The sequence below is a fragment of the Strigops habroptila genome, chromosome 13 (genome assembly GCF_004027225.2).
Source record: "Strigops habroptila isolate Jane chromosome 13, bStrHab1.2.pri, whole genome shotgun sequence".
Lineage (NCBI taxonomy): Eukaryota > Metazoa > Chordata > Aves > Psittaciformes > Psittacidae > Strigops > Strigops habroptila.
In genome coordinates, this window is record NC_044289.2 from 8,569,641 (window position 1) to 8,630,588 (window position 60,948).

General features: G+C 40.3%; 1 long non-coding RNA gene across 1 annotated transcript; it reads left to right on the forward strand.

The window, feature by feature from the left end:
- Window positions 1-53,282: 53,282 nt before the first annotated feature.
- Window positions 53,283-60,041, forward strand: LOC115615302. The gene is made up of 4 exons (XR_003994015.1): window positions 53,283-53,471; window positions 55,750-55,883; window positions 57,639-57,800; window positions 58,803-60,041. It is a non-coding gene; the product is annotated as an uncharacterized LOC115615302 (long non-coding RNA).
- Window positions 60,042-60,948: the final 907 nt, after the last annotated feature.

Here is a 60,948-nt window from a genome sequence, read left to right on the forward strand (position 1 = left end):
CCAGGTCCTCTATAGAGAAACTCAGCTCCTGTCTGAGGTTTACAAATTCATGTAAGGAACAGAGGTCTTGCAGCATTTGTGTAGCTGCGTTTTTACCTTCGTATACTGTGTAGGTAATATCACATCTCCTCAAAGCCATGCGATGCCTTTTTTGCCTCACAGAATGGCAGTATGTGTTCTCTTCAAATTGGCTTGCCTTTCTTTTTATTTTGTTCCAGTCTGTTCTGAGCTATAAATACTCTCATGATCCATTAGGCTCATATCAGATAGATTCATATTTCACCTTCTTTTGGCATTCCAGTTCCCAGCTGAATCTGATAAGCAGATCAGTCACTGCTATGTCAGCAAAGAGGAGCAACATTGTACCTTAATATTTGTCATCATTACCCAATACACCCATGCAGAGCAAGCTGTGAGGAATGCAGGTTTTCACGCTTTATCAGCTGTAACTAAACATCTGGTTACAAAAAAAAAGATGAATCACTCAAAGTTAATGAAGGTTATGATTTCATATAATCCTTTTCAAGCAAAACAAATTCCACTGGAAGAATATGGTAGATTAACTGTGGAACTAAATCAATTGAGGTTTTAACATCGCTGTTATTTACAACCCATTCATTTTCCATTCTAAGCTCAAACTTTGTTTTGTCATTGCCAGCAGGGCTTTTGCATTTCTTTCTAAATGCACTCTAAAATCCTTCACTTTGTAGTTTCCTAGAAACATAACCACTACTCTAGCTGTGAGTTCAAACAAATTAATTCACTTTGTATTAATGAAATGCTGATTTAACAAAGGGAAAAAAAAATACATGCATTCTTTAAATTCAGGTTATTGTATACATTCTTGACGTAGAGTCCGCCTACAGCAGTGGAGTAACATAGTCTTTTATAGACTTTCTCATTAGCAGATCTGAATGTTTCACATACAGTTGGAAGATCTTAGCAGTGCCCTGCCAGGATGAGGAAGGAAGTTTGAATTTCCCTTCCACGGATGAGAGGAACTGAGGCACATGCTGCAAGTGGTGTACAGTGCTGCTGCCAGGGCTGGGAAGAGCTGAAGCGGGCAGTGCTGTGCTGGGCAGGAGGACATTATCCCCAGGGACACCCCATCCTTGAGCAAAATAGCCCCCTGGTCCCCAGCAGGGCACTCGGGCATCCCCACAGCCATGTGTGGTTTATTCCACACAGTTCCCTTGCCTCATCAGCTTAGCCCGATTTCCTAAGGAAATTAGGTTTATGTGATTGTAAGCCCTGCACCTCTGTCTGTTTATGTGTGCCCATCTCTCTTGTCCCCCTCCCTACTGCAAGAAATTGTCCAATTTCAATTAAATTTGAGACAAATAAAGGTCCCAAAAGAAGATCAGTTTCCCAACATTTCTGTGTGTGGAGTGGAAGGAAGGAGATAACTTGCTAGTGTGCTGATGGAGGCAGGAGCAGCTGCCTGGGTTTTCCTTGGTAGAGATAGGAGAATCCACACAGGCAAAAAGCAGTGTAAAACCATCCGTATTCCCTGTTTATTTGTTTTTGTGTTGTCTTTGGTTTGTGGCATTTTGGCATTTTGGGTGCTGAAGAAGGGAACAAAAGAAAAAAGCCCAAGTGACTATTGACCAAACCCATCCTTCCATTCCCCCTTGTAATTCCACTCCCAGTCATCAATTCCCTCTCCAGGAGGAGCTGGAAATAGGCAAATTTGTCCAGACATCTATCCTTGCTTATCAAGCAAAAGGAGATTGGTGTGAGATGGAAGTGGGTGATTGTGGAGAAATGTATTAGAGCACCAAGGAAAAAGCTCCCATGAATGCACACACTCTGCTGGGAAGTCAAGGATATCCCAGCATTACAAGTTTAGCTCATCAAGCTGTCAGCAGAAAGAGTACTGCACGGACTAGTAGATGATGGAGCTTCTCTTTGTTGCTCATCATTACAAATGGGCAAAGGAGGAAGATACTTCATGCTGGTGCTCTTGAAGAGGTGGCTGGCATTGGCAAAAGAGCAGAAGAGAGGACAGGCAGTCTGGCAGCACTCCCCTGGGCTGGGCAAAACCAGCAAACCATAACAGAGCAAAATAACACAACAGTAGTTTCTTGAATTGAAAAGGGATATACAAGTGCTTTAAAGTAACTAAAAAATTTTTCCTGGCACATAAGTGGCAGTATTTTTGGAGGCATGGCAGGGGAAAAGTGCTTTAATGAAATCTTTGACTTTTACTCAGTATCAAATTATAATTTACCTAAATGTAACTTAGACTATTTAATTTTTTTACAGCAAAACTAAATAAAACTGCGTGTTTTTTAAGACTGCTATTCTCTGCACCCCTGAGTCTGGGATTTAGCAGGCTAATGAGATCAGTCATCCCCTACTTAAATACATCCTGGACAGCATTCACAGGCATGTCATCGTTTGTGTCCAAATGCGCTGTCCTCTTTTTAGCATCTCTGAAAATAAGTGAAGATCATGGCAACTGCAGATGGTGCCAGGTCTCAGCAGGCTGTGCCTGCAGGAACATTTCTCCCAACACACTGGCCCATGTCCCAGGAGGATCTGCCTTCCCTGACTTACCCTTCTAGCTCCTTCTAGGCTTGTGATTTGGCGACCCCTGTTCAATGTGCCCAAACTCTTCCCTGCCAGCGACTGGTGAGTCTGAGGTATCAGCCCTGCAATGTGCTGGTCGCAGTGCTCTTGTCACAAGCTGGGTCATGCCAGATCCATTTCCACACTCATGTTGGAGTGGGCAAGTGACAGTCATGACCGCCTGGGTTAGGAGGTGAGCAAGAGGTAAAGCCTCTCTGGGTAGCGGTGTGAGCAACGCATTGGCATCTAGCCTATTAGAGAAAACACTTCTTGAGTCTCTACAAACTCAACTCAGCTAAAACGACAGACAGCTTGTTAGAAAAAACATTACTCTTAGATACACAACAATTCAGCTTCAGACCCATAGCAGTAAACTGAAACTTCTAAGTGGAGAAATCCCACTGGGCTCAGCCATGTCCTCTTGTGCTGCAATATAATTCCAGAATAGTTAGCCTTAATGAATCTGAGGACAGAATGAAGCCATTGAGCATTAACTGAGATTAATCATTTAGGGGGGAAGTACAAAAGCAAATGGATTCAGGATCTTTCTGGAAGGAGAATATGAGCCACAAAAATAGAGATGCTTTAACTTGACAGCCACTGTTTTGCTGGGTAATGTTTCACATCCTTCCAAATGACACCCGGTTGTCTACTCTGTGTAGCAAAGATCTCCCACTTCTTTTACAAAGCTTCCATGACTTATTTATTTTTGTTTTTCCCAGCTGTTGTTGTAAAATCTGTTATCTTTAATGTATTACCCTGAAAAACAACACACCTTTGAGAAGGCCAGTGGACTGTGACATAATTAGATGCAAAATGCACATCTAAAAGCTGTTTACTTCCTGTAACACTAGGATAACTACTAATGAATCACCGACTCTGGGGATTCTCAGTTTGTAACTGGATACGCCACAAACTTCTTATCAGATCAACAATGATTTCTGTCAAAAAAGAAGGAAAAAAAAGAAGAAGTGGGGGTGGGCAGGTTTTTTTCCCCTGAAACCAGAGTTTAGCCTATATGCACCAATTCTAAAGCATTTTTAGCATGTCAGGCAGAGTAGTCATGGTGAGTTTGAAGGGATAAGGGAAGATAAAGTGTATCAAAGCAGGATCTGACACTCGTGATGCTATGCAGACCTTTCTTTCTGAGAGCATCTCGCAGACCGGACTGCCAGCAGGGATTAATCCATGCAATGGCAATAAACAATAGTTGAAGTGGGGTTGAGGCCTAACACCTGGATGTTATGTTACCATCAGTAGAGAAGCCTGTTTCATGCTGGGGATGAATATATATGATTCTGACACTGTTGCTTTCTCAGCAACAGGTAAGACTCCTCAGACCTCTTTTGTGAAAGGATTTTTATTTTTCTTTTTTTCTTTTTGTATGTGAGGAAGCTGCAGGATTCAAATGGAATGCTTTAGCTTGCTTTGCATATGACCCTGATTGCTAGGTATGAGAGGCTTAAATGCGTGGACTGACATTTTATGTTTCTCTATAGAGGCATATTTATTCTTTCTAAATCGGTTCCACTAAATCAGAGGATCAATGCCCTTGTTGGGCATTGACATGTCTAGGTTGTTAAGGTCGTCCCAAGGGGTGTAGCTCAGTTTCCCATGCAGGACAATGGGGATGTCCTCTCAGCGGTGGTGCCAGTAGAGGGGTCAGTCCTGCGCCAGCAGCCACCAAGGCCATTGCGTTGCATTGTCCTCAGCAGAACTGAGTTTGTCATGTCTGCTCGAGCATGCCAGCACCACAGAGGGGTGAAAGAAGGAGAAAATCTTCCCTTCTCAGTCTCTTTCTAGAGTTACCCTTTTTGGCACTAAACCTTGCAAAAAATTTAATAAAGAACCTGAAATTCCATTAAAGGACACAGAGAGGTTCAAACTTAACCATGCACCGAGTGGTTCTCAGGAAGTCGTAGTGCAGCTAAACCTTGTTAGGAAGTTCACCATGTGGGGGCTTTTCTCCATTTTTGACCTCATTTACTCTTGTGTATTATCTCTGACTCCTCAGGGTCAGCCTATGTAGGTCAGGGATTCATTGACATAGATGTTCATCTCTCTTCTCTACAAGAAAAAGGGCAGGGGGGAGGAAAGAGAAAGTGGGTTGGGTAGACTGACAGAGGGCCCCAACAACCATGTCCAGAAAGTAATCTGGTGGGAGGATGTGAGAGCAGGTGGGAAATGGGGCAAGAAGGAAAAGAAAAATGCCCAAAAGGGCCAAGCAATGGAAAAACGTACATGTGGGACCTCTTGCACTGGTCTGGAAGTCCTTTGCCTTGGTCTTTACAGTACAGACCTGGTCTTACCAGGCTGAGAGCAGAGAACTCGAGACATGGGGAGAGAGCTGGAGCTCTCTGCGTGCCTTCTTCACTTGGCAGACTCAATTGTTTTATAAGACTTACCAGCCAGAAATCTTGCAGAGAAGTTTCTGTGGAGAAGCAGAAATGTGACTGAAGATTTCTCAGTGAACTACTGCCTCCTCTTGGATCCAGATCTGTGTGCTGAGCTGGGAAAAATAAAAACATTCCTATTTTGAGTGTTTTGACTTAGATGAAGAGACATGTACGTGAAGATGCCATAGGGTTGGAAATCTTAACAGTAGGCACAGAAATGGCCTTAAAAGGGCTTGTTATTTTACCAGTGTGTTTTCCAGGCAACAGGAAGGAAACTCATCTTCTACAACATGGTTTATGAAGTTACTCAGATGATAGACTGTGATCCACATCCAGACTGCAACAAATTCCCAACTGTAATTTCTCATGTGGTTCATTGCCTAGTCTCTTGGCAATGAGCTGCCACTAATCCTGGCCATAGAGGTGGCACTCACTGCTTGGGTGGCCAAGCAGACCTGGGGCTAGTTCTTGCAGCTAGCTGGCTTCAGTAAAATTACTTGGAGAATTCAGTTGTCCTAGTGCTAGGATAACCCCTAAGAAAAGAAAACGAAATGCGATGTATTTGCCAATTTGTGCTCTCTTGCAAACATGTTTTACATTCAGCAGCACTAGACTATACATATTGAAGGTCCAATTGCTAAGTCACTTGGCCAAGATCAAGAGAGATTTTGCTTAGGAAAGCAAGGAATTAAATCCAGATTTCCCAAAGCCATATGCTAATTCCATCCTGCCAGTGTGGACTCATCCACACTGCATATAAATTAATATTTAACAATATTATAAATCAATTGACCATAGTTGTCGAGAGGTACAAATGGCTATTCCGCCTTCACCTATCTCATCTAGCTCTTCATAACTATATAGTCCTCCATAAAAAAATATTAAATGTAACTCCTTTGTGAACTGTTCTGTGTCAGCTCCTGCAAAGGCATTAGTTTAAATAAGTAGCTATGATTTTTGTTTTTCTTTCCTTTTGTCACTTTATCTGCTAGGACAGATGCTTAATCCAATTTTGCCTCTTTCCTCTGCTAGTTGGCTGGTGTATTTAGATGTTACAGAAGAGATTTTGTACACACTGAATGCTTGCAAGGGCCAAAGTCTGAGGTTGGTAACCAGTGAGGTATCTGGAATACAGAAGTCAGTCTGTCTAATTCAGTCCCACTCATGTGTTACTGGAAGCCTTCCTGCTAAATTCAGGCTTAGGATCAGCCTGTTAATGTTTACAATGTGGCTCTTTTGGAATAGATGGGAAGGATTTGCAAAGTGAATGTGCCTATAAAATCTCTTATTTACATGCATCATTTGAGTGATTGTGTGTGCAGAAGGACAATGACGTGAGTTGTTTCCTATGCAGTGTATTCAGCAGTCTTTTTCATGCAGCAGCGTGGGCACAATGGGTTTTTAGGAGCATTCATCAGTGCCCTCCTCTGTAACCTGCCTCACAGAGTTTACAGCAACTTGATTTCAGAGAGCAAAAAAAAATGCATCAAGCAACACTTGGAAATCTGGCCAGGTCAGGGTTTTCTGTAGGACCTGGGCAGGAGTCTCATCCACTGCCCTCTGCCTGATGTTTGCACTTCTTCTGGGTCTTGGGGTACTTTTTTTGGCCAGGTCCTTTAGGCATTTAAAAACCTGTTTCTAGAAACAAAGGCCACGCTTGGGAAGGAAATGACATTTCTATGGTTATGCCCAGGGAAATACCTGCTGGATGAGAGCCAGATTCAGCTACAATTGAGTAGGAACCACATGATGAAAAGTCTAATGGGGAAGCAGAAGGAGGACCCCATCAATGTGGGGTTTATCCTTCATAGCTTAGGTACTGACTTGTGCCTTCCTCCTCTCCCAACCCTTGCCTGTCTTGTCCTTCCATGAGGACATGAGGTCGGTGGCTTTTTCTCATTTATACAGGCTAAACAGGGCCCAGCACACAGAGGCTGATCTGAAAACTCTGGAAGCTACTGCAACACAGATAATGTATTCACAATATCGGCTGAATGCATCATATAATAAAGCCTTCAGGCTAAAGAAATACCTAGCACCAGAAACATGCAAATCCTGCTCACAATTTTATGTATGTGTGGGGTTTTTTTGATCCGATAATAATACTGCTTCACAGGTCTACAACTTTTGTTTTTATCGAACTGTTCCAAACTGCCTTTCTAAATATAATTGCCTAAGCGCTCACAGCAGTACTGAATTGGTACTAGAAGTACCACTTATTCACTCTACATTCATGTGACTACTATATTAAAACAAACCAAGTTAACATCGAAATCTGCATTTGGTTTTACTCTCGGTGATGAAGACCTGCCTTGTCACTGCAACAGAAATTAAACCTTTTGTCCAGCAGTCTTGCTAACAGGTAGGGCTGCAAAGGACCCTGACCTCTGCTAAACTGCGGAAATAGCTAAGAAGCAGCAGTACTCTGACATCTGAATTTTAATACACTAACCTCTTAGGAAGCCTATCAGAAGGGTAGGGGGAAGTATTTGTGCAAAATGCTTTTATTTGACTGTTTTCTCTCCATTCAGAAAGAGTAGTTGCCCTAACAATAGCATGAATCTAGTGTATCGGTGAGTTGTATCCCTTGAACTCCAACTTACAGAACAAAAGACTTCTAAGAAGCATCCATGCAGCAGATGTTTAGTTATCTGAAGTGTCAGAATGCCAATTAGATATTGAACATGGCAGGAGGAGGGTGGAGTTTCCAAAACAAATGAATGATGAATAGGAACAGTTCCCGAGTTTGGTCTAAAGTCCTGCTGTTCTTTTGTAAAATGATTTGTGGCAAATTTGTTTTGTCACTGAGGCATAGTTCCCCTTCAGGATTTAAGTGATTTTTATAATCACTCCAAGGAAACTTTGGGGGGAAAAAAAAAAAAAAGGGGGGGGGGAAGATAAAAATATGAGGATAAATACGCCTATTTGTTATGAAGAACAGGCCTTCTAAAAATGAACATATTTTAAAGTGTAACCAAATAATCTGCTTCTCCATGTGGTTCATACGTAGCAGCTACTCTCCCACAGTGAAATCCTAGCGTGCATTGAAATAGAAAGGGGATTCTTTTCAGGATGGAGTGAGGGTCAAACATGAATGAATTTAGTGAAATTGCCGTTTCAGAGATTAAATTCTAATTTGATGCTATGATTCAGGGTAATCTTGTACATGGTGGCATGAGGGGGGTTAAAGGAAAAACCACTAGGTTACAAAATGCTTCCATAGCTGACTGCATTTTTATTGTCATTGACCTCAGTAAATTCTTGTTAGAAATTAATATAACATGGAGATTTTTAGTTCAGTGGCGTTATGTTTAAAATAGTCATCGTTAACTTGCAAAATGCTGTAGATTATTCTTGCTTAAAAGTCATATACAACTTGTAAATGTACTTAGGATGACTTATCCTGTGCATGTCTCTGTCAAATAAGAATAATACTGGACAGTATAAAATACCAGGCAAAACAGCAGAGAGGAAATTGGACTTGCATTGACTTTAATAAGCAAGTGCTGTGACAAAATTGTTTAGTTCTCTTTTGACCTCTTGAGGTCACGTTTGACTATTTATGCTATCTCTTAATGCTCTACTTCTCCCTGCCTGGTAACAATTATGTGTTTATGCTGTTCTTTGCCTTCCCAGTTGGTATATTAAACAATCACTAATTACTGCATAAAAATATACATTCCTATTTTGGAGCTTCCTGTAAACACCCATCTACTTCCAAATATTTTATTTAAACAGCTGAATGAAAACCTACATGTTTTAGCCATGTTGGTTGATTTGTTTAAAACAAAGCCGTACAAATAAAAAAATACAATTGGCATCAATTGTTTTCCCATTCAGATATGGGATACAGGGAGTGAATAACAAACTGTTTGTGGGATGGGGGAGTTGAATGATGTAAGTAGATTGAGATTTTGTTTACAGCAGTATTAACAGAGGAAAAGCTCAGCTGAAAACAGTATTAATAGATGTTTTGTGATCATCTTTAAGGGTAGTATTTGGCTCTTTTTTCTTAGATGGATTATGACTAAGAAAAAAATTGAGTATAAGACCTCTCTTACTGTCTTACAGATGGCAATTAACATCAAATTCAGCAGGAAAGGCAATAAAAATTAAAAGTCTCAGAGCTGTCTTTAAGAACTTGATATTATAAAGCACTGAGTGAGTTCTGCTGCTCTGAGAGCTTTCCCCATTCCCACTGAGGTTTACAGATGTTACTTAGTTCAGAAGGCCACCGAGCCAAAGTGTAGCTATTTTAAAGTTGGATCCTGATGCTCATACTTAAGTACTTGAGTGAAAAAGATTCGGTATTTAAGATAGTTGGAGATTCCATCTTCTACTAACCAGCAGTTACCAAATACTATCAGAAAATATTGATGATGATAAGTTTTTATGGAAAGTATCCAGCCATTGTAAATTATTTCTTCTTTTTCTTAGTGTTTTTTCTTAATTATGTCTCTAGTTCAATGCTGCAACTTGAAAATAATCAGGCAACTTTATTGTTTGCTCCATGAGAAGCAGATTGAGCGATTCCACCCAACCTAGTATTTCAGTGCATTTCAATAAGGCTGTTAGCACAAATAGGTCATGTGCTTTTCCCATTTGGTTCTTTGTTGTAGTGCTTAAAAGCATTGAAGTCTTATGGAAAATTGTTTACAAAATACAAATTCTTTTCTTGCACTCTTTGTTTATTAACTCTCCTTCCACACTGAATATTCCTTTAGAGAAATTAGTGGTGTGACAATGAAATGCTAGATGAATTATCTGCTTCCTGGGTAGACTTCATCTTTCTGCTTTTACTTCTAAAACTGTATGCAAGAGCAGATGGTTTAAAGTGAGTGTTAATTGTGTATAACTGGCTCAAACACCTCTGGCTTCCCAGTTAACCACATAAACGAATCACCACTGAAATCTGTACCTGCCTCTTGCTGTCTTGTACTGATGTTAAATCAACACCGCATCCTTTAATAGATCATCTTGATACTCCAGAAGCAGAGAACAAAGCGATATGACATGCACACCCCATATTAAGGACACCAACATAAACTGACAGAATCTCTGCACTCGATGACGTTACAGTACGTAAAGCAGTGAAATGGGACAGGAAAGCCATTTCCCATGCTATTTCCTGATTTCCTGCTCTCTGCATTCCTGCACATAAACCTTTAATTCATTTCAGAATGCAGAGGTCATGACAAAAAGTCAGAGGATAAATATACCCTTTTGACAAACAGAAGGTTGACAGCAATTTTTACCGAAATGCTCCTGAGGCCAGGTGTTTCCCATACACTGTATGGAAATGGGTACCTCTGAATGTTTTGTTAATGTTTGAACTGTAAACACTCTTAAGCATTATGCTCAAAAACAATTTATTGATGGCAAGGCAGAAACATTCGCATCTGTATTTATGCAAGACCAATGGTCTAACCAAAGAGATTTGGGGCACCAGTGACCTAGGGACCGCATGGTGTAACACGATTGTTTCATTTGAACACAGTGAATGGCACCTAATGTAGAAATCACGTACTTCGTATTCTCTTATGATTCAGCTATGCAAATATTTGCTTTGTAGTAACAGAGCAGCCAGTGATTTAACTAAGAAATCACAAAGGAGAAACTAGGGTTGAAAAAGAAAACACCCTGCACTTCGCTCCTGAGCATCCCGCTGCTCTTAGGATCCACAGGAGACAATGCAAGCTCTAGAGCAGAGTCCCACAAAAGTGGAGTCTCTACCCTCTGCAGCCTGACAAGCCTTGTATAAATATGGAGGCTGTAGTGGCTACAAGGCTTCCCTGGATGTGCTTGGGAGGCCAAGACTGAAAGTCCCTGGGAGAGTGTGCTGAAGCCTGGAGGGTCTGCAGGGTGTCCTCTCTGGAGCTGGAGTGTTCAGCCTGGACTTCCGCATGTTAAATCTTTCCTCTGTGTACAAAAGCTTTGAAACCTTTGCCCTTGTGTCCTCCACCGCATCAGTGCTGCAGATCACTGGCCATTATAAAACCACATTTGTCTCCCCAGGAAAATTTTGTCAAGATGGGAGGTGTGTACAGGACATATGTGTTTGCAGGTGTCCCTAGAGACTTGGTAAAATGTTTTCTCTGTCCTTTGCTGGAAGCAAACCAAACCCTGCCTGTTCCTCAGATGAAGAGGAATTATATACCTTGTGAATTTCAATGCCTGTATTCTCATATTTCTAAAGGTCCTTTCAGAATGAAATCTTCAAAACATAGGAACACTCAGTCTGTGTGTGCAGGAGTGGCCAGAAAGCAGGTGTGATTTCATCTGTGTATAGACAACTGTTCTCTGGAAAAATTCTCAACTCGTCAACCTTTGTTCTGTTGGCAGAATGTCTGTGGATTTAATTACACTTTCTTAAATTAGTTTTTTGTAGGCAATTCCTAGAACTGAAGCCAGTGGGTTTACTGGAAATATTTTCTTTCCCTGATATCCATATTTAATTCCACTAAGAGCAACTACAAGACATTCTTTCCTCAGTCTTTTTCTCCCTGTTTACAAGCTCTGTTACTGTCCACACCTGCAAGTATGAGTGAAAAATGGGATAAAGTAATACCTAATTCAAATGAAGGAGTGGGAGCAGGTAAAACTCTGCTGAGATTGTCTCACATGGTAAAGAGCTTCCATACTTTAACATATTCATATTCTACTGAGTTTCAGCATAGTGAAATAGATTTAAAGAATATAATGTGTGATCCCCAAATCATTATTTTTAGGGGCTTCTTATTAAGAAAACTTGTTCTCTTTCAGAAGCATTGCCTCTTTTGCAGAACAGCTGATTAACTGCATTTGCAATGTATTCCCCTTTCCTATCATCCCTTATCTGCCTGCATGCCTACTTCTATATAAATACAATTAGTGATTAAATTTTACAGACGATACATGGCTTGACTGAGTGCTGCAAAATAAAGAGAATAGATAACCGCTTCAGAGCATTGTGAATTGTAAGATGGCCAAACATCTATTACTGTAGATATTACTGTAATATTACTGTATTACAGCATATACAATGTTACTAATATATCAGCCATGCTGTAGGATAGGTACCTATAACCAGTACCTCTGGTTTGGAAGGGAAAGGAGGAACATGAGCTGAGTTCTTGCCTCTTTGCATGGCCAAAATGGGTGATTTGGCTCTTGGTTGCATAGAGTGGAATATATCAAGAGAGGGGAGAGGAGTTTTATCACCTGCTATACAAAAAGGAAATAGAGGGCTCTTAAATGGACATAGAAGACCTAATGGCTGGAAGCTGGCCAGTTGAGCCAGGAATAAGGTGCAAACTTCTGACTGACAATAGGTTATTGCCCAGATAATCTACCAGGGCTAAATCCTGCATTGCTCCTTACACGTATTTTAAAAATACGTATTTGAACTGTTTAAATGACCAACCAGAAGTGTGGCATGTACTGTGGTGTGCTGGTAGTCGCACAGTGAATCTACCAGGATGCAACAGAGAGTGGCAGCTAAAATTCTGGAGTGAAAATGCAGAATACATACCCTTTGGTAACCATCCTGGTGGATTGCACCCCAGGATAGTAAATGCTGCAATTGCCAAGGGCATGGTGGCTGTTCACTAGTCCTAGCTCAGACTAGTGGTTACATGTCACAGCCCAAGTCAATAAAGTGCATGAGTTTTGTTTAGCTAAAAAATCTTCAGGATTAGACAGCTCAGCTTCAAATGGTGCCCTGATAAGCAGAGAGAAAATACCATTAGCTTGCTATTATTTTGAAAAAAAGGTCTAAAAAGAAAAAGGATAACTGTAAGTGACTGGGAGCAGTTGAGGTTCAGTGATGCTACAGATAGTCTTTATAATCACTACAGCCTATAGGGCTTCCCTGCTGAGGTGCTCTGGCTTAAAATGACTTAAAAGATATTTCAGTACCTTTACCTTTTGCAGTTTTTTTCCCCAGAGCGAGAGGAAGATTTGGTCACTCAAATAAAAAATAGAATAGGACCTGCCTTTAAATAGATCATGATAATACGAGGGCAGGTCAGCCTACCTTCTGCAAGTGTAAGATTTTTTGTTGTGTTTTCACTTGCATGAAGTGTGCGACTTGGCAGTGATCTGTTGGACCAAAAAAAAGTCTGGACAGCTAAATAGTGATAGGGAATAGCAGAAAAATTGAGAGAAAATTAATTGAGGAAAAATCAGTTTATCTTTTTCTGCTCTATTTAGCTTCCTTTTCAACCTTCTCAAGAGTGTATGTTTGTGATGCTATCCCCATGCCAAGGATTTATAGTCGTACACAGGACACAACTGGAAAACACAAAAAGGGAGGGGTGGATGGCATTGAGAAGCTGTTGTTGCCCAGATCAATGTTTCCTGCAATCCAAACCACTGTACTTTTCTTGAAATGAATTGATTGCAGTTGTCCAGATGTCATTGGCTCCCTGGCATTAACCCTCCTAGCACCTTCCAAAGTGACTTCTCCCCTTGAAAAAATAAAGCCTATTATGTGCTTAGCCTCATACATTAGGTCTCCCAAGGGACATCTGTGCGTTACTATGCCTTATTCTGACAAGGGTACTTGTAATGGCTGACCTATGCAAACACACTCTGCAGATGGTAAATCCTATGTATAACTGCAGCCTGTTTCAAAAATTGTTTGATAAAACCTGGAAAATACTACTGAAAAATGAAACTATCCCTTTTGCACATAACAATTACTATTTGCTTTACAAGTCAACTTGGTTTCATTAAGTATCAAAGTTTGAAAACAACCTTCAAAGACAACCCTCCTTGCCCCCATCCCCCAAATAAAATGGGAAGGAGATAAATAGATTAGGGTCCTGTTTGCTTATTGATAAGAAAAAGTACATTACATCAATGTAACCAAATATCTTATCACAGCCATTACAGACTTCAAGGTCTCTATTAATACAAGAGCAGAGAAAAACTTTAGTGGTGAAATAAGTCAATTAACAGAGTGGGTTTGGTCTCCTTCAGTTTTTATGATGTGAATTACTATGCACTGTGGATTTAATGAAGTCGTGGTATCTGCTCAGATTATTCAACTGACCTAAACCTCCTTAAATTCCTCCTGTGTTTTAAAATGACTCATGTACAGAAACGTTTCCCCTAAATCGTAAAAAGAGCACTCTGGTCCCTGTGAGATTGGACCTGGTGTTTTGTCTGTGCTGTAGGGAAGACCTTGCAGTGTGTTACCACAGTGGTGGGCTTTGAGATTTTAGTTATTTGGCTAATATGTGACCAGAATACAGAGGAAACATACATGATAAACTCCACAGGATAATGAGGAATTATATGAAGTTCTTGCATGTTTCTGGCAATTTTTATTGGACTCTAGTGACTAAAGCAGGATGTTAGTGTTATTTTGGTTTTGTTTCCTTTCATGTTTTATGGTTTAAATCCAGAACATCGAATCATGATGTGAAGGCTTGAAATGCATTTTTCAAGTGTTGCATCAACTTCCATGAAACTCAGAAAATTAGAGAGGGAGGAAACATACTAGATTAAGAATTTCCCTTTCTTTTCAACACCACCTCAGAGGCAACCTGGCTAAAGAGGTTTGAGAGCATACAAGGAAGGGGTCAGCACACTGAGCAGAGATATCTAAGTTAGTCACTAAGAAAAGCCACCTTCCTCTAACAACCAGGTGCCTCCCTAAGCACTGCCTTGTCTTGTAAAATGAAGAAATCACTGTAACCTCTTTCCTAAAAGATGACATTTATAGAGGAATAACTCCAGAAGGGAACTTCCTGGTATTACTCAGTTTCTAATGTGAGATTGCTCTGGGCATGCAGCAGTCCCGGACAGCCATTCTCATTTGCTATTCTAAGACATTAATAGTCTCACTCTAACTACCATGTACTGTATTTTTATTTTTTTTGTTGTTACTGGTTATGTTATTACGGAGTTTCTGGAGTATTAAACAGCTTTCTTCTCAGTGCAGACCTCCCTGGGACAGGACAAGTCAGAATGACTGTTGGGACCCTTCGTATTTCTATATATATAGCATACATTCCACCTTTAAGCTGCCAGTTTAGCATCTTTTGTCACCATCAGTTACCAGCCTTGTTTATTTGTTTGTTTGTTACATCTGTAAACAAAATGCGGTTACTATCTGACCCCAAGCACCTCTGGAGTAATATGTAATTCAAAGATAGCTACAGGCTGTGAAACAGGTCTGCTGATGTACACTGGAATAATAACAACCACCACTGGGAATGCAAGTCTGAGATTTTTTTTAGGTACTTACCTGTAAAACTGGCATGACAAGGTGGCAATTCTTCATGACTGGAATTTGATGGCTTGAGTATACCAGTGCAATAACACAGTTCATGAAAATAGGTGGCAAGGGCCCCGCTTTACCGCAAAGTATTTGTTCAGCTCCCAAGCTGGCTGTAACTATTGACTAAACCCTGGTGTCTGCCCCTGGCAAACAGTGATTTATACCCTTGACATAAACCATAAAGCCCTACCTGCTACAGAGAAAGTTTTTCTTCCTTCCTTCTGTAGACTGAATTTGGGATCTGCTCTCCTTCTCTTTTGCATGGTCACTTCTTAGAGTAGAAACCCTGTAAAAGCAAATTCTTCTGTTAATTTGTGTGGTACTGTAAAATAATATCTGGTATGGGATTAAACGTAAGGAAATTATCTTCTGAAGGAGTAAATTTAGATTTGCTTTACATAATAGTGTATTTCAGAAGACTATCACATCAGTGAAAATTCATTCTGTTGCACCACTGGTGTTGCTTCTATTGGCTTCAAAAATAGTCATTTGGGGTACTCTCTCCTTCACAAACTCTTTAAAGGAAATACTTGTGTAATTCAAAAACAAAAAATGCATCGGGAACTGGCAATACATGAGTATTCACAAGCTCAGGGTTTGTATTCACTGTAGATAAGTGTGTTTTTCCCAAATCTCTCAACCTCCTGAGTTTTGCAGAACTGGAACAGAAAATCTCATTTTGAAAACAAACATTTTTGATGTTTGGTTTTGTTGTTTTTATTTAAAGTTTAATAACACATTTTAGATCCAGACCAAGTAGTGTTCTCTCATCGAGTTTAAGAGCAATGCATGAATGTGAAAAGCAGTTTATACATGGGCCTAAACCAGAGCTCACTGAAAATTGTGAAAGCATGACAGCAAAGACTGATTGTCTTCAGAGGGTTTTGAGATGGTGCTCTGAATTTTCAGACCTCCAGGGTAGGTTGGCAGTTTCACTCTCAAACCATGTAGACATTTACCAGACTAGTAAATGGGGAGGGAGAAGGGGAGTGCAAAATGTTGTTCTAGTTTAAACTACAGAAAGCTAAAAGGGGAGACAGGGAGAGAAATCTCCAGTTCACTTCCATTTCCCTTTTCCTGCTGAGTCGGTATTATTTTTGGACAACTAGTCTGTGAGTCTTGGCATAGAAGTCTTTAGCTCCAGGGCATACCTTCAAGGCAGGCTGTACCAGGGCCAGGGCAACCAGTTCCTTCCCAACTGTCTGGGAGTCGGGATGAGGGAAGATCCCCAGGTCAGAGCAGTTGTTTCCCAGCCTCTTTCCCCCTTTCTAGAAACCAGGAGTTTTGCTTCCACCTGAAAGGTGGCTAGCAGAGCAGCATCTCCTTCCATTCAGTAGCTACTGGAAACTAAGGGAGCACATATACACTTTCAGGATTTTAATGGGGTTTTTTTTGGAAGCTGAAAGGAATTAAATTGCTTTGTGAAAGGAATTTCTAAATCCAGGATGTCAGTGTTGCAGTGAGGAAGTTGCGAGTTTTGTTCAGCTCTGCATCTGACATCGTTTTCCTGCCCAGCCACCTCAACAGCTTCTGATTTTGTTCTTTTCTCTGGACAGTAGCAGATTTTGGTGTCCTTTTTGTGGCATTATCTTAGCTCCAGTGGTGCAAACTGAGTGCAGCACTTCTATTTTGTAATGTCAGAGATGATTTCTTTTGGCATTGATTGTCATCAGCCTGGACCAGCCACTGGGATCTGAACAATGGCAGGTTTTGTCGTGTGATATTCAACGCACAGGCTGTAAAGAAAACTGCTATCTAAGAAATGATCCAACACAAAAGTACACTTTGTGACCTGCCTTCTTCCTCTCCTCTTCACAAATTGGGCAACACAATGAAATTCAACTTGGGGCTTGCACTTTACCCATTTGTGATGGGTTTTCCATTTCTACATTTCCTCTGAAGAATAATGAAGAGACTGTAGGAATGTTATGGGATCTGACACAAAGAAAACCTGCAAAATCACACTCAGATAAGGGGACAGAAAAAACAGGTAAAAGTAAAACTTGTCTATATTTAACGAGGTTCCAGCTGAAACTAGAGAACTGAAAAAAAACCAACCCCCCCTGTATCAACTGTGAGGCACTGTCAGCATGTCCTTCCCAAAATACATATGAGTGAGGAGCTGTCCTGCGGAACAGCAAGGCAATGTTTTCAAAGTTTCTTTTCTCCTTTCCCCCCACAGAAAATCCGGGACTTCAACCTGAATGATTGTTTCAAGCTAAATAATATTAGCATTTAAATAGCCCAGCATTGTAGTTAACAAATGGGTGAGAGTAATGGGAGGATGGCAGTGCTGGGTTCACACCTCTCGCCCTGGCCCTTATTCGGCTAGGGAACACTGCCGCCTCCTACCCTCAACTGTGTTAAGAGGCAGCCCTTCTCCCCCCTTTGTGTAAGATCTTTGCAGGGATAATGAAGATCTAGCAGCAGCTATAAAAAAACAAAAGTTCTAGGCCTGTCTTTTAGGTTTTGCCTAGAACTGCATATAAACCCATATCTTCAGCTTGAAATATTACCCTCATCAAGTAACTCTCAGCAAACTGCTTGAAACACCTTTAAAAATTCTCTTTTTGTTTCATTTAATAAGCTTGATATGCTTTCGCCTATAAGGAGATTGCACAGAATATGTGTATACTCAGGTGTCCTTATTGTCACAGTTGATATGTTGCCATGGAGGAAAGCTATTAATGAGAGGAAATTAAATTAGATCACCTCTTTGCGCATTTATCTGCACACAGCACAGCTTCAGTCTTAAGGAGAGGGAGTTCTTGTGGGAAAGCAATTAACAGATGCAGGTGCACAGAAAAAAAAAAGCATTTCTTATAGACCTTTGAAAGTTGCAGATGGTATTCAGGCCTATGTTGCTCTTTGGCATGCTAATCACCAAATTTCACAGATATGAGGTGATTTATTTTGCATAAATTTCATAATTAGCAAAATTTATTGTTTTCTCCAGAGTTCCTTTCAAAAGATAAGAGATGCAGTTGTGTAAGGCAGGGGATGTAAATGATTTGCAGCTCCTGGAGAAACCTGTTAAAGATATCACAGTCTTGCAGTTGTCCTATGGCAGTTTGTCGGATAAAAAGGAGGTATCCTAATGCCAGAAAATCCTGGGATCTTGCTGCAGCTAAGAGTGATGAGAGGCAACCTAGGTAAGATGAATGTGTGTGATTAGCTGGAGAAGGCTGTATTTAAAAGAAAATGGATCTTCTGAAAGAAGGACAGGAGGCCATGGGAATAAGGGCCTTTGTGTCAACAGGAACTTTCTGCCCCAAATCCATGGAAATGAAGAAGATGAGACATGGGTAAAATCTAAACCAGATTCTCAGAATGATAGATTTGTTGGTGGGTTGTTTTTTTCTCTTTTTCCTTCTGTCAGATCTTTAGCAGCATCTCAGCCCATAGTACATAAGCATAAAGCACTGGAAGAAGGATTAATCCTGTAAATGTGCCAGTTAATGGGAAAAGGCGAAAGACGGCTATCCTGGTGCCTGACCTGGGAGTGGAGGCCTGGAGCAGATGTCATGGCCACTGCTGGGCAAGGAATATGGGACCGTAACCATTACATATCTGTGCATTCAGGTTTTTCAGACACCCTGGATAGCAATAATCCCTGACACAGAGATTAAAATACCAAATATTATGGCAGTCATTTATTTATTCATGTATTTTTTCAGTTCCTGGGCCCTGATTAGAGCTCAATTTCAGAAAACAGCTAGGCTGGTTGGACATGGGTGGCCATGGGAAGGAACCGAAGAGTAACTGCAAGGACGTCCTTGTGGGATCACTCCGGTGGGCACTGGAATAATCAGCAGCACATCACACTCCCCTGCTTTGGGAGGAGGGGGGTGTGGAGTATCCAAACTAAGACCAGATTGGGAATTGGCCCAAGTAAAACTAACCCGACATTAATAAGAATTTTAATTATTTTTCTTGCTGCCAAACTGTAATTGCGTGTGCCAGGGTCCGGGCTTTAGCTGCACAGACTTGCTGCTGAGGTCTCCGCATTGCCCCCCATGGTTTTACTGGAGTTGTTTTTTATGTCAAGTTAAAGGAGTTAAATTTGCCCCTGGAGAGGCGCAGAGCCAGGGCAGGGTAGATGGGCAGGAGCCAGTGTGGGGAGCAGGACCTCCCCCTCCCACAGCCCCTCCTGAGTACAGCATCACAGCCTATGGATTTCCCTCCTTAATGAGGAAGGGAGACTAATTATTAGCCTTTTGAATCTCTGACCAATCAATTCAGACTCCGTGACAATACTTAGCACTTATTTTGCTTCACAGGGCAACAAATGAAATATTTTATAACTGTAGTAATTGTCCTCAGTTTAAAAACAAGAAAATGGAGCCCCAAGTTCACCAGAATTACAATCAGGTACAGCATGATGTCGTACCTGTATGTAGTAAAAATCCATGTTACGAACCATGAGCTCGATAGGAAGTGGCGCAAACTGTTTGAATGCAACATATTATGACAAAACCATAATTCATATCAAATATATAAATCACCTTAACAATGTTGTATTTGTTTATCATTAAAATAGATCTAGTTGATTTAAGTATTACGTCACCCTAAAAACTGATAGGGGTTTTTTAATAGACATTGGTCTTCTAATTTCTTGAGTACTTAAATTAACTTGGTTTAACAATATGTACAGTACATTTTCTGAGGTTTTGTCACAAAGCAGAGGAATTAATTAATGGCAACTTTTCTTTTTCTTCTCTGCTCAGCCATAATCCAGACAAAATCTGTACAATAAATTTTGCTTCTAGGCTGAAATCCTGTATGACAGGTTGCAGCCTGGAGCGAAATTTCAGAGATGAGCCACGTAAGCCCTGAAAATAGGAGCTGATAATGATAACAATCACTGACAAACCTTTAACTATGCCTGTGCTAGTGTGTGTCACTATAATACAATTTTGTATGTTAAACAACAGATGTCAAACAGAAGAAAGGAAAGAGGCCTTTGCTTTTCTTCTGTTGTGGACCTTGTTCTTCCAAAGCAGCCATTTTTTCAGTTGCCATGACAGTGTTAATAGGAGTTTATCATTTTCCCATGCCTGCTGCATACTAATGAGGGATCAATTCATGAATGTTATCTGTAAGGCTAAGAAGGGTCCAGCACTACAGGCTCTGGTGCATTCAGTACTCAGAGCAGCATCTCTGTCCACAGCCCCGCGCCTGCAGCGCAGAGTTTTATAAGGAGCAGAATTTCTGCTGTTCACCTTTTATCCATCACTACATGTGGATATGCAGCAGACAGCTAATAATTGAATGTAGCAACCAAAAAGTTTGATTTGCTGTTTCCTGATTTGTCCCAGGGAGAAGCAGCTGTGAAATATTCACAGAGATAAGGGAATTGCTTCAGCTGTGTGTCACAGGGAAAGGAGACACTTCTGTGAATTTGTCTTCATTTTGGGCCCTGGAAACTTTTTATTTAGAGCACTTTGTTTGAGGTGGTTAGTGAAAAGGCAAATCACACCTTTTGCAGGAAAGCACTGCGATCTCAGATGCATTTTGGCAGTGTGTTGTGTGCAGTGGGATTGATCCTGCCTCCAACAACCATTTTCCTCAACTCCCACTGGTGAAAATAGATGAAGTAACTGAGATTAGGAACTGTTTGGAGAACTGGTGAAGGCATGATTAAAGTGATGCTAAACAGTTTTGCTTTAAAAGTTAAGGAAAATATTGCTGATTCCATGATACAAAATATGGTACAGCATCATGCACTGGAAGAACTGTGTCCCAGACAGAGATGTTTTTCCTCCTCATCAGTTCATCAGCTGCACTGGGAAATATGTTTTTTAATTGGTGATTATTCATTTTATGTTATAATTTATTATAGGTTTGAGATCCAAACAAGGTCTCATTTGAGTTACAGAAGACTTTTCAAAGACATTATACATCATCACAGCTATAGTGCCATTGATTCCTATATGTAAATCTTTCAGTTGTTTTCTTCGTTCTGCTCTTTGGGGTGGTTTGTTTTGCTACGATAAAAAGCTAAAGAAATGAAGCAAGAGAGTTTTCCCCTTTTCTCCACCCCGATGATTTTTTTTAAAGAAATCTGAAGGCATCTGGAGCTTTTTACCTTTTTTTTTCTTTTCTTTTTTGTTATTTGCAGTTGTTCTTTTATCATTATCTTCAGGAAGCAGCATTACCATGTTGCAGATAAGAGGCACATCCAGATGTGCATATCAAAGGATGAACAACTACTTATTAAGAAAAACTTCTTTTACACGAGCAAGGTTCAAAGGAATAGTAAAGTCTATGGCATAAGCGACAAAACTGTCTGGCAATTCTGGGCATTGTCAACCTAATGCGCAAAACTGGGGGAGAAAACAATTTCATCAAAAAGAAGTGGTGGCGAAATGCATGTAGAGAGAAGAAAAGGCACTCAGCTTAAAGGGCAAACACCCTTCTAAGCAGTGACAATGACAATATCACCCATTCCTTTAATCCTTGTGCAATAAAAAATAGCCTTTTTTTCAAAATTGTTAAAATTATTGCTTTGCTATTTTTTTTTTTTTTTTTTTAAACCAGAAAATTCCCAAAGTATGTGAAGTGTTTCATGGCTGTATAAAAAAAGATTTCTGTTGCATCCACTTTGCTATTCAGATATGTATTTGTTTGGGTGCAAGGCAGATTAAAACAGACTTATGTATTCCCTTTGTATAATCTTAGGAAATGTATGAGCTAGCAATGAATGTGTATCAATGTATTCAGGTATTACTTGTCATCTTCATAACAAATTCTGCCCTCTCTTCATAACTAAAACAAAAGTATTTTTAGTTGGCTTTGTAAGTGTGCAGCTCTGTGATCATGGCATAATTCAGAGTTTGAATCTGAGCTCGAAGTGATCTCAGTTAAGCAGGGTGATTCCTTCTCTACCTATGATGAGTACAAGCAATGCCTCAGATGTCCCAAGCCTGTCTTGCTGAACAAGTACAGCAGAGAGACAAGCTGATGTTAAATGATTTTCTGGTAAAATGTATACAAACACAATTTTTCCCTTTTTTGCCTTCTCGTATAAAACCACTGGCAGTGCAACCTCCTTTCTTTGTGGATGCCTATCACAGAACAGTAGAGGGCCAGAAGAAGATTTAATGCAGTAAATGTTATTCCTTCTGATTCAGATCCAGGATTTGACCACTAACATGGTGCTTTATTTAGAGCACTCCAAGCTAACCTGGAGCAAAAGTACCAACTTCATCTCTATTGCATGTTTGGTGTTAGAGCCATGGCTTTAAATCTGCTGAAGTGGGTGAAAATCAGGGGGTTTTGCTCTCTGTTTCACTGTACTCTCTCACCAGAGGCTGGGAAGATGTCTGCAAGGAGATACTGTATTCTCCTAGGTGGAATTGCTGCCTTGTCATAGCTCTTCTATGTTGGTGCAATAGCTTTGCATTGCTTTATTTTAAAGTGTATTTGCAATAGACTTTGAAATTATACACCGCCTTTAAGACTTGATGCATGTAAAAATGCTGACGAGGTTCAGAAGTCTAAGATTTGCTTTTGGGGTGGGAATATGTGGCTAGGGTGAGCAAGAAGTACTGAGGACTCATCTTGCAAAGTGTTGGGTGAAGTTCAGTTGCAAGCAGCAACATTTTTCATAGTTATTTGAAAGGCCTTTTGATAGATTGATTGTTCATAATCAATCTTTCACTGTGACTACATTGAAATTAAATCATATTCAGGTTCACATCCTGGCAACAACACAAAATATGATAGTTTAGCAGCTGGCATAATCTTTCCAAGTTTCTGATGTTTTTCATTTTTAGCTTTGTTCTAAATATGAGATTGTATAATACACTATGGTCTCTATAACAGCCTCACATGGCTTTATGTTATAATTTCACAGCAGTTTTACCTCAGAGTTTCTAACAGGTCAAGTAACCTTCTGATTTCATTTAAAGTTTCTATTATTCTCTCCTGAAAGGGAAAATCTAGCTCTTGTTTGGACAGCTTTGGTAACTCCAAAGGAAAAATTGGGCATTATAGTGAATACAAAAGATTCACTTTCCATGCATTAGGCTTTTCAATTGCTTTCTTAATGCAAAGTTGGACAGGAGAGTATAGGCAAGAAAAAAAAGATCATTTTGTGTCCATGGTCAGATGTCAATATTGACAAAAATAAATGGAATGTAACAATAGATCCTTGCAAAGATGAAGGTCATATGACTAAAATGTCTAACTAGACCTTGCACTATAGTTGTATCTTATTGCTGTTTGTGGTAAATTGTTGAGGTTTTTTTTTTCCCTAGTTTAAAACATGCAAAAGGATGAAAGTCTGGAATTTTAAAACTAGATTATTTTAAGCAGTAATATTGAAGGTGAATAAGAACTGAAGCACTTAGGGAATAAAAAAAAAAAATTTTTAACAAAAAATAAAAAAAAAGAAAAAGAAAAAAAAATAAAATAAAAGCAAGAGAAAAGCCTGAGGAGGTTGAGAGTATTGGTCTCAGTGAGGTCTGTGCACATCAGTCCCTGCTGCATTTTTCAAACTTTCTTTCTTCAGAACTGAGATGATGCAAACTGCTCGCTCTGCCCAGAGCACTGGGCTGAATTCCAGTTTGGAAATTGGGTTAATTAGTGATAGTCTGTAAACTCATTGTGTCTCAATCTGAGAGTTTTCTTCGCTTCTTGCCTAAGCCAATTCTTTTATGAAGTTAGCCTTTGAGATTCTTCCAGTTTTCTTTTTCCCAGTTAACATCATTGTTTTAAATGTAAAGAGCAAAGATATAATCTTGATGCTGTTCAGCATTTAAGCCTTTTCCCCTAGTGATACTTCCCCATATGCAGCAGCAAAACACAGTCCTGCACAGCACCATCAAGTTGACTCACACATGTATGTCTGAGCAGAGAACTGACCACATCGGTAGTGTCACTGAAAGGAGTGACCAAAGACTAAACATCAAGTAAAACTTGCTTTGGTTCACAGGGGTAATAAAAAACTTCATTTGTGTTTGAGACCTTTCTCTTGGAGCCTCTTGAGACTTTTGAAGTGCCATTATTTATACAGTCTCTAAGCACAGTTTCTCTCCTTACTGTAGCATCTCATGCCATTGGTGTTCCTACCTCTTTTTCTCTTATTGTATGAAGGTCTATCACACAGGCATTATCTGAATGCATGGATATATCTTGTGAGACTAAAAGGTAAGTTCTTAGATGCCTATTTTTCCCTGTTCGGAAATATTGTCAGATATCTACTGTAGGCCAATTTAAAAACAAAACAACTAATTAAAAAAATACTTCAAGTGCTTTAATTCATAGCTGATATATAGATATGATGAAAGCTATTTTCTGGACTTGAAATATTTTTTTCTAAACAAATTACTCTTTTTTTATTATCACTACAGTCTGAAAAGTTCCCTGTATCTCTCTTGTACGTAGAGAAATTGACCATTAACTTAACTCTAGAAGACAAAGCAGTAGACAAAGGTTTCCTAACCACGGCATTGCCCTTCCAGAGTGCTGAACAGCCCCGCCAAGTTTGTTTCAATTACACTGCCATTTCCTAACTAAATCCAAAATATTTCTTCAAAAGGCTCATACGATTGAGGGTCGTGATCATAGGTGGAAGGTCAGTTAGTCATTTGCTGAGACATTCACTTCTCACTCAAATAATCTTTCATAAATCTTAAAGGAATGCAGTAGTTTATGCCAGAAGAAGCAGGGGAGGTGGGTGGCAAGAGAGGCTAAAAGATATTTACACAAAAAGCACTTCTTCAAATTCAGTGTATCAGGTTTTTTTCTCTTCGTAACTGTGAAAAATTAGGCTATTTCCCTTCCTCTGAAGTGGAAGGAGCTGTACTGCTCCTAAGCTCAGAGGCCTTTGTCCAGCGCTGGTGCAGGATCCGCCAGGACACTTAGGTCGATGCACCTACATCCACTAGTTATATATACAATATGCATGTGTGCATAGAATAACGCTGGGTTTAGCCACTTTTGTCTCTGTGTGCCAGCACAGCTCTTGTGGGGACATGCAGAGAAAAGACTAAGAAAAACTCACCTGAAATTTTGACAAAAAAACATCAGGTCCAGATTGTTTTGTTTTCTGATCAGCTTGGTTCAGTATGTGGCAGTGAAGAGACCTCTGGACAAAAACGGAGACCTCCAGATGGCCCTGGCAGATGTGGCACTGCGTGCCTGCTTAGCTGGTGTCCTGAGTGGGTCATCTGGCTACAAGGGGATGCTCTGAACTTCCCGTATACCAGCAGTTGGACCCCAAATGCTCTTCAGCAGTGCTGCTGATAACTGCTGGGGAGAACTGGCTGCCTGGTCTCATCCTGGATAGGAAACTTTAAAGTACCGCCAATTCTAGTGCAATGCCAAGAGACATCGTAGAGATTAGACAGATTCATTTCTCTGATTCTGAATATGAATAGTAACACTGGGAAATTCTTATTCTAAATGTGATCAGTCTGGTTCCTAGACTGCTGTAAGTGAGCTTGGGGCTTATCTGATCCTGGTGTAAATACAATGTGCCTGTCCCAGAAAGCCAACAGTGCTGCCGCTGAATGGCAGAAGTACATTAAATAGATAGTAAAATAAACTATTACTATTTATTACATGCAATGAGTAGAGGAAAAATTTCCAGGGTACTGTTAGTTGTGCTGGAAACTGTACAGAAATTGTCTCGGTGCTTCAGTTTTCCCATGTAGATAGGTTTAACTACACTCGTTCCACAAACGTGTTTTCCCTCACTTACAATAGTTTGTGAAGTTTGTTAGATGAAAGTTGTTTGAAAACATGTCGAGTATTAGTAGCAATATATCAGTATTGGGTTTGTTGCTTTAGAAAAAATACTGACTTCATAAATTTATGCTATGGATTTCTCCAGTGAAAGCAGAACTTTTAGTGCCTCTAATAAAAAATATATGGGCTGATTGTCCCCTCATGATTGTTGGTAGAGCACAACAAAAGAGTTCTCCCCAGCTTTTCTGAACATGGGTTTGATGATGAGGTGTGAAATGTTTCAGTGATTTGTTTTGTGTTTGTTCCTTTCATTTCTAGATCATTCATGACAAACAGCAATGTATCAGCAGGACGAGACAATTTACCGCTGCATGAGCTAAAAGGTGAAAAAAGTTCCATACATTTTATATCCCTTTTGTAGTCACTATAGTACACTAAAGATGACCACAGGTCACAGTGCTTGTACTCACCATAGTTTACGTGACAGTAAGTTTTTCAGATGATCTCATCCTATTTATTTTAGTGTCTGTCCTTAGATAAGGATGACGGTTGCCTGGGCTTTCTTTCATAACAACCCCTTTCCTCACAATTCAAATAATTACTTTCTTATTAAAATTAGATAAAGAAAGAAAAAGAAAAACCAACCCTCAGCTGAAGCTTTTCCCCCTTCTCAACTAAATGGATTTTTCCTTTGTTTGTGCATGACAATTCGGGGGGGGAGATTTTTGTGCTTAAACTACTCATGTGACTGAGTCACATGCATATCAGCTACAAAAGGAGCTTTGGCATGTTATGTATAAATCTCCATTAAGAGAGAAAATAGGAAAGTTTTACGTGACTGGTATCTCATTCACAATAATTAACTCATTAGCCATTTAAAACTGCTGTACAATCAAGGTCAAAACAGGCAAAACAAACATTTTTGTCACATTGTGGTACCTGCAGCAATAGTTGATATTAGCGTTTTCAGTCTCCAGTTCTGAGAGTATAAAGTAAGTCCTTATAAATCTAAAGCCTACTGTCCTGATTTATGCAGGAAAGGAGACCGGGGTGATAACGTGGTGTCTGTCTCTTTCTGTAGACATTTCCCCACAAGCAGCTCTAGAATTTGTTGCTTGGTCTGACCTAAACTTGATGGGGAGACAGAAGTCTCAAAGATCATGATGCACTTCATGAAAAGAGCTGTATATCAGAGAAGGCCATCTGTATTTCCAGACTGCAGAAAGGGCTGTAATGTGTTCAGTCTTTACTGGACTCTTTATTGGAGTATCCTATTGTACAATATGCAGGAAACCTTTATTAATTTCATTGCTTCTTCAACAGAAGAGACTAGAAAGATAAAATGTTGAGTGAAATGCTGTGGATACACATCTCTTCCCAATTTTGGGCTTACTAATGAGGCTGCAGCTCACGGCAGCTTGTCTTGGAGATCCTGTGATGGAGCTCACTGCTAACCCATTCTTCCCCCATGAGATGGCTTGGCGTGAGCTCTGATAGGTCCCCAGTAATCTGCTTCATCCTGCACCCACCTGGCTGTGAGTGCTGATACATCACCATTCTTCTTCCTAAGAGGAGGAAGAATTCTTCATACAGAAGCTCCTAGAGAGCGAATCCCCTTGTGATAAGCGTGTGACTGAGACCTGCGTGAGCACTTGGTGCCTGCAGAGCAGACACAAACACACACACACAGACCCCTGGCCTTTTTTACTTCTGGAATATGCAGGGCTGGTTGGATGTTAACCTGCTAGCTGGCGGGATCCAGCCCTGACGGAACCTCTAGGTAGGTGTTAGCTCACCTCCTGTAATCCCAGCGCAGACTGGCCCTGATGCTGTGTCTTCCTTGACCACATTTTATGGGGGGGTAGCAGGCAGCAGGAGCTGTGCTGCTGTGAAACCCCAGAGGAGACAGTGCTGCTTGAGCGTGTGGTGAGTAGGCGAGGTCAGCATCAGTGGTGATGAGCTCACCTCCTCGCCGTAAACACCAAAGTGCCTTGTCTCCACTTAGTTATCTCACTGTAAAATCCCACTGCAGGCTTGCTGGCTGGTTGTAAAAAGACACCTTTGTGTCGGTGAAGACAAAGCTTTAAAGGTCCCGGTTCAGAAAAGCTTTGAAACATGCAAAGGTCCAGAGACGTGTAAATCCAGCAATGTCAGAGATTAAGTGTTCATCCCACAGTCATGTTTCCAATGTAAATTATTAATTTAAAAGTTGATTTCCCTAAACATTTTCTTCTGTATCAACAGTTGCTCTTTCTGTAAGAAATCCTCCAGCAAGAAAATCTCTTATGTGGAGCAAAACCACAAGGGTGCGGGGACAACCAAGTAAAATAACTATGAGTTTTTACACAATTTGAAAAAAACACTGAAGTTTGCTCCCAGCCCTCTGCCTGCCAAAGATAAACAAACCCTTTCATTCATCTCCCACCATATAAAACCGAAAAGAAACAAGTTGCTAAAACAGCCTGGCAATCTTTCTTTTATCCATTACCATTTTATGGTAATTTTGAGTTAAATCTGTGCTGAAGGCAAGTACCATTCTCTGAGAGAGCTGGCAGTGTACAGGTAACCTCTTTTTTGGAAACCCAATGTAAGTCTCTTGTAGGACATCAACTACTAGGGCAAGATTCTTTCTTTAATACTAGGGGAGCCCTCTGAAATGTTCTGTGCTCATACAGGGCTGAAGAAGTGCTCTAGTGTTTTAGACTTATCAGGTTTGTTCCCTCTGTTTCAGCCAAGCATTTACATTGGTGTATGCTCACACCTCAGCGGGGTGAGAGAGGCCCAAGAGATGGTACTCGTCCAGATGAAGGGAGTAGAAGAAAGATGGTCTCAGCCAGCTACCCCAATTTGCTTTCCCTTCTCTTTGCAGCAGAGACATTGGAGTTAAGTGGTTGTTGTTATTAAACTGTAAAACAGGAGTCTGCATGAGAAGAAAATGGGCACATAAAACCCCCTACAAAAGGTGACGTCCCTGAGATTATTCTGGTTTTAAGAGGGGTTTTAATTTGTCCATAGGTGAAAGGCAATGTGGTTTTTGTGCAAAGGTTCACCCGGGTCTCCTTTCTAGCATAAATCTTTTTATGACAAGTGGCACTGAACATGCGGCAGAGGCAGGTTCTCTGCAGGTGTGAAAAGGGACTAAGGCCAATTGAGCTGTGCCAGCTGAGGGTACGATCTTTGCTGGAGAGAGAAGCAAAGCGTAGCTTAGCCTCCAAATAGCTCTGATAAAACAGGGGTTTTTTTCAATATCATGGCCTGTCTGAGAGATAGACTTCTGTTTTCATTACACGTTGATAATGTTGGAGCAAGGTGGAATCAGGAGGTGAAGGTGAAAAATAACAAGTAGGTGTTAGCCCAAGCAGCCTGTGTCAGCGTCTGCACAATTTCCACTTGCGATGAGCTTGCTCCAACACTTGTGGCTGTAATTCATTGCCAGTGGTACGACACGGGCTGGTTGTGCACCATCCCCAGTGGGAACTGTAGGAGACAGCACATCCTTTGGGAACTCTAATGTTCCCTAAACACTTGGGGCACCATGTCCACCCTACTTGTCTTTTCGAAAGTGGAGTTAAAGCATGCTCCTCTGTTGGAGCAGGGAATCTAACAGGCCACTACAGGCTGTGCACAACCACCCTGGCATTCCCATGAATTGCCAAGCACCAGCAAGCCTTGAATTTACAAGGCCAGTCTGCAAACTGGTCTCGACCTGCTTATGCATCTTTTGAATCTCCTGGCTTCACAGTTCTGGTTCTTAGGCTCCATTGCATGGAAGCCTTTCTTTTGGGGGCAGTATGAAACTCCTGCTTGCATTTAGTGCATCAGCAAGAAGCAGCTTGACTTTGTGTTCTGGGCAGTTTATAAAGGAAGTCCCACTGAAATTGTTTATAGTCATAATAGAAAAGCACTTTCTTTCATGCTTTGTTTTAAATGCATCTCTGATGCTTGCTAATAGTAAAATACTAACTAGTCCCTGTGCTTGAAAAAGCTAGCAAAGCACATAAGCAATTCTGGGATTTTCTTGTTTCCATTAAAAACGGCCAATGTCCTGTATTTGCATGGTTGCTAACACGATTTAGGTCTGGCCTGCTAAGCTCTTTTCAGTATACTGTAGGTCTAATTGTATGATTTTTCCAAAGAGGAACACCAGCTTTCCCCCTTTCTATGGCACAGAAACACTCCTGCTGTGAACCTGCAGCCAGGCTCAGCATCCCAGCGGGGTACGGGGGGGCACTTCCAGCCCCACTTCCTTCACCAGGCAGGGAGCGGGGGTCCCCAGGGCTTCCCTGCTCACCTCCGGGCACTGCTCTTTGGCGTTTGCCAGCTTGCAGCCACACCTGCTTAAGGCCACTAAACTCTTTTATGAGAAAAACACCTTAATACCTTCCAGTAAAAATCATTGTCGAGGTTCCCACTCCCTGTGCCTCCCTTCCCATTCCCCTCTGCATCTCTGCTTCGAACCCAATTCCCTGCTAGCCTGAACGATCCCATCTCTGGTTTTTGTACATTTGGTATAAACATTTCCTGAAGCTCATAAACACCTTCGTCATTTATCAGTGCAGTGAAAGATGTTTATTGCCTAAATACGAAAACTATGATGGGATTAGAGTTTAGGGAAGCTCGCTGCTTGATCCTGCGTAGTGACGTTCCCCAAAGGAGGGCCAAATCTGGGGCCAGGTTTTCATTCTGAATGCAGAGGCCCCCCGCTTTTTAATTACTCATAGTGATGATTGCAACTTCCAGCATTAAATGGTGAGCACTGTCTGACCAAAGCTCATTTTACAGCAGTTCTGGTATGTACCAAATTGAAGGATGTAAAAGAAAAGGGTTGGGGCGGTGGGGGAGGAAGAGGAGATCTATAACTGGCATGTTAATAAAACTCCAGTTTGTCACTTCAGCAGCACACCCTGAGTGTAATAACTAAGCTTCCTTTCTATACCCCCTATGAGTTCCTTTGTATTGACAGATGCCATTTGTTCATTTACGACGTGATAATAAAAACCTTCGGTTTTACTGAATGTTGTTCTTTTCCTCCCCTGACACTGGGGCACCAAATGGTTTGTACTGCACTCAGCAGGCACTTTTCATTAAAGATCATGGCATGAAAATGAACTGTATTTGAAAACCACTTAGTGGTAGAAGTTCTGGTATTGAATAGGCTGCATATAAACCTTCTCTAGCTAGGAAGCGGCTTCCCGGGAGCCTCTGCACACATTTGCACACGCATGCTGAAATAAGGGGTGTCTTTATGTTCAGGCAGCGCTGCTGTATTTGGAAGAGTCCAACTGCTCAGATTCCTGTAGCAATTATTGTATGTTGGTATCAGTTTCTTGTGATTTGATGTGATTTTATTTTTTAATCTCTATCTGACTTTAAATGGCTAAAAAATCTTTCTTTTGCCTTGTCTATACTTCTTTAAACTTACGATTTCAAATGTTTCCAAAGTTTTCACACAAACACACAGATTAAGCCAAAACTGTAAATTTGGACAGCAGGAAACTAGAATTTGAATTGATACTTAAGGCTTTATTCAGGAATGATTGTAAATATCAGCTCAAACTATATTTTTAAGTACTAGTCAAAATTCAGGCTTACAGAACCTAAAAATGTGACTTGATTTGGAAAGACACTGAATGCTTAGAATTCCCATTGACCTGATAAAAATATAAATGCATAGCTTTAGGTTAGACTCATCTTTGACATTTATGCCCATAAGTTTGCAATGCTTTATCCAAAATGTAACACTATAAAATGAGTAAAAAAAAAACAAACCCCAAACAACAGATAAAATGTGTTGAACATCATTTGTTCAACACATTTTATTTATTTATCTAATTACTTTTATCCTGGGGGATAAATAGTATTTCTCTCTATCACTCTGTAGAGGAGTCTGTTGTAAGTTTAGTAGCTAGCTGTATGTTTTGCTGTGAGTAGTAAATTTAAATTTATTATAACTAGTAATGCATAGAAATAATCTGAATTATTATTCATAATTAAGCAAAAAAAAAAATTAAAGCAAAATTAATTGGGCCAAACTGGGACACAGCCACATACTGTACTAATGGAGTATGAGTGCTCCCAGCATTCTTCCCAAGGCAAAACTCCAGCAACACATCACAAGCTTCTGCAACGCTGCAATATGACAATGTTACTCTCTTTTTATTATTATTATTATTTTAATCCCTCATATTTCAATGTGTTTGGCAAAATATCTGTAAATGAAGTGTTTCCTAACCACAAAAAAAAAGGTAACAATAACTGTTATCATCCTTCCCTGATTATCCAGGAGAGACTTTTATCACTAACATTATCACTTGTTGCCAAACAAGTACAGAGATGTTAGCCCGGAGGATGAAATAGTTTAATCATGGGGAAACAATTTGCAGTGCACAGATCTCAGCTGGTTCCCCTTTCATCTGCTCTCAGTTACTAAGCGACTTCTGAAAATCTGTTTTGTAGCTGTAATAAAATTCATTCTATGGTCTCGCACGCACACACCAAATGGTTTGCCTAATTCAGAAGTGTTACAATCATCTGGAACAAAGAGAGAATTCATAAGTTTTGGGGGGGAGATATTTTGGGGTTTTTAAATCACATAAACATAATCTTTGTCTTCTGAAAAGAAAAAAAAAGGGGGCTTCTTCCCCCTGATTTCCTCTGGGGAAAATAAAAAAACCCTAATAAAACAAGAAGGAAACAACAAAGCAAACAAACACATCCCCAACCAAAAAACACTGTGGTCAAGTTAGACAAATTGTTAAAAAGACAAACCAACTTCGAATTTAAAGTGGCATTAAAATCTCAATATTCAAACCTCATAAACTGTCAGAATAACACAATGTTTTAAAGTCTGCATCCACACATGCTCATGGAGTGTATTCTCCATGTTAAATACACACAATTTTTAATCTATAGAAATTCTGAATAATTGCTAGAACTCCAGAAAGAGAAGGAATTTCTGGTATTAGCACAGGTAAAAGCCCTGTGAAATCTCTTTCCAATCTGAATTCTGTGGGATTCTTCACGATTATTTTGAGTCTGTATTTTTGTCCTTGTGCTCCTGGAGCAAATTTAGTGCCAAGACATCTTCTGGCTCATAGGGACAATATATTCTGTTATAACATTTGGACTTCAGATTAAAGTTCTTTCTTTGAAGCATGTAAGTAACTTCCTCGCTTAAGCATCTTGCTGAATTGGTAATAACCCAAGAACATCATGCTGGCTTCAGATGACCACAGACTGCATCTGCTGCATTAGAACTGAAGCTTCCCTTGGCCTTCATGTGTTTGCAGCCCTGAAGTTAGCAGAGTTATATCCATTTAAGATGCTTTGTTGAAGTCTATTTCTCTGTCTTCTCATGTGATATTGAGAGAAACAGTCCACAAAACTATTTTTACTTATTTTTTTCTTTTATGCCAGATCTCAACTTGCAACTCAACAGCCTGTGCATGAACTTCAGGGTTGGTACATGGTTTACAACCGATGGAGTTTTGCTAAATACATTGGAAGTGTAGATAAAAGTGCACATAGCATGAGGGAATGGAGGATGTGCTCATGGACTGTGTATCAGCAGGTAGTTTAGATTTGGTTTCGTTGTTTCTCAATATAATCTTCACTGAAAGCCACCAACCCAAAGCTGAACTGAAACAGCTGCATGGTGGGCTCTGATACCCTTACTCACACTGAATATGACTTCCTAATCAGAAGCACCTCTGTTGAATTAGAAGCCTTTTTTATTTGTTTGTTTACAGAGAGAGAAAATTAGGATTATTTATCCTTTCATCTTTTATGAAAGATTATGAAACCTGTGTTTGAGTAGAAGGTTACAGTCAGCTTCCAAAGTTGATTCAGGAGATTATAGATGTAGGGTCCAGATTTATCCCTAGATTTATAAAAGCCATATGATAGTATAGCCATATTATGTGTGTTCTCACTCTCTGTATAGTTATGGTTTTAGAAGATGACAGGTATATTTATCCAATATCCCCTTTTTCTTAGTATGCCCACAAACAATTATTCATTAACATGTTTTTGCTAGAATATAAACAATTTCAACTTAGTTGGAAGTGTCTATCAACTTCCAATTTGCTGCCTGAGCATACCTGTTTCTTAGACTTTGATTAGATTGGCAATATATAAAAATGTATTTTCTGATACATCTTAAGAAAGTGCTCTATAACGCTCTTTAAACCTCTGTGCATCCAAATATAAGAAATGGAATAAATGTGTAATGTTTTTCGTATTATCTCTTCCTCTGCACAAAAATTACTTTTGCTGAGCAACAGATAACATCTCTCAGCACAAAGCGCTGGGGTTGATTCAAAGTATTCCTCACCCTTCTCAGGCTCAACTGCTCATCAGGGTAAGGTAGGCCGTTATTGTGGTCATGCAATAACCAAAAAGAGAAAGTGCTTGGCTCACCCTGAAAAAGGAACTGGTAGAAACCTATCTACAACAGATCACCGATGCAGCATTGAAGGTAGGGCTTATGTACAAAGGAAAGCAAAGGGAACCTTCTAATTCTTGTGAGCAAAAGCAAGGAGGTTCAGTTAGGTCAGGATCTCTCTCCATTATCAGCATGTCAGATTGTGTCTGTGAGTTACATCAATCCCTGAGAGAGATTTATTGTTTACTTCTTTACAAAGGGTACATGTAAGATTCAAATGCTCTACTTCCAGCCAGCAAGCAAGGGTGCAGAAGTTAGTCCTGATGTGTGGGGTAAGTTAAGCAAGGACAGAAGATAAGAGGTTAGACTGGTGCTGGCCAATGGCTAGCTGGTTTCTAAGAGCACTGTTTTCTGCCAGCTAAAGCAGTATGGTGCCTTACTCCCCCACCCCATGCCTCTTATGTCTACTTCTGTAAGTAGATAGAAGCATTACACTTCTGAAATGCTGTACTGTCAACCTCCCAGTGTGATGATTTGGAGAGTTCACAGCATGATGCAGGGCAGCTCCAGTCCATGATTCACTTTTGCAGCTGTATTAAACAGAAACAGCCAAGTATTGACAGCTGGGCAAGAACATATAATCTAGCCACCAGTCTACTTGAGCTGCTGTTAAAATCGATGATTTTTTTGCTGTCCATGATTTGCCCACTGTGGCACAGGAGTCAACGCATGTTCTGTACAGGGCACAAAAGGGGTGCATATGGCAAGATGGGGCCTTTTACAGACTTCTGACAACAATTTGCCCATCAGATATAACATCTCCATGTAGTTTACACAGCTCACTAAGCACTGTTGTTAATGAAAATCTCACAAATACTTAGACAGGAAGAGCTGTGGGAGAGCACTGTGCTGGCTGAGGACCCTAACTGCCCATGTTTAGGTCCTCCCTCGACTGCAAACTTCCTGGGCAACCTCCAGCAATTTACCTGCTCTCTCTCTGCCTCAGTTTCACCCTTTATGCAGGGAAATGCACAGATTAAGTATTTCCAAATGTCAGCGTGATGTTGTGATATATCATATTCAGATACTCTGTAATAGGGACCATATAAATTCCATAGCTACTTTATCTGATCCAGTAGTCATGAGGCTGCCTGTCTGAAAGTTGCTGCTCTTGATAAGGAAACATTCCTGCTCTTAAAATTCCTTTTGAGAAGAGACCAGGGAAGGTCTCAGGTTCTGGTGAGCAGGTGCCTGGGCTGTAGCAGATTAATGGTCACACACCATGTCCTGGCCCAGTGCTGGCACTCTGTTGGGTGAAAGTCTCTGTAAATGTGCATCCTAGACCCTGGAGAAGGGGCAGCTATTTGACAGGCCCCTCCTGCCACCTTTCTGCAATGCTAAGGTAGCCGTGGAGCCCAAACCAGAGTGTCATCCCTTTTCAACACACTATGCAAGAATTTTAGGTTACCATTCTCATGGATTCGGTTTGTCATATTTTTTTAAACAGCAAAATAAGAGACATTAATTCTTATAATTCCATTTGAAAATGCAACTTTTAATGTATTTAAACATGCTTAGAAGCTCTTGATTTTACCCACTTATGAATGAAGCCAGTTTGATTAAATTTTATCTATCTGTAGCAGTTTTGCACCTAGTTTTGGACTGTTGCAATACCCTCTGAATATCTTTGTTCATTATGGGGTGACAGCTGACTCTTAAATTTCATATGGTGCTGTATTATTTATCTTCTGGTGTCAAACTAGCCAAAAGAACTCCAGAACACACACATATATTACACCACGTGCAAACAAAAAGAGGTTTCCAGGTTACAAATACCAATGGCAACACTGGAAGCGTCTCAGCTAGGCTGACATCATGACAGTGTCCATGCAAATCCTTGGAGAAATGCCATTAGTGCTACTTCTGTGAGCCCAAAGACTGAGCAGCTCTAATGCTGTCTGTACACATGAGCTTCCGATGCCATGGCAGCAAAGTCGGAGAGACTTGTAATATTTGTGCGTTTGTTACCAAATTCTCACCTTTCCTCTCTACCATTTCATTTCATCTTCATACAGTCTTAAAGGGTTAATGTAAATAATGTGTTTATTACTACAGCAGTTCACAACGAACACGACTTGTCCAGTTCTGTTTAGAGGGCATGTAATCATTAGAATAAAATAACAACAAAGATCAAACCAGTTAAATCACCATCTGTATTTAAAACTGACCTCGAGTCTTTCCTGTAACAGAAATACCACTGCGAACACTTCTGAAGCTTTTGGGACCTAAGCTACAGTATTTTCCATTTTTAATGATATACATCATTATCTTTTGTAATGGTGGTTTTTTGCTGTGTACATTTATTTATGTTTTGTTGCTATGGTAGTTGCTGCTGGTTTTGAAAGGTAGGTATGTATTATCAGTCAACTGAAATCAGATTAATTGTGCTCCTTCTAATACAAAGATCTCAAATCAATACAGTGTTCACCTTGTAAAATGCACCTTCTTTTTTTTTTTTTTCATGCCTCCTGAGATCAGATGCATTAAAATCCATGTGGAACTAACTTTTCTTTCTCTTCTCACCCCCACACTTCCCCATATGTGGTTCTGATTTTCCCCTCAGGGTACCTATGGGAGGTCTGGAAAACTCTTGGGAGCTTTCAAAGAATGTTAATATGTATAATACTGCATTTTTAGTTTTAAATAAAACATATAAAGATTTTTCTTTTGAGGATAAACAAGTAAAGCTGCTACTTAAAAACTATTTGTAAGAAAAAGTTCCCTCTTTCCTTAAAAAAAGCTTAATAACATTTAATGGTATTTCATAGCATTTGGCACCCATAGCATTAAGCATTTACAGTTCCTTGTAAAATGTCTGGGCAACACTGACTTTTAATTCTCCTGACTTCTTTTTTTGTTGTTGTTGCTAGTGGTATTATTTTTTTTCCCCTCTTGGTGAGAAATTTCTACCTAATGGTTTTGTACAGCATTTGCTATTCAATCCTTAAGCATTTTGTTTGCCCAAGAGCAGAATCTGGTCCCTGGTATCTATGCTGATCTTTACAAACCTCTTCTCTCTGCTGTGGTACTCACTGTGAGTACTGTGATTGCAATCACAACTGAGAGCAGAGCTTTCTGCTATAAGTAATTCTACAGATAACAAGATAAACATTTATAAGAGCAAACTCTCCAGCTCAAGCACACATGCTGGCACAAAGATACCTTTGGGTAGATGGCAATTTTGTGGTGGTGATCAACATGCATTAAGTTATTGGTTATAGCTGCACTCCCTCATTTTACCCTCACTTGAAAAGTTAGCTAGTCAGTGCTTCAGATAAAGACTGTGAAATTTGATCACTGGAACTAAAATGGATGGCTTAGCTGCCTAATCTCCTCCATCCCGTTATCATCAGCTCCCAATCCCCTCCCCACACCATCTTCAAAATTGGGAAATAGCCCCAGACTTATGGGAATATGCTGCTGAGTTAAAGTAAACAATTCTCTGAGACTGTGTGGCCTCAACACAGGCCACAGGTGGACCTGATGATGGGACCCAAACAGGGAAAATTAGCTTTTGGAGAGGTTATAGCACATTTGTCTCTCGGATCAGCTTGTTAAAGTTGATAACTGATAGTGTTGATAGTAATAGTATCTGAAAATATCTGATAATATATTACTAATTTGTATAATCTGTCTTTCTTCCAGCAAATGACTTCTGAAGGCTAAATCCTCACAGACAAGGTATGCTATTTACAGTAAGAAGTTTAGCACCTCTGGAGAATTAGATGTCTCTCATCAATGCAGTGCACCCATCAGTGCAGCACACAGGGTAAGACAGCATGTTGAAACCAGCCCTTTGAATGAACTCCTGCAATGGACTTCAGGATTTCTTTTGTTTTGGTGTGCTTTTCCCCTAAAAAAAGACTGTTTCTCCGTAAGTGCAGATTAAGTTCATTTTTCTGCACCATGTTGCAGGATTGGTTATTGCCCCCATTCCTGTGGATACATGGAAAAGCCAGACTTGAGGTGAGGAGGCAATCCCAGCTGTATTTTTGTGCTGGGTTTCTGAACTGCACTGGAAACGATGGTGTGCTGGCTGCCACTCTCTCGTATACTCATGCATCTTCCAAAGCAAACTCATCGCAGCTTTGCTAAATGCACACAGGCTTGCTATCTTGACAGTGCATATGTTTTGCTAATGGAAGTTCCTTTACTAGAATCACTTAATGAGAAGAAAAAAATACTACTACTACTGACATCACATGTCCCTTTTACATTGATAGACATTACTGAGTTTCACAAAGGGGGAAAAGTTGTCTATATTTTATTGATGGCAATTGTAAAGTACAAATAAAATCCTAGTTTAATAGGAAGTGTTGATTCCATATAGGAGCACATAGACACTCTCATAATATCCCAGATTTCAACTATATTAGGTGCTGGAAATAATTCTATCAAAAAGGGTGCTTCTTTTTTCAAATTACTACAATCTCTGTGTGAGAAAAGATAACAAAGTGGGACAGAAAGCAAATGGATTGGGTTGATAATCTGAATCTCTGGCAATTCCAGTCATATATGCTTATTATTAGGTTTTAACTGAACACCTTATTACACATGTTGATAAAGCATCCCCCTCTACCTTCTGTACTAATGCATTTCCAAAAGATATGAGCCTCTGCTAATTAAGCCAGTTGTGATTATCTGAAGTGTTCTACAGGAATGTCTGTTTTGCCAGTTTGGCACTGGTCTGTCAGATCTGGGCTCCTGCTCCTGGCTGGGAGCAGTGTCTGCGCTCTGGGCAAGATTGAAAATCTCCCAGGTAAAGATGGATTGTTGTACATGGCATTGGGGACTTGGCTTTAGTCTTCACAATGTGCCATAAGGATTACTGTGACAGTAAGTAAATAATGGTCTATTTTAATCTATTATCATTATACATTAGATATTTATTCTATTTAATTTCCAATCAAATGTCCTGTATCCAAAAAGAGAAGTATTTCTGACCCTGCAGTCCCCATCCCCCCTTACACAACCAAGGACATATTTAAGGGCAAATGTTCCATAAAACACTGCCCAACCCTTTGCAAATTCCCTGCATAACTCTCACATGCATCCTCTAACTTTAGTCCATCCCTACTCCAAAGTTGTAATTTGCCCTCCAGTCCTTTTTTTTTCCTTCTCTTTTTTTACAATCTTTGAGATGGCAATTACCTCAAGAGATGTACTTAGAGCTTTGCTTCAATTACAGATCCCTCCTCTCAAGCTATATGCTCTGCTGTTTTATGCTAATTTAAACGTCCTTTTGCATGAAACATCAGTCTGAATTCTCTAATTGTTCCCTCCTTATCTGAGATTTGTCTCATGCTTTCCACCCATGGGTGTGGCAATCTGCATCCCACATAGTCCTAAAGGCTAACTCTTTTGCCTGGGCCTAGGTTTTGTTAAAGAAAATCCCTTGAGGCAGGATCACTAAACCTAAAGAAAAATAGCAGTATTAGTGCTAACCATTAATACAGTCTTTTTCTCTCTAGAGATCTCACAAAGCTTCACAAAGAGGAGTAAATGTTGTCATCTGCATTTAACAGGTACAGAAACTGGGGCAAAGAGCAGGAGGTTACATCTGATAGATCAGGACAAAGATCTGATATGGAACCGTAGGGGTTTGGAATATTTGATACTTGAGGACATTATGCGCCATTTTTCCTTAGATAATGATATAAAAGGGTGATATAGCTGAGCTACAAGGTTATCATAATTTTCCTTTCTCTTCCATGTCCTTCAGTTTTTGTGGATTTTGTCTTAAATACATACAGGTGTTCACTTGAAGTAAATGTCACTCCTGCTGTGAACCTCAACATTTCTGTCTTCAGCTTAACACTATCAATGCTTCCCAACACAGCCTCCAAAGGTATTCCTTCTTTCTTTCCATGAAAACACTTTGGTACAGAACATGTTTAAACATTAGGTTGAGGTATCAGATATGAGGGTACCAAGCGCTCTGAAGCAGTCACTGGAAGAAGCAGCACAAGATGCCCTTGAGAATTTCAAGGAAGCAGAGAGAGCCTGTCTTCATGCCAGCAGTCCCGGCTGAAAAATGACGCCAGACTTAATGGCTGCAAAGACGCAAAATTGTATGACACTTTCATTCCTGGTTGTGCTCCTCACCCCCCAAATTTCTGCTGCTGTATATTAAGTGTCCCCCTTGTGAAGTTAAAGTAGCTCATAAAAGTGCTAAGTAAAAAGTCAAAACTTACATGGGAACTGTTACATTTTCTCTGTGTGGCCATAATGAGGTTATTTATGGTACATGTAGGAAAGATTAAAGGTTTTCATAATAAAGGAAAGCAAGAGCTCAAGAATTGGGTGCCTCCTAACAGCACTGACTCTCAAGACAGGATAAATCACCCAAGCAACCATTAAAACTTCAAGAAGATTGCTTGTAAACCTCCAAGCAATGCCAATAAAGCATATTCCTTGCCATATAGCAGTCCATATGGTGGAGCTCAGCAGTTTTTCAAAACTGAGGGCTCTTCACAATTTAACCCTACTGTCTTTTTCCTTAGAGGGCATAGCGCTAATGAACCACTATCAAATCAATGCAATCTTTAAATGTGGGAGGGCAGGGAACATGGAGAGCAAACTCAGAAGTTAACTTACCAGACTTCTCAAGAGCATGGAGATGGGTTGGATTCCTGTGCTTAAGGACTCAGTGCCATTTTTCATTATGCTGCTTCTTGGGCGTCTCCCATCATAACACAATGTTAGAGACATTATGGGCTCTCAGGAAGTTAGGAAAATGTTCCAAGGCCTCTCAAGGTTCTGGTTCGTTTGCATTTTAAAAAGTCAAGTCTGCCCGTTGCTTCCACTCTGAAAGGGCAAGGTAGTGAAAACTGCAATAAATCACAATGTAAGCTTGCATTTGGCATAACATCAGCAACTGTATGGGACACAGCCAGAAGTCCCTCCTTAAGTTTAACACCAGAGAAAAGCCCCAAACCAAAGATATTGGTGGTTATTTTTGTTTGTTAGTTTAGGGTTTTTTAGGTTTTCTTTTCTTTTCTTCTTTTTATTTCCCTATTTCTTTTTCAGGAAAACCTTACCTAGATTTAGAGATGGGACTCTACTGGCTCAGGCTATGAAGAGGTAAGTATTGAAGAAAGCAATGTCAGAGTTAATATGGGCCAGCACTTGCCTAAGAATAATTACCAGAGATGGATCATGCCTGGGCCAAATCCTGCAAGCCTTCCCAGTGGATTTCTCTTTTGTCTCATTTCTTTTTCAAGCCTTACTCAAGAGAAGTTACTGAGTCTGATCTTCATGTTAATTCTTAAGCTTGATTTAAGACAGTAGAGCAAATTTATGAAGAGCCCTAATTCTGCAGAATGCAGGCTCCCCATGGTGACGTGCAGTCAGCTTCTGGGGAATTCTGGTTACAGACTCACTTCTTACAACAACAGCTTGATTCTCACTGGGGGATTTCTAGTGTTATTACATAATAAATAACAATGGTTATAATAAAGATAAGGAAAACTTACCAGTATTCAAATAATTCAGATTGAAGCAAATGTCCAGATTTTGGGAAATACTTCTTACACGCCACCCCATCCCTGCAATATTGTATGAAAACAGTTCTGGGAGGAAAAGGAAGTAAATCTAAATCTCTTATAAATACATTAACATTGGTCACTTGTGTAAATCAATTGGACTAGTACATCAGCTGATATAAATTATCACTCTATTAGTTTTCAGAGACTTACTTATTCTAAAGCTGTGCTGAAGTAATTGTCTCATTCAGTTGAAATCAGTGGATACCTTTGTCCAGTGACTTTGGTGCATATGTGGGCTGGGACTTAACGATAGAGGGAGCTGGAATCGAAGTGTCTATTTATACAAACTAGACTATCACAGTCTTCAATGCAAAGTCCACAGAGGGTTCCCTGGAATGAGCCCCTCCAAGTAAAGTGGGAGCACAGACGTAGCGAGGCAAAGGCTGGAGGGACCAACAGTCATGAAATTCCAGCAAATGCTTAGTCATGGTTCTCCTGCCATTGCTTGCACTAATCTAGGAAATTCTAGTCCAACACTTAGCATATAAATGGAGAGAAAGTTTCCTGTCTGGGGACACCAAATTGCATTTCATGCATAACCAAAGTGTATTTTCTTTGTCTGTGGGAAGGTCAAAAGCACAGAAGATTCAGACCTACAGTCAGACCAAAGCAGAGGAAGTAAATTGGGAACTAATATTAAAAAAATTTGGCCACTGTGATGCGAGTCCACTAAAATCTCATTCCTATTTATTTCTGCTCCCTTACTCCTCAGAAATGTGTATGCAGCCAGCAGAGTGTCTGTATCTCTTTTTAAGTGCCCTTCTAAATTAACTATCGTATTTGCAGAGCAGAATCATTCAGCAATCCACCCAGAAATGCCCATGAGACTTGAAGTTAGCCTGGAAATCTTTCAAAGGACACCAAAGATAACTACACTGGGTCTTCTATTGCATTTCCATTTTATGGCATCTTTTTATATTCTGTAGTAGGCTTTTCTGAATAAAAATGAGACAGCCTCTTAAGAGGCCTTTTTATTATTTGCATTTGGCAAAAACAGCCTTAATGAGCTGTTAAGAGTCATTCCCCAGTCCTATTGTTGGCGATGCATGGGAGCCTGTAAAGTGTTGAAAAGCCAAAAGACAATTTATGATCCCTGATGCTATCCCTTCCTGAGACAATTCTTCAGAAAGGAAGATATCTGGGGAGTAGGAAGTCCCATTATTTAAATGCCTGAGTAACTTTTACTGGAGTCATAACTGTGGAATTTGCTATTTTCATTTCAGAACTGTTTACACTCTCTGTGCTCCCTCTAAAAGCAGCAATGTCATGCCTGTGCCGCATGCTCATTCCAATCTACAGCACTAGAGAATAGGAAGATGACTCAAGGAAAATTCCCCATTCATCCCCGGGATTGAATAAATAGCACCAAGTTCCAAGCAGACACTAATCAATTTATGAATCTGTTATTTTCTTTTCCAAGCAGCGCTCATGCTTAATATCTGGAGGCAGTGGTCCTTTTGTCAGCACTAGTCGCATTAGCCTGGTCTACACAGGTCTGGAAAGTGTAAAGGAACTCAACTTTACTGACATATGGACAAGAGGGTTATTCAGCACAGTGGGGAAAAAATGAAACAAAGAGTTTCACAGGTTTCTGCAGCAGAGGGATGTGTGGTTCTTGGCATTGTTTTCACTTTGAAAATGGGCAGCAGCCAGTAAATGTCGGAGGTGTTTGTTAGTGACTGAGGGTGCTGACGAGACAATCAAATATTTGTGACAAAGGCAGAGACCTTGGATGTTATCATTGACACCCAGACGTCTCCAGAAAAGAGCAAATATTGCATTCTTTCTATTGTCTCATACTGTAAATGACAAAATTACATCTTTTCCATGCTCGTGTATTGATCGGCTTCAGCCCTTACTAACTTAAATACTGTAAATGGATGAGGGATAGGTTTGTCTGTTTGACAGTAATTAAGTGATACTCTCACTGTCTGAACAAAGAGATGACCCAATGAGGCCTTACAGCAGTGCAGTTGTTCCTATTTTGAGAGCTATAATCACTTCTACTATTAATGAAAACAAGAAAGATATTAAAATAGTGAAATACTAAAAGCTCTCTTTAAGAAGTCAGTTTTTAGACAGGAGATATTATCTTTTAATAAAACCAGACAGTATTATCTATTGTGATATTTCTAGTGTATGCCTGGCCATATAATCTCAGCGCAACTCAGGTGTACAATGAGCATTCTGTATGGTCACCCAGCACTCAACTGAAGCATATATAAGAGGAGGAAAAAGTCATTCAAATGGTTAATTGAAGCACCTGGGGAAGCTTGATACAGTGACTGGCCAAAAAACGCCCACACCGCAATCCAACCAACAAATGGCTCCAAATGCTGTTGTGTGTCTGATAAGAAACTCTCTCCTATGATCTGTCATTGCAGGATACCTGCATGTCAGCCTAAAGGTGCTGAGTGGCTGCCACTTAAAAAGAGAGCAGAAGAAACCCAAAACTGCTACAAAAGTGGATTGTAGCTGGCTCCAAGCCCCCTGATCTGAACAGGAGGTGGGTCATTGCTTGATTTTGGTGTGTGAATCTGCACTCACTGGGACAATTAGACAATTAAACAGGGAGCATGATGGAAGCAATCCTGATAAGCAGGAGCCCCGTGGGGTGCACCACCACATGCCAGCTCAGCATGGAGGGACTCATGCCTTCCCTCCTTTGGTCCTTTAAGGGTGCTGGAAATTGCCAGTGGGGATGGAGGGAGCAATCTCTAATTTTGGGTACCACTGGCGCAGACAGATCCAGGCAGTGAAAATTCAGGCCATTGTTTCATTTGGGTTTTCATCTGGTTACAAAGACCACACCATGTGCTTTATTTGGATTCAGATAATTTAAAAGATTTAGTTAATTTAAAAGATTTAGTTAATTTAAAAACTATTTTTTACTAAATCATGCCTCTTGATTGCCTTACTTTTATGGGTATGTGTAATAGTCACTTATGGTCTACTGTAACAGAATAGTGTCCAAAAATAAAGCAACTTGGTTTAATAAAATTGCCAGCGCAGGTACTACTGTTTAGCCCTATCTACTAGGAAGCATGGTAAAGTATCAGATCCTGCAGTGATTTTTCCAGATCAAATTTCCATCGATTCTAATCTGTGCCTGATCTCTAATTTTTTTCTAGCACAATAATATTTTTCTGTTTGAGTCTGACTTTAAATCCCCTGTAACTTCAGGGTATGACTCTGACCTTGCATCCTGAAATGCTTAGAGTGACTTTAAGACTTACTCCTTCTTCCATTAATAGCAATATAACCACTGTATAATTTTGTCTTCCATCGGGAAAATATTGCCTTGCTGTTTTGTTCAAGCCTGAGTCCTTTGTCTGAAATGTAATCATCAGCAATTACCCATGTGCAGAGCATTTTGTCACAGTTACTTACTGCTCACAAGCCAGCCCTACATAGTAAACAGTCAGATGTGGGGCCAGCCTCTCCCTGGTGGAAGCGGCTGTGAGAAGTGTGACAATAAAGCGATGCAAATCCACAACAGCTGGATTCTTGGCTCCTCATTTGGCTTCTGATTATTTGAAAATGTTCTTTCCTTCTGTAACTTTATTTGCATAAAACCACAACACAATAATCTGACAACTGCTCACCCTCACACTGTTCATAGAAGCAAAACAGCTTAATACTGAACTGAACGATCAATTATATATTTGTTTCCCTGAAATCACACATCTTCCACTTTCTTTTCTATGCTGTAACTTAGAAAAGTAACTTACAGTGCAGCTGGGTTGTGCGGTAAAATGAGTAATTCTTACTTGTTAAAAGAAAGGATTATTCTTCTGTTAACTCATGGAACAAAGCTTCCCAATAAATGTTGTACTCTGCTATGCAGTGAGTGCTTTTGTCCAGTTCATAGCACAAATCATACTGTTCCCTGGTGCTCATCCACAGCAGTATTCTTTAATGCTTAACTCAGTGACCTCACAAAAATAATTGGTGTGAAGCAAATTTACTTAGCCCTCTGCCTTTATTTGCAGTCTGAAAGGCTCAGAGAATTGTGCATATTGTTTATGGAAATGAAGAGGGAGAAAAGAAAACAGAACGTTATTCCCCAGATAAAGATGGGCCCATGCACAGAAGAAACACAGGGGCTTAGCATGATGTCTCTGCCTGCATTATAGACACTTAATGAAAGATGCTGATCGACTAATACAACTGCAAATCAGTTCAGTGACTGTGAAAATCCATTCCAGCTGCTGCGATTTAAAACAGTTAACATTTCTGATGTTGTTCTTCAGTTAAAATTTCAGGTTTAACTGTGAGTGTTGACTAATAATTATCCCCCAGATGCAAATAGTAATGATTTATGAGCAGATTGCTGTTGATTTACAAGTGAAAGAATAAGTCCAATTCTCATTTCTCGGCATAAATCTGTATTAAAAAGCCCTATTTGAAACTTTGGGGATTTTTAAGTTCCAGACCCAGGCCCTTGTTTCCAACTCTGTCTTCATTCTGCACTGTTAGCACTGATACAGTCAGCAGCCTCACGCCTGGCAGCCCCTTTCATAGCAAGGGCCTTCAGAAGAAGGGGTGGGAAGAGTGCTGAGGAACAGATCAAAACACTGGTTATTTGTCTGAGTATATATTTATATGTATATGTATGTAAATCTTCCCTGTGGAAAAAAACCAATCCTTTGGTTTAAAACAGGGTGATAGACATAACAGAATAGTTTTGCTTGATGTGCATGTGATATAACCATACCACAAAAGCAGCTTACCAAACAGCTTGCAGAGATTAACTAACAAGAACTAAGCTATTCTTTTCAGAAGGTGTTATTAGCATATTTTTCATCAATACTATACTTAACAGCTACTACATAGCAGGAAGTGGTATTTAACCTCTTGTTACAATGTAACGAGATTACTTTGTATGGTTATGTTACATTCCATTCATAAAGGCCCTCCTGTGTCCAGTTAATTGGATTCACTGTTTGGCAGCATTAACTGGAAGAAAAATGCAATGGAATGTATTTGGAATATTGAGATTTTAAGCTTGGTCTGTCTTTAATGTTATACTGAGAGCTATATGAGACTTGATGTTGAGCAATAAATGGCATTCAGTAGACTATTCCATCAGGTGCTGATGAATATAGGGTTCTATCCACTTAAATCCCCAATGTTTAAAGGAAAACTAATTCTCGAAGTTACAGTTATCTGAAATAGATGAACATCACCTGATGCGGGGCAAAACCAGGTGAAACTACTTTTCCTTGGTATGGTTATAAAACTCTGAGCTAGAGGGGACTCTTGCTGGAAGACTTGTGCTTTTCAGTGAATTATGGCTGTTTGGAAATGGGCAGGAGCATTTCGAAGACATTTATCTAAATTTAGAATAAAACTATAAAGCAGGTGAGTCCTGTGGGATGTTGTGTTTCTGTTTTGAACAACATCCATGGTTCTAATACTTTTTTCCTTAAGATTTCCTGGGTTGCCAGAGTGCTATTTGTTATTTGAAAGATCCAATGTTAGTTAACAAAAAATATAATATGAAAGAAAGAATAAACTTGTAGCAGCTGCTTCTAGTTTGGCAGAGTTACAGCAGCAGTTCTACACTCTTATAGAAGCTGTTCTGTGCTTCTGCACAAAAACCTTGGAAAACAGTTAACCAAGCCTGCTCTTCCATCTCCTGTGAAAACATGGGTTACCTCTGTGGAAAAGAAAAGGGAAAAAAAAGCTAATTAAATTCAGCAATGTAGCTTAACAATGCTACTATTTTGCTGTTTGGCTGTACAATGAGCGTGCCTGGCTGCAGTATTACAGGCAGCAGTTTCTGTGCAGCAGCACAAAAGGCACATCAGATCTTTTTTTTCCTCCCTTTTTTTTTTTCCTGCCTTCCACCCACCTTCCTGAGACTCCTCAGCACAGCCCTTACCCCTGGTAGATTTTTCTATAAGCCAAACAAAAATTTACAAGTGAACAGGGAAAATGTGGGTTTGTGCCCAAGATTTAAATTAAAATGAAACAGGAAAAATCTTTGCTGGGAATTTTTTTTTCCTACATTAAAAATATAAGTTATATTGAACTGCCTTTTAAAAATATTCTGAAAGTGGTAACATGTCATCATGTATTTTACAGGGTGCCTAGTTAGGTGGGAGAGTTAGATGAGCTACAATCCCGAGGACAGCCAGAGAACAAAGTGTAATTTATGTTTTAGGAGCTTGTTGATGTGGATTAAATCCACAAGTGAAATCATATGCTTAAAAAGGGGTGGAGGAGAGAGAGGATCTGGCTGTACCTCTGAGTCTTCCTTGGCTTTTCTGGGCTGGTGTTTGCTGTGGGGATATGGAGGTGTTCTCCACCTCCTTGCTGACAGCTCTCCATAGGACAGCCCCTCTTGTACTCACTCCTCATCCCTTCCAGTGCAAAGGCAACTTTCCCTGACATGGGTAGCAATTTTCTGGCAGATGGATGGATGCCTTAGAGCTGCAGAGAGAAAACTGAGCTGCAGCATCCCACCAAGACTGCCCAGCTAGCCTGCCAAAGGGGACCCCTGTTTGTTCTTCACAGGCTGCTACTTCTGGCAAATGTCTTAAAGTAAACCAGCTTTCACCCCAACTTCCCAGCCAGGCCTCTTCTGCCCTCCTTGCCCTTGGTCAGGTGGCCCAGGTAGGTGCAAAGAGAGCACTCAGGCAGGCCACACTCCCATGCCATGGGTACACTGAGCCCTCCAGACCTTGCACCAGACAAGCAGTGCAGTGAATCTCAGCTTTGCCACTGCTCCTTCTTCAGATAAATTCTTTAAAACATTTTGTTTGTATGTTTCCGGGCTGCAAAGTTAATTTAAAGGGACGCTGCCAAGGCTAGCAAGCTCAGAATTTTATTTGACTGGCCATGCATGTTTCCTAATAATTGTTTGAAAAAGTCTGCATAGTTCTACTTTTTTTCCCCTCTTTTTTTTCTCTTTCCTCAAGAAAAAGATATTTCTCCAGGGAAATATATCAAAGCTGCAGGTCAGACTTCATAGGCAATCCTGCTAAATCTGCCCAGTGTTCATACATAATAGAGGAAAAGCAAATTAGAATGAAAGCAAGCTTCCTTTTTAAGTTTTCCAAAGGAATGAGTTTATTTAAAAGAAAAAGAAGCTGACCCAAGAGGAGGATTTTATAAATGGTGTACAACTCTTTAAGCAAAACTCTTTGAAATTTAAAAACCAAACAAACATAGCAAGTATTTGTCAGTGGATTATGGGGCACTTATTGACTCCCACAGTGGTTCCCACACTTCCCAGGGTCACTCTTATATAGTATCCCCTCACATCTGCTCCAGCCCCTCCAGATATAACTGACAAATCCTGACATCCAGACACTGTAATTACTGTGTGCTGGACTTATAAATTATTCAATCAATAACCTGTAAGGTGCGTATCCTCTTATATCTATTTGCAAAATCTTCCTTTTTTCCCCCTGTTACTGTGACCTTGATGAAACAGAACATGGCAAAGCTTTTGGGTTCTTTGCTTTTAGGGTTTGGGTTTTCTCAATAATGAAACGAGGGCATCTCTCTTTGTTTTAAGGGCAGCTAAGCCTTTTACTTTTTATGCTTTTAAGTTGTAGAGAGACATTAAGCAAATATGAACCCTCAAACTTGCTTCTAATTTCAATAGGACTGCGCTTATTTTTTTTGCAAGTATTTCCAGGAAAGCAAAGGATACTGCAGCACAGGTACTCAAAGAAAGCTTTGCAACACTGGGGGCCACCATCAACAGATGAATTAATAACTGAGCCATTGGAGTCCTTAGCATCTGAACATCAAACTCATATAGTCTCTCTGCAAGTGCACTAGAACTGGGCACCCTATCTATCATCACCATTGGCTAAGAGATCAGTGAGTTATTTTAGGATGCTGTGGAGTATGGATAACGCTAACAAAATCAATGCCTTACAGAAGTTTATATAAACTGCATAATGCTCAAAAAATACCTTCCCAAGTTTCATTTGTCATGTCTTTTCATGGCTCTTAAAAATACCACTTGCATCGCTCCCACTGGTCAGGATGGCAAGCACATCCTGTTTATCAGGATCAGACCTATAGTGTTTTCTCTTATACTGAGATAAAATATTTTACCTCTGCAGATATGAAACGGTCCTCCAGAACTGTTAGCAATACTGTGAATGAAAACTGTGAAACACTGAATTTAGCTGAAAAGTTCCATTGCAACTAGTTTGTTATTTTTCTGCTTTCAAGGATAATCAAACTGGGTTTGATTGTAGTTTTCCCTTCTCTTTTCTGTAAATTTTTGGGTGTTTTTTTTTCCAAATTCCACTGCCACAATAGGTAATGAGAGAAAACACTTTGAAAAAAAGAAAAAAAAATATGACCAAAAAACCCCCAACACCCCTGCCTCAAAAAAACCCAAACCAACCAACCAACTAATTTTTCTTTTTCTTTAAAGATTATCATTCAAATAACTTCTGAAAAGCAGCTTGAAATTGAATTTCCTCATTTTGCTTTTGCGACATCACACATTTACTCATGACTTAGAATTACAGCCAAATCCCATGGAATTTGTTCTGCAAATGAAAGTAAGCCGAGCACCCTAGCTGGATTTTCCATGTGTTTCTGCAGCCGCTGGTGGATGTTTCTCTGGACTCCCACTGCAGGAAGACCTGAGCTCACTCCACCGGAACTTACTACTGTTTCTCCTCGTGTACATGTGTGGGTGAGCTGAGTGCCCCGATCCTGTAGCCCCCCAGCCCTGCAGCCCCGGGAGCTGTCCAGCAAGGGCCAGGAATGGAGTGGCTTCTCCACCAGCAGGAACAGCCAGAGAGATATGCTGAAAACTGACAAAATGCTGCTTTGCTCCTTTACGCTAGGCGAGAATCGAGGACTGTTCGTTTTCACTTCCTGTAAGTCTCGCAAAGTTGCATCACTCTCCCAAAGCAAGAAGCTGCAGAAGGGAAATGATGTGCGACAAGTCACTTTATGAGCGCAAACACACAGGCAGGCATCGTACATTTACAGCCTCAGTGTTTGCACTGAACAAACGTTCTGCAGCCCACAATACCCTTGCTCCAGCTGCAGAACGGATGCCTCCTGCACTTTAAATCCTCCCTGCAAAGGCAGGGTTCACCTGCCACCATGGGAAATACAGTTCTATTCACCTTCCTGTAAAACTCTGTAATTATATTACAGGTTTTTAATGGCTTCATTATATCACCTATGTGAAATGAGTATCTGAAGAAGCTGTCTTAACTTCCTTCTGCAGGCTTTTCTTAAGCATCTTTTTTCCCCAAAAAAAAGCTGTCCCACACTTTAGGACTCCTTCTATCTCACCTCCCACTGGTAAGCCGTTAAGCTTGAGACCAAAAGACAACACATCTGCTCCACTTGTTTTGTAAAAAGATAAAGGATAACTGTATATGAGGGATCAATTATCTGGCTACAATTCAGCAAAGTACAGAGCCACGCACCAAAATTTAAATGCACATGTTCTCCTGGGATTACTTACATGCTTAAATTTGGGTGCATGTGTAAGCAGCTGGTTGAATCAGGGCCTAAAATGGCATGCTCTTGCTTAGTATAAATTATACTTTAAAGCTCATTCTAGAGCACCATGGTAAAGTAAATCTTTATCTTAGCTACTTAGTACTAATGAAAAACAATATTATCAGTACTTTTCCTATAGCAATTCACTTAAAGAGTGTTGCACAGTTACAGAGAATGGCTAACCATGCTTCTTGATCAACCTGATAATTAATAGGAATAGGGAAAAAGCCCGGTATTTCTGAGTGCTGATCAGGCAGCAAAGGCACTCCAAACATCTGAAGAAAAAACAGTTTGTTAATTGCTGTCTAGACAGTTTATTGCTGCAATAAGATCAAAACACAGAATACTGAGGTTTGTGGTATGAATCATGCAGACTAAACAATTGTTTTATTGCATTTACAGAGCACTTGATTTATCATGCAGTCAGCTTGGTAATAAAATTCCTCCATTGTATATCCTGAATAATTTCACCTCTTTTCACATCCCTCTGTTTTAATTCTATATCAAGATGTTTTAAAAATGTCTGGATGGAGAGGGGATTACTATCATGTATATATAAAGTTACTTATCTTGGGTCTCTGTTATATCATTACTGAGCATACAGTGTTCAGCTGAGCCTTGATCAGCTGATGGTGTTGTGGATACACTGAAAACCAGATTTATTGGGCTGCAGCCTGGAGTGACTGCACTAGAGGGGAAATCAGACTGTCCCATTGCAAGAGGTTTCATTCCACTTCACATTCAGCCAAAAGAGATCAATCAGGCAAGTGACTTTTTAAAAAAAGACTTTATTACTCTACAAAATTTTAATCACTGAGAAGAAAGTTTCATCTGTCCATTTCTGTGGGTATCTCTGAGGTTGAAGGGGAGTTTTTCTGGGAACTAAGAAACACTTGGGATGATGGAAATTCCTCTTGTCTTTATTGAGCGCTGAGCTGGGCTAAGGGAATAGTTGCATGAAATCTCAGTCTGTGCAAAGTGCCAGCTTTCCGTGAAAGCATAAAGTGACATTGTCTGAATCTTTGTATACGACAACTTGTTGGGGTTTTTTTATTATTATTATTTATTTATTTTCTAGTTTTGACAAATTATGAACATCCCAATATCCATGAAGAGCAAACAAATGACAGAGCAGATTGTAGTTCTAGACCAAAATCAAACCAGAGACCTAAATCTGGAGGATCCTAATTTCACAAATTACAGACTGCAATCCTGGTCCCATAGGTTACAGTCGAAATGTTGCCATTGACTTCAGTGGGTCACCTACAAATCTAGTGAATTATTTCTTGATAAATCTGGCAGTGCTGGGGTAAAGCAGGATGTTATTTCTCACTTTGTAAATGCCTGTTTACATAAGATTTTGAAGTGCAAGCTGTTTGGGTAAGTTTAGATAAGTATCTTTGACTTAATATTGGGAGGGGGGAAATTCTTCTGCAGAGTAATCCCCTGATTAAGAAGATCTCTGCTGTCTCATTGTAATATCTTAACTTGAATACCATCTCTGTAGTCGTATTTCAAGTTAAGCTCTTTAAAAGGTCAGGCCTGACTGGTAAAATATGTCTTAAGTGGAGGTATCTTTGCATATATCCACACTAGGCTTCACAAGTAAAAATTGATGTTCCTGATGGTCAAATGGAATTATTTCTAAAATAGCACTAGGTCTGTACCAAGATTGTTCCACCCACAAAGTGGCTGAATGGACTCTTCATTATTTGTTGGTACAAACTGCACTCCAGGGAAATGGCAGAAAATATTCCTGCTGCTTACCTTCATGGTATGTGGAAATCAGCCCTTGCTCTCTAGAATTTCCCAGTATTATATTGCCTGTTTGCCTTGTAATTCCTCTTGCACCTTTGCAGGAAGATCAGAGTGGTTCCATTTCAAGCTGCATCTGGACCTCCAGCTTCTACCTAAGGCAGAACTAACCTTCCTGAATGTCCTGAGCACATGAAGAGCCAAATTTGCAGTGGAGAGACGGTCCCTGAGAAGCACAGAGGCAGGAGGGCCTTGCAAAGGAAGAGCACTGAAGGAAGGAGCCAATGTGAGTAAAGGTAGGTCTCTGGGTACTGAGCCGGAAAGTGTCTGTCTTGTGACTGATCCTACAGGCTTTGTGTTTCTGGAAAGCAAGAGTCTCTGAGCACACTCAGATGAGGATCCTGTTGAAGGGTGATGCACTTTCAAAAGAGACCCACAGGTTCTTGGAGAACAGACAAACTTAGGCACACAACCCAGGGAAGAAGGGAAAGGCGTTCAGGCAGATACTATGTTCCCAGTAGTACCACCTCCACAGACTTCTTTCTTCTCTAAATGACAGAGAAACAAATACAAGCAGAGAACAAGAAAGTGCCTTTTTAAACAGCTTGTTTATTTATTTTTTTTAAGTAATGATAGTCTTAGACAAAAGCAAATACTAAAAGCCACCATGATAGGGCAGGGCAAGACAGGCAAACGGGCTTTTAGGAGCATAAATCAATGCCTTGTGAACAGAAGGATGCTGAAAAGAATACCTGAGATGTAAACAGAACTCAGTAATCTTGCAGGCAATTCAAGAACTGACCATTTAGACCTAGAGATTTTCATGAGTAAAATTGTAAAGTAAATCTATAACATTGATGTCAATAATGCAGAACTATAGTTCTCCAGTTTTGAAAGTCCAGGTAAATTATTTGGTTACTTCCTAACAAAAGAGTGTCTGTTGCTACCAGAGAGGATTTGGCACCAAATTAGCTGGTGGAAATAGCAGTAAAAGCTCTTTTCAGAGTCCAGCTTCTACACAGGTATTTCTTAAAGCTGAGTAAATATTTCGAGAAGGGGTGCCTTAGTTTTCTGTGTTAGAACACTGGCCCACATCACTAAAGCTACAAGAGAGGTTTTTTATACCAGTTCAGGAAGTTTTCTCTTCTGGATCTCCAATACTTTGTGTGTAACACAAAGTCAGCCACCAGCACATTAAGCAAAATTTGTGGTACGACTCCTGCATGTGTTGCCCAAGATGCTCTGGAGTCCATCCTCTACCGCAGAGGACCTACCAGACAGCTCTTACCCACCCCACTACAAGTGGCCAAAATACATGACAAGTCAAGGTATTCTATGAAGAACTTTAGGAGAAAATTATGGAAATTTGTTTTGCCCACTGTTCAGCCTAATTTTGGTTTACTGATCACCAATGGCCTTGAGTGTGTTATCGTAGAGAACAACTTCCCCCACCTGCTCAGAGTGTGAACCCAGGCAGGAGGGCAGCACAGATGATGTGTCCTCTGGTCCAAAACTGTCCTTGAGACAAAAGAACAGAGGAATTTATGGTGAGGAAAGGCAGACTGAGAGAAGGTTGATGTCTAGGGAAAAGCACCAAAATGTTGTAGATATGGTGAGCAACAAATGTAGGTGCTGAAAGGCGTTATAGACCAAAGACCCAGGGAGTTACAGAACGACAGCCAGTGTGTGACAGCCAGCGCTCCTCCGGCAAAGCACCTTCTCTCCCATCAGTGCAACACAAGCTGTTACAAGCACACGTACTTGGGGGCAATCAGTATGCTTTCTTTTACATGGCTTTAAATGCTGTTAGAAGTATTTCTGTCGTTTATTGCTACTCAATAAAGTTTTATCTTGTGAAAATCATGATTTATTTACTCCATCTTGCAGAACAGACGTGCACTCTCCCACATCAGCACCCCTTTACCAGATTCATAAAACGTGTTAACAATTCATTTAAAATTCATATACTAGCCAAGTACAGTTCCTTCACAACACTGCACCAAGTAATATAAAGCAGCACGTGCCCTGACATATGGCACACTGTCAGCGTATGCTCTTAAGGTCTCCCTCAGCTGTAAGTACTTCAGTGTGCTTCTGTAATTGCTCTTGTGCCCAGCTAGTCAAACCGCATCTTTCCATTTTCCAGTTGTCACAGAGCTTTTGTTAATTTTCCTTCCCAGCTACCAAGAAAACACAGATTGTAAGAATAGCTGGTTTAGAGAGGGACCAGTCAAGAGTTTATCTCCATGCTTTCAGTTTATCAACTGCTTGTTTAACTGGGGTCTCTCACCTGCCCGGACAAGATGCAGCTTTTTGCTGGTCTATGTGTGTTATACAAGCGAAAAGGTAAGGCGAGAATCAAAATGAGGGTTTCTATCTCACTGTGTCCATTTAGGAAAATCATCTTTGCCTGTGGCTCTTCCAACAGTCCTTCTTCTGAAAGGTGCAATTATCACATGGCTTCAGTGACTTTTTACTAATGGCTGTAAAATATCTCTGGTTATTCCTTTTCCCCAGTATATTTGGTTTTACTGCAGCATACCTGCTCACAGCACAGATATTTTCCTTTGCCAGCACCAAAGGACTGGCTCTGACCCTGACCCAGAAGCATCTCACCTCCACGCTCTTCGCAGCAAGATGCCACACTTTCAACCTCGTCCAGGTGATGGAGACTTATGGAACACAATCTCGGACTTCATTATCCTCCGGTATGTCACAATATCTGCATAATTCCCAACCCAATAAGGTGTGACAGATCTGTGACATCTCGGCAGCCTGCTTGTTTCCTTCTATTCCTATTTTAACAGGGTTGCGCACTGGCAAAGACAGCCTGATGTTTGTGAATTCCAGAGGGAAAACTATCGGCAATTCTGTGCTGGCCTAAACAGCAATGATAAAATTTTGGGATGTGGACAAGACCCAAGTGTGTGCTTCAGGCCCTAACTGTCCTTCAAAAGAGCACCCAGCTGGGTGACTCTGCTCTGTGTGAAGTTAGGAAGAGTCCTTGCTGCATTCCTCGCAATGTTGCTACACACATTTGTGCAATATTTGGCTTCTTTGTGCAACATAATTAATGAAACATGTCTCATTGGCACCAGCATCCCTAGGGACCCCAAAGCAAATGGGAGCCTTTGAAGCCTTAAAGGGTCTTAAAAGCAGAAAATATTTACCACAAGTTTATTAAACCAAGCTTTACCAGTAATAAATTAGCAGACTGTAGACATGTCTTTTTCCTGAGGAGCTGACATTAAATCTTTTAGAGAAATACAGTAACAATTTACAGTGTTCATAGCACCTTTCAATCTTTCCATTCACAAGTTGTAGATACACTTTGCTACCAAAACCTCTCAAGTTTGGTGCGGTGTCCCTTTCCAAGGCAGGTCCTCTGCAGAAACCAGCGATGAGTCAGGGGACTCGTGTCCATATGGAGTTCTCAGGAATTCCATAGAAGACATTGAATCTTATCTAGCACATACAGGTGCATATGAGCAAAACCACACACATAACACCATAATTTTATTCCTTTTCCCATAGCCACTCATCTGTGATTCTGGAAGCATTTTAATGACTTTAACCTGAGTCTCAGTGTTGGAGCTGGGGGTGGCTGATAAGTCTGTTCTGTCCCTACATCTGCAGTTTAGGTTATGTGATCTTACCGTGCTGTTTCAAAACCACAAAACACTGGGGGGGTATTTACGGGTTTGCACGTCCCTTACACTGCACCATTGTATGGTAAATTATATTGGAGCCTCTCCTGAGCTCATTAACAAAAGCCCATTGTTTGAGGGTGTTATAGATCCCACGTGCTCTACCCAGGAGTTATACTTGTATCATGAAAGTGTTGGAGAGTTCACATGAGAACTGTTTTCTAGTATTTCTGTGTGGATTTTTAATGACATTTGTGCAGGTGCACGGCTTAAAAAAGGGCTCTTTTCTCAGCCTACAGAGGTCTTCCAACATTCAGCTGGAGCAACAGTCACAGCAATGCTTGATTTTTAAGAGTGATCTCAAAATTTTGTGTCATACTCAGTTTTATTTATTAATGGTGTGTTTGGTATCTTTCCATTAAATTGGAAATATGAGTGGGGACCAGCTTATGCAGTTCAGTGAAACCTAAAACAAGTCCAAGGCAATTGCACTTGAGATTGTGTGCAGATTAAAAAGTTGTTATTAAAAAGTTCATGTTCTCAGTGTAAATGCTATCTTAAATTAATAAACAATTAAAGCAGGGTCAGGCCTTATGTGCCAGGTCAAAATTTCCTCACTGTGTTTGACATAACCTGATAACTACTAAAAGGTCCAAAACCTGTAGACTGAACTGTGACATCTGTGACATGGCTTCATGGCAGGAAGGGCTTGGAGACAGAAAGGGCTGAGAGTGTTCTTGCCCCATTGCACCATTCCTAGTTCTCATCCCTAGCTGGCTTTACATCCTTTGGATTTTATGTGTGTGTGTTTTTAAGCTGGATCAGTTCCCTGAAGTGGATGTCAGACTGATTTCACAACTAGATGGGTCAGCACAGGAAGGACTGTGGTGCATGGAAAGAAGCAATGAGGAGGGAATCCTGGATTGCTGGAAACCACAATTGCCTCAAAACTCGCCGTAACACAAATCCACAGATCAGGTTAGTCATAGCCTGCAACATGCAGCTGATGACTGACCCCATGGGAGAATCACTTCCCAGCAGCGTTGTGCAAGGGGCTGATACTCTGTCTTCCCAAATCCTGGAGGGCTGAAGCTTATTTGCACACCAAACAAGGCCCAGTTGGAGTTTACCATGCAGAATTGTCCCTCTCTAATATAATTCAGCTGTGTATGTATTTCATTGCAAAGAAAATATACCTATGACTTCTACTAGGTTCCTTCCTCAATGGCTATTACATTAGTGCTAAATGTTCATTTGACTTTCATATGCTAAAAGAAGTGCATTGGGCAGGATTCTGAATAAACGCAAATTGGAGGTGAAACATCTAAAATATTTGGAGTTACAGGCACAAGCAGGATCCAAGTCAAGCAACTTGTCCTACTTTCTGTCACACAAACACTAACCCTTTATAAATAATTAATTTCCAGACTGTTTATTATCCAGGGGAAGTAACAAAACAGTAGTATCACATAACACATCCTAAGAATGCCTTGTTCATTTTAAGAGCAAATAAAACTAAATAGCACCAAGTTGTTAGTGATGCAGCCTTCGAGACCAAGCAGAAACACAAAAAGGGGACCTTAATCAGGCTGAGGCCACAAAACAAACAGGGGAATGGGTAAAAAAAGAAGGAAAAGAAAAAGGTTGGACAAGAGTGACTTCACATGGACTATCTTCACATAGATACTCTTTGTTTACCGTCACGTGGAAATTGCCTCTGCTCATTACATGGTGGGGCTTTCACCAGGGACACCACAGCAGTGCTATTAGAGTGCGAATGGTTTCCACAGCTGCTGCTGCTGTTACCCTTAGCTGCCTTTCTCACAGGAATAATTTAACACCTATCCACAGGCAGAGAACTGAGCACAGCACCACTTCAAATAATAATCACCAAAATTAATTACTCCGTCAAGAAAGCAAACTTTTTGTTGTTTTGCTAGCATGGCCCCTCCTCTAATGTGTTTATCATATGTCGCCCAGGAGCTGCTTGTAATGAAGCAACGACATTCATTCCCATCTGAAGATGAGGCAGAGAAAGAGCAAGAGTGATGTTTCTTCATCACTTCACTGAAGTTCACCTTTCCGTGCAGCACCAGCTCCAGGGGCAGAGAGCGGATCCTGCCGTGGGGAGAGGATGCTACACCCCACCGACACTGCGGAGGCACAGAGATTCAATCATGCACCTTGTTCCAAAATATCATGACACGGTTGCAAGCAGGAAGATGAGAGTTAGATAAAATGGTGGACATTCTAATTTATTTTGCAGCCTTTCAATGGATAGTGCTGACAACTGAGAAAAGCACAGTTGTTTATTGCTCGTGGGTTTGCTAATACAGCAATATGAGGAATGGGACTGCTTTGGTACTGTCGAACCTCAACAGCACAAAAAGTGTTGGCTTTTTGTCAATTTAGCTTAAATGACTTCCCACTTTCACTAGTGAAAAGTCCTTTTCTGGCCAGTATTCCAGAGTTTGTGTTGAACTGCCTTTTTTGCTGGCCTGATTTGAGAGTAAGGTATTGTACTTCTAAAAGTGCTGTTAGCAAAACTGTAATCCAGGCCTCACATGTTATTTTGGTCCATATGTTATTTATTTTAGTCTCTGAAGGTTCCCAAATACTATATATTTACCCTTGCTCTTTAAAGTTATTGTTAGTTACAAAATATTAGAAACATAGTTTCATCTATAAAATGCATAATTAAATTAATCTTTACCATACTTTTTTTTACATCATACAGGAAATATTTTAGTCTGATGAATACCATGGACATATAATTAGTACTTTCTACCATAAACTAGATTACAACTTACACTGTCCACCCTGGCTCCAAAAATCCTTGCAGATTTTAATTCAATTGCTCCACTTTATCTGGATGAAAGCATTTGAATTCTATTATTATTATTCAGTGCGGATTTGTGCCTTTATATAGGTTAGATGTGGTAGAAGATTTAAACAGAAGCTTAGTGGAAGTCTCAAATTAGGCATTTGCATCTATATTTAGGCATCTACGAGATTTTAAATGCTGAACATCTAATTTTTCTAGCTGAGGTTTGCCTAAGTTAGGGTTTAATGGGAATCAAGGCTGGATGATAAAAATAGAGGGAAACTAATTTTGAGGTATTTCTGAATTTCAATGGGAATCAGGCTCAGAGTCTTTTGAAAGCCCTCTTACATGCCTGTCTGTGCCTTTCAACGCTTAAACACCTTTCAGAATCTGGCAGGACGCTTTGGATAAATGTTTAACAGTAAACCTAATAAAATCGCCTTGTCCTCTTTGATTTGTTCATTCCACTGCCTGAGAAACATTTAGATATTTTTGGCACCAAGACATCCCTTGAGGTAGATCTGCTCTTTTTAATTTCAGCTGAAGATAAGTCAGATGTGGTTGCAATTTAAAGACATTTTAAAAATGGGATCCTGGAATTAGCCATGCGCTTCTATATTTAGGCATCTCCCAGATTTAAACACAGAGCTCCTGGTCAGGGTATTGATCTGCGGTTCCTTGCTGGAGCCAAGGGTTCCGCGGGGCGCGCAGCCTCCGTGGGGCTGCTGCAGGAAGCAGAGGCAGGCCATTTATTCTCCTATTACAGAGCCATTCCTGTGTTTATACCATCTTGTTTAGCTTACTCCTAATGCACATCCTAAGACGTACCTCTAATACACATCCTAAGACATGTTTATGAAAATTCTTTATAAGCAAAATATTTTACTTCCATTGAGTAAGTTCAGATACAGAACAGCCTCAGCACTATGGGCTGGTTCAACTGCACTCTTGCTCTCTCCCTGTGCATCTTTCATTTAAAAATTCAGCCTTCAGCCCACCCACATTACCACAGCAAGACCCAATAATTGTAACATATGGATTCTCAACCAACCTTGTGCTGGTTTTGCTAACATGTTTGCAAGCAGTAATTATTCTTCTGAAGATTAAATACCACTTAGAGCTGCAGAAGGTAAGTTGTTAGCTGGAGAATGAGCAACTGGGCTTTGGACTCATTTTGGGGTTTAATTCTTTAGATGCTTCTTCAGAGCAGACAGTGTATCCTTTATGAAGCACATATTCCCAAGGTGTGATCCTCCACTGTCTGCTAATTGGGAAATGTTACATCAAATGGGCTTAAATCAA